This window comes from Bos indicus x Bos taurus, chromosome 15, assembly GCF_003369695.1.
Source record: "Bos indicus x Bos taurus breed Angus x Brahman F1 hybrid chromosome 15, Bos_hybrid_MaternalHap_v2.0, whole genome shotgun sequence".
In the NCBI taxonomy this organism is placed as follows: Eukaryota; Metazoa; Chordata; class Mammalia; order Artiodactyla; family Bovidae; genus Bos; species Bos indicus x Bos taurus.
The window spans coordinates 46083955-46156043 of NC_040090.1; the positions used below are offsets into that span (position 1 = coordinate 46083955).

At 41.7% G+C, this 72089-nt stretch overlaps 1 long non-coding RNA gene across 1 annotated transcript; it reads right to left on the reverse strand.

Annotated features, from left to right (window-relative positions):
- Positions 1–2523: 2523 nt before the first annotated feature.
- On the reverse strand, positions 2524–44012 carry LOC113905700. The gene is made up of 5 exons (XR_003514705.1): positions 43222–44012; positions 40432–40526; positions 39814–39848; positions 3419–3851; positions 2524–2770 (listed from the first exon to the last, which is right to left on the reverse strand). It is a non-coding gene; the product is annotated as an uncharacterized LOC113905700 (long non-coding RNA).
- Between the last annotated feature and the right edge of the window lie 28077 nt (positions 44013–72089).

A 72089-nucleotide genomic window follows, 5' to 3' on the forward strand; every position in this document is an offset into this window, starting at 1 on the left:
ATGAATTCATAGAAATAGAATTGCAGTTCAAAGGCAACCTAAATTTTCAATCGTGATAAATACTGCTAAATAGCAAAGAAGAAAAGTTATATCAATATGTTTTCTAGAATGCCCCTTTCCTCGTCTGCCAGCTTGAGCTTGCCATGGTTAAAGGGGAATGATTGACTTCCTATGTCCCAATCTAAAATCTCTCTTCACGCCCCTCTGACCACCACCACCAACTCAGTTGCCTTACTTCTTCCAAGACGAAATACAGGAAATGGCAAGAGAGTTCTTAGCAAGACTAGTACAGTTCTGTTGATGCTCTCTGAGCTTAGCAGGTGTTTGCACTTGACTCTTTACTTTATGAGTTCTTTGGAAACATTTCCATCCCCAATGAGCAAATGCTCAAATCTCTTACTTGCACTTGGGTAAATACATGTCATTTGGTCTAAAGCATCTGAGGTGTACACCTCTAGCTTCTTTCTCTGGAGGATTCCTCATGCTTCCACTTGACCCCTCTCTGGTAGCCCATATCTGACTCAAAGAAACACCCACAGAATGGCTTTGCCTCACATTTCTGGGACTACAAACATTTCCAAATTAAAAACTCATCTTCACAGCCAATCAAAATTTCTTTCTGCCTCAGTTCAGTTCAGTTCAGTTGCTCAGTCCGACTCTTTGCGACCCCATGAATCGCAGCACACCAGGCCTCCCTGTCCATCACCAACTCCCAGAGTTCACTCAGACTCACGTCCAGAGTCAGTGATGCCATCCAGCCATCTCATCCTCTGTTATCCCCTTCTCCTCCTGCCCCCAATCCCTCCCAGCATCAGAATCTTTTCCAGTGAGTCAACTCTTCACATGAGGTGGCCAAAGTACTGGAGTTTCAGCTTTAGCATCATTCCTTCCAAAGAAATCCCAGGGCTGATCTCCTTCAGAATGCACTGGTTGGATCTTGCAGTCCAAGGGACTCTCAAGAGTCTTCTCCAACACCACAGTTCAAAAGCATCAATTCTTTGGCACTCAGCTTTCTTCACAGTCCAACTCTCACATCCATACATGACCACAGGAAAAACCATAGCCTTGACTAGATTCCCCTACAATGTTACCTCCATGAAGGCAGAGGATTTAAATGACAGAGGTGAACAAATCACCTCTAAGGTCACCTGTGCCTAGAATAGTGAATACTGTTAAGTGTTAAGCGGAGAAGGCAATGGCACCCCACTCCAGTACTCCTGCCTAGAAAATCCCATGGACGGAGGAGCCTGGAAGGCTGCAGTCCATGGGGTTGCTAAGAGTCGGGCACGACAGAGAGACTTCACTTTCACTTTTCACTTCCATGCATTGGAGAAAGAAATGGCAACCCACTGCAGTGTTCTTGCCTGGAGAATCCCAGGGACGGGGGAGCCTGGTGGGCTGCCGTCTGTGGGGTCGCACAGAGTCGGACATGACTGAAGCGACTTAGCAGCAGCATTAAGAATACTTAACAAATATTCTATAAGTATTGAATGAATGGGTTCCTCAGATATGAGCCAGACACTAATCCACTATGACACTCAGCTTAGGGGTCATATATCTGATTTTCACTAAAGCCTCTTTCCTAGACATGCAGTAAGGAAGTCAATAGACAATTTAAAGTGGCAAAAACAGCCTCCCTCCTTTTTAAAATTTCTAATTTTCATGGTCTTCCACTTTACTGCGGAATGTGGGGATAGTTTACTTTCTTTAGAGCCTCAGCCAAAACTGAAACAGAAAGAATCCCATTTTAACATCGTGCTACACACATTAACAATAGTGTTTATTTACTTACAGTTTGTCTCCATCTATTAAATCAAGCCTGCAGAGGACAGGAACTGTGTTATATTTCAATAAAGTTTAGAATTCATGGATGAATAAGAGTACTTTAGCAGTAGTGTGTTAGTGGCTCAGTCACATCTGACTCCTTGTGACCTCATGGACTTAGCCCACCATGCTCCTCTGTCCATGGAATTCTCCAGGCAAGAATACTGGAGTGGGTAGCCATTCCCTTCTCCAGGGGATCTTTCTGACCCAGGGTTCAAACCCAGGTCTCCCACACTGCAGGTGGATTCTTTACCGTCTGAGCCACCAGGAAAGCAGTAATAATAATTTCAAATCTATTGCATATATTCCTTATCTATGCATATATCTCTTGCATATATTGCATAAGTTCAAAGATTGAAGTCCCAAACTCTGTTTCTAGTACTCTTCTAGCAGAAATCTTTGCATTTGCAAATATTAATAGCAAAATGACAGAATTGCTTGCACTTTAATGTCACCATGCTAGATATTCTCTGCTGCCCCTACCCTTTATGGGTTACTTCCCCAAGTTTTATTCCCTTCTGGCTTCTGGTTGAGCTCAGCTGATGGAGTGAGTGAGTGAGTGAAGTAAGTGAAAATTGCTCAGTCGTGTCTGACTCTTTGCAACGCCATGGTCTATACAGTCCATGGAATTCTCCAGGCCAGAGTACTGGAGTGAGTAGTCTTTCTCTTCTCCAGGGGATCTTCCCAACCCAGGGATCGAACCGGGTCTTACATTGCAGGCAGATTCTTGACCAACCGAGCTATGAGGGAAGCTGATGGAGAGCACTAGCAAAAGATCAGAAGGCAGTAGGAGAGAGGCCAGTGTATTTATTACCCTTTCTCCTTCCACATTGGCCACAGGTTGGCAGTGGTACTGCGTCATCTCTTGCTGTTTTCTTGCTCACGTTCTGATTATATTCTCTTCAGTTGCCCTTTTCAAGTGTGTCATCTTGTTTCTTGCTGGAACCTGACAGATAGAATAATATTTTTGGTTTTTACAGGGTGCAGGAGGTATACAACACTTTTTTTAATGTGAGAAAAAAATCTGTTGTTTTTTCTTGACATTTAGTTTTTACTATACTTCTAGGCACATTAATACTGGTGACTCTGAAATAGCTGGAAAATAGAACCTAAAATTGTGACATATACCCTTTCCTGTTTGCTCCCTACTCAAAAGTACAGGGGAAAAACTCAGCTTACAGTTGGTTTTACACTTTTCCAATAATAAGAGGAATAAACATTTATTTTTTCAAATGCAAACAGTATGAGAGATAACCCCATTTAATCCACGAGGTAGAGAAAATTACTATTAGAAATTTAGTCATTTTTTGCCCTATATAAATGTCTAAAAGAAGGGAGGGAAATTGTCCTGATGATACATTTTCCAATATTTATAATATGCATACAATGTCTCTGTATGCATATGCATGTTGTGGAGTATGACTCATTCCATAGAAAGAAATACTGCTTTTTTTTTTTTTAGGTCAACATGAGGCTAACTGAATTCTCGTCCTACCATGCTGGTGGGAAAGTCAACCTCCATTATTATTGAGCATTTCCTCTCCATCCAGGATTGTACAAGGGTCTTAATCATTGTGGAAATACCTGGAATTACCTCAAATTATTTGGTCATCCATCCACATTGATTTACTGCTGAGATTCCTTTTTGTGCCATCTTCCCTTCAGGTCTGTTGACTCCAATATTCTTTTTACCACCTTTAGAACTCAAGAGTCTGGAAACAAGTAAGTGAATTTGCCATCCACTGCGCCTGGGTGCAGTCTTCCTCTCTGAGGTTTTGTCACTCAACTTATAGGCTTCCATCTCCTAAATCTTGAGGAATCTGTCTTCCATGTCACCCTCAAAGGCATTTATTCCCCCCCCACCCCCCACCAACTTCTCATTTCAAAAGACAGAGTGAGCCTTTGTTGTCTCCATGCAGCTTTTGCTGTTTGCCTTACAGGAATCTGGGGTCTGGATAGCTGCCTGGATGTGGTCAAGAAGTAGGGGTTCGATCCTTGGTGGGGGACGTTCCACATGCCACACTGTGCTGCCAAAAAAAAGAAAAGAAGTAAGGAGATAGGAGAAAACATAGAATTAGTACCTCAACAAAATTAACTGCCACAGAAATTTGTATACAATTATATATGCTTATTTTTAATTTGCACATGACACCACAAACATTTCTTCATGTCACATGCTTTTAAATGTCTGTATAACCATAAGGTATTCCATCATATGAATGCATCATAATTTATTTAACCAACATTTGATAGACTTTTAGATGGCTCTCTCTGAAGGTAGCCTTCTCTGTATCTACTACAACTTTTTAATTTTTTTAAAAAATAGATGCTCAGAAGTTAAAGCTCTCTTCTGATAATAGCTAAAACTTGGAATATAGCAAATTGAAATTAAAAGATATAATTTAGAAGAATAACACTTTAGAATTCTGTCTAAAGTGTATAATACAATTTTCCTCCTCAGTGTGTGTGACCAAAAGAGAGGCCTGTACAAAAGCCATTGGCATACTTGAGTTATTTAGAACATTTTTTTTCCGGAAATTAAGCAATTGTTACAGAATGTCATCTGGACAGTTGAGTAACGATGAATGTTACATGTCCATAGGAAAGTTTCAACTTGGCTCATATTCAAATTTACTTTTGTTTAATTCTAAAAAATCCTGAAGTTTCCAATAATGGTTTTTAAACAGAGAAGTAATGTGCTTTTCTGGCCTATTCTTTCTGCAAAATACCCTTACTGATCAATTTTGTACCTGCTGGTTAAAAATCAGGATATACCCTGAGCCAAATCCTTAAATCCCGCTTAAAGGAGCTAAAAGTCATTGGAACCCCAAGAGACCAAAATGTTTTTTCTCTTGGTCCACAAGTGCTGCTCTGCTACAAGAGCTACTCGGGATGATCCGGACAGTGACCTTCAACTTGCAAAGCCACCAATGTACTCATAGAAAGGAATTACGGAAAGGACAAGTCCTAGAGTCAGATATTTCTTTTTCGTTCAATAGATATTTGTTGTTTACCTTACTATATGCCAAACATTGTTACTATGGTGCTAAGAATACCTCAGTAAACAAAACAGACAAACATCCCTGAGTTAGAATGTTAGGAGGTGAAATCAAAGAGGAAATGGGCTAGGGGCTACTGATATAGGGCCTGTAGGCTACGGTGAGGACTTTAACTCTCAGTGAGATAGAAAGCTACTAGAAGATTTTGAACACAGATATTTCAGGATTGACATTTTGAAAGAATTATCCCAACTTTTGTGTTGAAAACAGACTAGAGGGGGCCAAGCAGGTTAACAAGAACAAGGCTACTACAGTAATCTAAGCAAGCGATGACAATGGCTTGAACCAAAGTTGTAATGGTGAGATTGTAGGAAGCAGCTGGATTCAGGGTATATTCTGAAGACAGAGCCAACAGTGCTTTGCTAATGGACTGGCTGTGACATGTAAAAGAAAAAGAAGTTTCAAAATGGCTTACGTATTGGGCCTGAGTAAATGGAATAAAGAAGTTGCAATGAAATGCAACAAAGAAGGGACTTCCCTGGTGGTCCAGTGACTAATACTCTGCCCTCGAAATGCTGGGGGCCCCGGTTCCATCCCTGATCGGGGAACTAGATCCCACATGCCACAGCTAAAGAGTTAGCGTGCTACAACTAAAGATCCCATAGGCCGCAACTAAGACCTGGCACAGCCAAATAAATAAATAAGTAAATAAATACTTTAAAAAAATTCAACAAAGAATAGATAGGAGGAGTAGGTTTCGGGGAAAAGATGATGACTATAGTTTTGCATATTTCAAGTCTGGAATATCTACTAGACATTCTAATGGAGACATGAAATTGTTAGTTGGCACATGAGTTGGAGTTTAGTGGAGAGGTCCAGGCTGGAGATACAAAATTGTGAGTGATCATCGTAGAGAAGTATTCAGAGCCGTGACATTGAAGTGAGAGTGGATAGAAAAGAATTCCAAAAACTGAAGCCTGGAGCATTTCAATTTTTAAGGCAAACAGGTTTGTATTTAAGCCTAGCTACTTATAAGCTCTGAGACCTTCAGTGACTTATTTTACCTCTCTGAACCTTTGTTTTGTTGTTGTTGCTTAAAGCTACAAAATTGAGATAATATTGGTCAGTATCTTTTATGATTATTGTGATGACCAAGTGAATTTCTCATCCAAGTGAATTTCTCATCTAAAGTGTTTAGTACACTGCCTAGCACATGGTAAATACTCAGAAAATATTAGTGATGATTATTATTACTTTTTAAACCAGCATTGTCTTCTAAAATGTTGCTGACTACCTTAGTGATAATATGATCATATAATCAATATAGTGGCAATGCCTGCTATTTATCTGCATAAAAAGTGATAAATTGAAAGTATATAGTAAGCCACTCCATCCCCTCATATCTAATATCTTAAGTAAGATGTACTTTTAGCCATGAGTAAAGCTGAGTTTTTTCACCTTGTTTTTTAAGTCCTTTGAACTGTTTAATTTTGCTTCAATCTGATTTGAAAATTTTTAGGTATTTTTATTTAGCTGCTAAGATCTATGAAACACAATTATAGAGGCTCTCCTTGTAAGCTTTGGCATTCAGTATGACTGACTGCTCTAAAAATAAAAACATGGTTAGTGAAGTTTGAAATAAGGACGCTCTTCTTTAACACATTTGAATAATCATTTGATCTGGAAATTATTTCATCTTTCATTAAAAATGTCTTTTAATTCTCAAAATAAATAACCTCTTATTGCCCTAGCAAAATAAAATACATTCTGATCTTATTTTCATAGAAATCACCCTGAGATTGTTTGGAAAGCCACTTTCTATATTAAAAACAGGCATTTCTTCCTTTAATGGGCCAAAACTAGCAGTTTTTTAGTGTCAGAATGGCTTCAGAATTTCTTTTCCTTTGACCTATTGCTGAGGTGGCAAGGGTAACCATTGAGAAACAAAAGAATAGAGACATTTTAGGATGAAAAGTGTATTCTTATAAATAAGGCAAAATTTTTCACTAGTTGTATCTCTTTTTCTTTCCTCCCTACAAGAGAGAAAAAAAATCAATCCATAGTCTACCAGTAAGTAGGCTAATAATTTCTTAGATACTGGTCATAATAAAAGTAAATGCAAGTGTTAGTCACTGAGTCTGACTCTGCAACCCCCTGGCTCCTCTGTCCATGGAATTCTCCAGCAAGAATACTAGAGTGGGTAGCCATTCCCTTTCCAGGGGATCTTCCTGACCCAGGGATCGAGCCCAGACCTCCCTCATTGCAGGCAGATTCCTTACCATCTGAGCCACCAGAGAAGCTCCAATAAAAGTAACGTACCCTTTAAAACCGATGTTTTCTAGAATTGAAGTCCAAAGTTATGTGTGCAATTCCCTTCTCTGCTGCTAGGTGGCAATTAATGCCTTGGAGAGAAAAAATCTCCACCCATCCCTTGCCCTCCCCCTCATCTTTCCCCACCCAGAAAGATACGTGCATTTTCTTTCCCTTAAGGTAAGAATTTTCTTAAGGATAATTTTCTCTTTCCTGCTTTGTTTTGTCCGAGTGAATTTACATTCACCTTTTCCTTTAATTGTTAAGAATATCACAGACAAAGCCAACATAGTCTGCCATAGCTCGAGAAGGATAGATCATATCTCTTAAAGAGGGTGGTTTCCAAACAGAGTGTATGTTCATGAGTGATATAGAGTAGGAAGTTGTTATAATTTCCCTGCAGAGGTTTGTTTTTCTCAATTTTAGTAAAGAAAAATTTCCTGTGAAAGGAATTACAACTGGACCACACTACCATTATGCCAAATGTTGTATAGTTAAATATAAAACAAAAATAAAATAATTTTTTTATTTCAATGTGGTGAGATTGCTTTTTTCAAGTGAACTACAGAACAAACAGTGAAAGAATTTTTCATAAGACTCACAGAGTGATATTATACAAAAAAATAATATTTTTTTTTAGATAACCTGCCCCGATTTATCTGTTCTTAGCGAAATTATTTAAAGACTACACGTAGTTTCTATTTGTAAGTCGACTGAATCTCGTCTACATCCTTTTTAAAAAGTTATTATCCAGAGACGTTGTGTTTCATGACCTTCTTTACCAAGAGTATATGTAGTGGGTGTTGGTTTTATATAAAATTCAAAATATCAAATCCTTGTTCAAAGAAGACTCTCGGTTTAGGTCTTAAACCAGACAGACTCTCCCCAGGCTGAACTTAATGAAGCCGAACACCAAAAAGAAAAGCTGCCCCTGGCATTCTAGGCCTTCCCTGCATCCAGATGGCCTGTCTGTAGCCTGGCCAGAACCAAGCCCTTCCTGCTGCTGGCCTTGGATGACAGCCCCCAGCTGCACCAGCTTCCATACCCTATTAACTCTTCAGTGTCCAAGACGTTTAAGAAGAGTTGGGACCTCCACTGTGATTTGGACTGAAAGGGTAAATCAAGTTTTAAGCTTGAAGTTTACTTTATAAAATTTTTATCCACATCCCCTCCTCCCTCCCCTCCCATAGGCTCCTGCCCACAGTAGCTCAGTCAGCCAATTGGCATCAGAGGAGCACCGTTTGGAAGGGAGTGTGTGTGGGCAGCCTGCAGGTGAGGTCAGGGCTGCCAAAGCAGACCATGCGGTTTGTCCTGTGCCCACACCCAATACCTGACTTGTGCCTCTCCAGAGCATGAGTAGACACACAGCAGTCCTGCTGTTCAAGGTGTGGGTAATTTTGAAAAGTATTTTTTGTTAAATAACTTGTTCACAAGACTTAAGTTCAGCAAACAAGAGTGCATAAATGGAAGATATACCATGACCATGAATGGATTTAAGAGAAGTTCTCTGAAGCAGTTGTGCCAGAAAAACAAACCTACTCTGTGTTTTAAAAGTATCCTTGGAAGTCTTACTAGTGGCAGCAATTGTTCTCGTCTTGGGTTTTCAGAGGTTTGTTTATACGTGGGAATTTCACCAGGAGGTAATGCACAAAGCAAACGTTACACCTGAAGGCAGACTTTCCCTATGGTTTTGCTTTCCTGCACATAGAGACATGTTATTAACTGATTTGTAAGGGTGCTTCTCTGTTGGCAAGAATAGGTATTTTCTTATTTCCGAAAGCCTATATGAGTCTCCTTATTTTTGAATCTCATTTCTTGGTTCTATGCTCACTGTTATTTTTAATTATTATTATTATGCCTGTTGCCAAGCTATTCCACTTTCCACAGAGTTGATTAGAGACCTGAGAAATCCAGGCCAACATAAAGACCCAGTTTCCAGATGAGACTATGTGAAAAAAGGAAAAAAAGTAAAAAAGAACAGCAAAAGTCCGAAAAAGAGCTTAGAGCTGTAGAGGATAGAGATTAAAAACAGGAACTCACAGAAGGAAGAATGAAAGGATTAAAAAAAAAACATAGAGTACTGAGATGAAAATAAAGTATATAAAAGAGAGAATAAAAATAGATCTGATCTATCTGGTGCTTTGCAGTGTTTAGCCTGGAGTGCTGGGTGGCTCCTCTGAGCAACAGAACCTCTCTCAAGAGTTGACATGAAAGACCTCTCTGGCACTGGCTTTGCATTTGTGACTTTAGAACTGAAACCTTTCCCTTGACCCTCTCCATCTCCCCAGCTCTGTTCAGACCTTCATTCCCCTGGTTTCAACTATCCCACTTGCTTCTCTGCATTTGCCTGGCTCTCAAATGCACAAGATTGTGTTTGCAGGCCATGACCTTGTCTCTTTGCAACTAAGATGATGAAAATAAGGACTCGCCATCCAGCTATGTTGTCTCAGGCCAGTTTGGGCAATTCCTCCCCATTGGATCGAGCCCTCAGGACTCTTCTTTCTGTGAAAAATGTAGTGAGCTAGACAAGCATTTAGGAGAGATTTGTCCCCAGTGGGGATAGGATATCATTACTCAGAAAATAGGCTGAGGTCATCTAAATGCAGAAAGAACAAAAAGGTCCATCACTTCTGAACATAAATGTCTAATGACTGATACTGATAACTGACAGATTGCAACTGGATTTTCACAGAACAGTAAAATGCTACTTGAATGAGAAAGTATATGTGAGAAAAAAAAAACACATGGAGTTTAGAGATCAACTTTTTCTCTTAGTAAATCTGAATCAAACCCGGGTCTCCTGCATTGCAGACAGACGCTTTACCGTCTAAGCCACTAGGGGAGCCCACAGTAAATCTGAAGAAAAGTCCAATTAAAGGGGGGACATAGTTTAGAATAAGTCATCTGATGTTAGTTTAATGCTCTTTTTTTGAAATGTGCATTTTGTTCCTGAGAAAACAATTTTACTTCCCTTTTCATTTTGAGGAGAGGGGCAAAAACTTGGGAGCGTCATTCCTGTGTTCTAGTGCCAAAAGAAAATGGTTGGCATGAGAAATGTTATGAATTTATGAAAAACAATAGTTTTTCCCCTAATTAGAATGCTGTGTTTTTCACTATTTTCCCCCATCACCATGAGAGTACATGTACAAAAAAATGGCATCTTTGCATACAACCCTTTGACCAGATTTCATAATTTTTGTTCTATGCTAATAAGCAGTCTTTACTAGTTTCAGTCTTTACAAATAAGTCTGTAAGTTTCTGAGGCAGCGAATATCAGTAGGGTCTTCTCTGTCCTCTGTCTCTTGACCCCCAGCTGAAACCCTCTATTCACCTAAAAAGGTGAAGCTAGACCCTATTCTACAGAGCATTTTTTCCTTATGGTGCCACATAAAACCGTGGGGACTCCACTCTGGCCGAAGAGACCGAGACTGGCTGCCGACCAGTTCAGCTGGCTTGAGAGACGCCAGCTTCCTTGTCCTCTCACAGACAGTCCCTTCTGTGCTGACCTTTGACTAATTGGCAGGGCTCTGGAGCTCTGACCCTACTTCCTCTCTGGCCACACTCTTCTTCCCCACATTGTTGGTCCTTCTTGGAAGCGGGAAGAGCCTGAGGAAAAGGTGCTGGGGAGAGGGAAAGTGTAAGTCCTGACATTCAAGCTCCTAAGGATATTTTCCCCATCCTTGATAAATGTTACTGTTCATTTAAATGGATGTCAACAAAAGATTTGCAAATTAGTGGAAACATAGAGAATTTAGTGTGCTCTATGCATTGGGGTCGGAGAAGGTGATGGCACCCCACTCCAGTACTCTTGCCTGGAAAATCCCATGGATGGAGGAGCCTGGTGGGCTGCAGTCCATGGGGTCGCTAAGAGTCGGACATGACTGAGCGATTTCACTTTCACTTTTCACTGTCATGCATTGGAGAAGGAAATGGAAACCCACTCCAGTGTTCTTGCCTGGAGAATCCCAGGGACGGGGGAGCCTGGTCGGCTGCCGTCTATGGGGTCACACAGAGTCGGACACGACTGAAGCGACTTAGCAGCAGCAGCAGCATGCATTGGGGTAGGTAACATACAAATCTCAGGAGACTATGCTAGTTGTTCTGCAAATGTCCTATAATCTTTTTAAAATTCCATATTTAATGGATTTTTAAAAACATTTTCTTACTTTTTGTAATTATTATGATCTGTAGTTCCATTGCGTGGACATAGATTCCAGGAAAAACTGCAATGCGTATAGACAATGATCAAAGAGCTTAAAAAACTGATGTTAAAGCTTTAAAAAATTCCAATAATTTATCTCATAATCAATTAATTAATTAACTAATTTTGAAAAAGCCCCAACCAATATATACTTAAGACCCTTCATACCATGTTTAAAACATTTTTTTTAAGGTAAGGAATATGGAAGAACGATTGTAAAACTGTAGAAGTCCCTTTACAATTGTGAAAGCAAAGATTTGAATGTATTTTCCTGATTTTCCTTTAATGACTTCAGTTATGGCATCTTATTTGCATGTATGGCATCTCTCCTGCTAACTTCCTAGAAAAAAACTTCCTCCCTCATTTGGTCGTGTTTGTGACCCTTTAATCTAGCCCCTTTACCTTCCGAAAGTTGGCATTCAACTGAAACCAGAGCAAAAAAAAAAAAAAAGAAAAAGCCTTTTCCCAGTTTGTTGGCAACTTGTTGAAGGCAATTGACTGCTTTTCAATAGAAAACATTTCCTTCCCCTATTGTGTCACCTCTACCCCTTAAAACACTTTCCAGAGCTCTGACTGAGCCCTCCCTGGATTGCCAGACAATGGCTTCCTTTTAAATAAACTTAGAAGCAGCTGGTGTCATATACAGGTATTTTCTTGAGAAAAGAATCATTGATCTCCATAAGGTGTACATAGTTAAGAGCACCACAGAACTGAAAGGGACTTCCCAATTCAACCCCATCCATGAGTTTTACAGGGGAAGAAACTGAGACCCAGAGAAACAAGGGTATAGTCCATTTTAGAGCAAAGATGCCTCCCTTTTTCTGTGCTATGGACCACCTTGTCAGTCTGGTGAAGCCTGTGATTCCCTTTCAGAATCTTTTTAAGCATGTCAAATAATGTACATGAAGTTGGACCCCCTTTCTTAAATCATGTAGAAAAATTAATTCAAAATGGATCAAAAACATAAACATAAGAGCTAAAACAATGCAATTCTAAGAAGAAAACATAAAATTAAACCTTATGAATGTAGATTGGGCAACGGTTTCTTTAGTCTTTTTCAGTTCAGTTCAGTTCAGTCACTCAGTCGTGTCCAACTCTTTGCAACCCCATGAATCACAGCACGCCAGGCCTCCCTGTCCATCACCAACTCCTGGAGTTCGCCCAAACTCATGTGCATAGAGTTGGTGATGCCATCCAGCCATCTCATCCTCTGTCATCCCCTTCTCCTCCTGCCCCCAATCCCTCCCAGCAATCAGGGTCTTTGCCAATGAGTCAACTCTTCCCATGAGGTGGCCAAAGTATTGGAGTTTCAGTCTCAGCATCAGTCCTCCCAATGAACACCCAGGACTGATTTCCTTTAGGATGGCCTGGTTGGATCTCCTTGCAGTCCAAGGGACTAGCAGTTTTATTGAAATTTAATTCCCATGCCATTTTGTTTTTGTATTTGTTAGTTGCTCAATGTGTCTGCTGACTCTTTACAACCCCATGGATTGTAGCCTCTCAGGCTCCTCTGTCCATGGGATTTTCCAGGCAAGAATACTGGAGTGGGTTGCCATTTCCCCCAGCAGAGGATCTTCCTGACCCAAGGACAGAATGTGGGTCTCCTGCATGGCAGGCGGATTCTTTACCATCTGAGCTACCAGGGAAGCCCATAAAATTTGTCTATTTAAGATATGCACAGGTTTGGCATATTTACAGAACTATACAACCATCACTGTAATCTAATTTTGGAACATAACGTTTCATTTTTTAAACAATAAGGAGGATTTATTGGTTCATGTACAGAGACTATCAAATAATGACACAAAGGTCTAGATTTTTCTAAGTCTGTCTATTCTTTTATTCTCTCATTTTTCTTTTTTTTTCTCTTAAGAAAAATTAGATCTAATAAGGGACTTATAGCCAGAATATATAAAGAACTCTGGCAGCTCAATAATTAAAGACAATCCAATTAAAGAATGGGTAAAAGATATAAATGGGCATTTATCCAAAGAAGACATACTATGACTCATGGCCTGTTAACCATGTGAAAAAGTGCTCAGCGTCATTAACTATTAGGGAAATTCAAAACAAAACCACTTCACACCCCTTAGGATAGCTGTAATCAAAAAGCATGCAATAATGAGTTGGAGAGGATATTGTGAAATTGGAACCCTCAAACACTGCTAATGATGAGCTAGAATGGTGCAACCACATTGGAAAACAGTTTGGCAATTCTTCAAAAGGCTGAACATGTGACCAAGCAATTTCACTCCTAGGTATAAACCTGGGCTTTCCAGGTGGCTCAAGTGGTAAAGAATCTGCCTGTCAGTGCAGGCATGGGTTCAGGAAGATCCCCTGGAAGAGGAAATGGCAACATACTCTAGTATTCTTGCCTGGAAAATCCCACAGACAGAGGAGCCTGGTGGGCTACAGTCTATGGGGTCTCAAGGAATTGAACACAACTTAGTGACTGAGAACACAGGTATAAACCCATTAAAAATGAAAACACAGCATATAATCTACACAAACATTTGTGAATGCTCATAGCATTTCAGCTATTATTCATGCTGATTGAAAAGTAGAAACAACCTAAATGTCCATCAATATGAATAAACATAATATGGTATAGCCATGCAGTGAAATATTAGATGGCAATAAAAAGGAATTGGAGTCCTGATACATGATACAACTTAGGTGAACCTTAGAAACATGCTAAGTAAAAGAAAACAGTGACAAAGGACTCATATTGCATGATTCCATTTATATGAAAGGTCCAGAATAGAGAAATTTATAAAGACAAAGTATATTGGTGGTTGCGAGGGCTGGGGAACAGAGAGGAAAAGAGTAGGTGGTGACTGCTACTGAGTATGAGTTTCTTCTTGTGGTGAAACTATTCTAAACTTAGATTATAGTGATGGCTGCATAAGTCTGTGATTATATTAAAGCCTTTGAATTGTACATGCACTTTAAATGGGTGAATTTTATGTTATATAATTTTTATCTCAACAAAGATGTCTAAAAAAATAAAATACAGTGATTTCCTTGGTGGTACAGTGGATAAGAACCTGCCAGTAAGGGACACAGGTTCAATCCTTAGTATGGGAAGATTCTACATGCCAGGGAGCCACCAAGCCCATGTACCACAACTAAGCTGAAGCCCATTTGCCTAGAGCCTGTGCTGCACAGCAAGAGAAATCCCCGCTAGCCAGAACTAGAGAAAAGCCTGTGCACAGCAATGAAGACCAGTACAGCCCCCTGCCTATATAAAAGGAGAGAGAGATGATAGAGAAAGCAAGTATTTTTAAAAATAAATAATATATGTAAGAATCCAAAGGAAGCCAATTCTTTCAAAATACAGTTATCAGAATATTAAAAATAAATAGCTGATATGGTAGCAATATATGTGCTTCTTTGTTAACATGCTAAATTACAAGATGTTTAACAGCAAGTCTGTTCAGTCAGTCAGTCGGTTCAGTGCCTCAGTCATGTCCGACTCTTTGCGACCCCATGGACTGCAGCACGCAGGCTTCCTGGTCCATCACCAACTCCTGGAGTTTACTCAAACTCATATCCATTGAATCAGTGATGCCATCCAACCATCTCATCCTCTGTCGTCCCCTTCTCCTCGCGCCTTCAATCTTTCCCAGCATCAGGGTCTTTTCAAATGTGTCAGTTCTTCCCATCAGGTGGCCCAAGTATTGGAGTTTCAGCTTCACCATCAGTCCTTCCAGTGAATATTCAGGACTGATTTCCTTTAGGATGGACTGGTTGGATCTCCTTGCAGTCCAAGGGACTCTCAAGAGTCTTCTCCAACACCACAGCTCAAAAGCATCAATTCTTCTGCACTTAGCTTTCTTTATAGTCCAACTCTCACATCCATACATGACTACTGGAAAAACCATAGCCTTAACTAGACGGACCTTTGTTGATGAAGTAATGTCTCTGCTTTTTAATATGCTGTCTAGGTTGGTCATAACTTTTCTTCCAAGGAGCAAGCGTCTTTTAATTTCATGGCTGCAGTCACCATCTGCAGTGATTTTGGAGCCCCCAAAAATAAAGTCTGTCACTGTTTCCATACTTTCCCCATTTATTTGCCATGAAGTGATGGGACTGGATGCCAGATCTTAGTTTTCTGAATGTTGAACTTTAAGCCAACTTTTTCACTCTCCTCTTTCACTTTCGTCAAAGGCTCTTTAGTTCTTCTTTACTCTCTGCCACAAGGGTGGTGTCATCTGCATATCTCAGGTTATTGCTATTTCTCCTTCAATCTTGATTCCAGCTTGTGCTTCATCCAGCCTGGCATTTTGTGTGATGTACTCTGCATATAAGTTAAATTAGCAGGGTGACAGTATACAGCTTGACACACTCCTTCCCCGATTTGGAACTAGTCTGTTGTTCCATGTCCAGTTCTAACTGTTGCTTCTTGACCTGTATACAGATTTCTCAAGAGGTAGGTCAGGTGGTCTGGTATTCACATCTCTTTCAGAATTTTCCAGTTTGTTGTGATCCACACAGTCAAAGGCTTTGGCATAGTCAATAAAGCAGAAGTAGATGCTTTTCTGGAACTCTCTTGCTTTTTTGATGATCCAACAGATGTTGGCAATTTGATCTCTGGTTCCTCTGCCTTTCTAAAACCAGCTTGAACATCTGGAATTTCACAGTTCACATATTGTTGAAGTCTGGCTTGGAGAATTTTGAGCATTACTTTACTAAAGTGTGAGATGAATGCAATTGTGCGATAGTTTGATTCTTTGGCATTGCCCTTCTTTGGGATTGAATGAAAACTGACCTTTTCCAGTCCTGTGGCCACTGCTGAGTTTTCCAGATTTGCTGGCATATTGAGTGAAGCACTTTCACAGCATCATCCTTTAGGATTTGAAATAGCTCAACTGGAATTCCATCATCTCCACTAGCTTTGTTCATAGTGATGCTTCCTAAGGTCCACTTGACTTCACATTCCAGGATGTCTGGCTCTAGGTGAGTGATCACACCACTGTGGTTATCCAGGTCATGAAGGTCTTTTTTGTATAGTTCTTCTGTGTATTCTTGCCACCTCTTCTTAATATCTTCTGCTTCTGTTAGATCCATACCATTTCTGTCCTTTATTGTGCCCATCTTTGCATGAAATGTTCCCTTGGTATCTCTAATTTTCTTGAAGAGATCTCTAGTCTTTCCAATTCTATTGTTTCCCTCTATTTCTTTGCACTGATCACTGAGGAACAGCAAATCTATTCAGTACCATAATTTTGATGTAGTGATGAATAGATATGGTAGGTTCAGATATCTGCAACAAATGTGAAAGCAGTAAGAAATGTCTGACTTCTCTTGGCAAAAATCCTTAAGTACTGCTAATACTCTGTGGTTTCTTGTCTACATTAATAATCAAAGGACTATGTGGCAAATTTAAGCCTACAAATGGTAGGATATGAATGGTAGGCAGAATTGGGAGAACTCTTGAAGGAAATGGTGAATTTCAATTAGACATCAATGAAAATAATGATGTAATTTTTTCCCCTTTAAAATTCACAGACACTCTGAATTCTGTCTATGGATGGAATGGACCTCCTGGGGATCCATCAAAAGAATTAGTGAGAAAACTGGTTTAAAATCTGTTTCTCCTGACTTAGCCCAGTTCTCTGTCTAATGCTACAATCCCCCACCCCCTTAATGAAGAGGATTAAGTAGAAAAGAATGAGTTTTACTTAAATTGCTGCTGCTGCTGCTAAGTCGCTGCAGTCGTGTCTGACTCTCTGCGACCCCATAGATGGCAGCCTACCCAGCTCCCCGATCCCTGGGATTCTCCAGGCAAGAACACTGGAGTGGGTTGCCATTTCCTTCTCCAATGCATGAAAGTGAAAAGTGAAAGTGAAGTTGCTCAGTTGTGTCCGTCTCCTAGCGACCCCAGGGACTGCAGCCTACCAGGCTCCTCCATCTATGGGATTTTCCAGGCAAGAGTACTGGAGTGGGGTGCCATTGCCTTCTCCGACTTAAATTGCTAGAGTGAGTCAATTCTAAAAAGAGAGGGACCCAATTGTTGCTTGCATGGGAGTTTCTAAAGAGTAAAAAGGATTTTAACTATAACCCTTCCCTACCCATTTCATTCCTGCCCCACTCACACAACCACCACCACTGTCCATACAACTTATATACACTACTGCTACCAAATGATATTGTAATTATTATATTTCAATAGAAGACATTGATTTAGAAAACTAATTGTTGTTTAGTGGAGTTTGACGTTTTCTCAGAGGGAATATTTTTAAGAGTTTGGTTTTAAAAACCTAGCGAGGCAGAAAAGCTGCCAGCAGAGATTGAATTTGCTGGAAGTAGAGTGAGGTAACTAAGCTAAAATCACTAATTTTATATTTTAAAGAAATTTAGCCACTTTTTAATTTAGAGGGATGCTTACCAGGACATGCCATCTTAAGAGATAGCTGCTGGTGAACATGTGGTTGCTAAGAGGTAGAATGCAGGAAAACAAAGACAAGTTGTTTGTCCTCATTCTATTCAAACAACAATAAATATCAGATGATTACACACAGATCAAGTAAATAATTTTTTAAAATAGGAATGTGACATGCCTGCTATTATTTGAAACCGGGGACAAGGAGGTTTTTGGGCCCTCTTCTTAACTGCATCTTCCTTCCAGAGCACCTCCACCATGCAATATAGCACTGCCTGATAATAGTCATAGAACCTAGACCATGGTTTGGGATTGGGCATTAAGACTGATGGTCACTTGAGTACTGGAACTTATTAAAAAGTTAGACAAACCCTAATCATATCTTCTGAATTTTTTAAAAGGACATGTTTTGACTGTGGTGTTTTATAGTTTTGTTTTTTTTTTTTTCTGGCATCAATAATTCTCTGGGCAATATACTTTGTATACCAAAACACTAGAGTCAGAGGAACAGAATATCTAAAACTGACACCATCTGGAAAACCCAGGTTGAATGGCCACCAGATCAAGTGAATCGTAAGTGCAGTAAAAATGGATAGGGATTGGGGAAGGTCCAGAACAAGATCACTGGTCAGGATTCCATGACTTTCCATAGCAAAGTCATGTGGTTTGAACCAGCAGTCAAGGTCCATAGACTCAGATTCTCATCCAGAACAAGAATCAGGGCAAGCTGCCAGTCAGAAACCATAGAAGAGAAGCAACCCGATGAGCTCAAAGACTCGGGGGAGTAAAGGTAGGTAGCCAAATACTCAGGGTAATGGTCCATTAAGCGGAGCTCTCCAGGGACTGATAGAGAGGGACAAGTAGGTAAGACAGACAACTTGAGACTTGGTAACAGAATAGCTCCTGCCTCAGGTCTAAAGATATGCTGATTCTGATTGAGACAGAACTTAGTTCCTACAAGGAAGGCTAGCCTGAACCTACAACTGGCAGGTGTGGGGAGATGGGGCAGAGGTTGGGGAGTAAGGAAAGGGAGGTGGAGTATCGGCTGCTTTTGGTGAATCCTAACATCACTATACATCACTATACGGAGAAGGCAATGGCACCCCACTCCAGTACTGTTGCCCGGAAAATCCCATGGGTGGAGGAGCCTGGTAGGCTGCAGTCCATGGGGTCGCTAAGAGTCGGACACGACTGAGCGACTTCACTTTCACTTTTCACTTTCATTCATTGGAGAAGGAAATGGCAACCCACTCCAGTGTTCTTGCCTGGAGAATCCCAGGGACGGCAGAGCCTGGTGGGCTGACATCTATGGGGTCACACAGAGTCGGACACGACTGAAGTGACTTAGCAGCAGCAACATCACTATATGTATACATGGTTATTTATAGATATAAATAGCAACAACCATAATTATAGCTGATATAGAGCACTTAAGTGTTACTGTTAATAGCACTTGACATATGTTAATTTACTTAACCTTTATAACATGCCTACTTTCAGGTTGTGATTTAACCAGCATACACTCTAAAGACATTAATTAATGCAGCTTAAGACACTAATAAGGGCTGCCCCCTAGTTGGCTCAGTGGTAAAGAATCTACATGCAATGCAGGAGAGGAAGCGTTTGATCCCTGGGTCTGGAAGATCCCCTGGAGAAGGAAATGTCAACTCCAGTATTCTTGCTTGGGGAATCCCATGGACAGAGGAGCCTGGTGGGCTACAGTCCACGGTGTCTCGAGAGTCAGACATGACTTGGTGACTAAACCACCACCACCATCATGAGGGGACTCCTGCCAGGGCCTCAGAGTGGGTGGGCTCTTGTCTAACATTTGGAAATGAACTGTCTGAGGAGACACATCTGCTGACAAAGCAAAAGACTTTATTGGAAGGGACATCCAGGTAGGCAGAGACCAGCAGGGTAAGGGAACCCAGGAGAACTGCACTGCCGGGCGGCTCAGTCTCAGGTTTTCCAGTAATGCGGTTAGCTTTCTGGGCTGTCTCTGGTCAGTCATCTTGCCCATGGCCATATATGGTCCAATTCAAGGTCCTTCCTCAGTCAAGATGGTTTCCAGGGCAAGGTTTCTAAGAGGCTGGCCGGACATATCATGGGCTGGTCTCTTCTCCCTCCTTTTGGACTCTCTGTAATTCTCCTGGTTAGTTTCTGGCAGCAGCACTGTGTTCCTTATCAGGATCCCCTCATACTAGCTGTTATTATCATGCCTGGCTAAGGCAGGTAATTTTGGTCAGTGGTTCCCTATTATTATGTTCTTTATGAAAAAGAGAAAACAGACACAGAAAGTTAAGTGATTTGTCCAAGTTCCAGTAACCAGTGAGCGGTAAAAGTGGGATTGCCCTGGATTCAGTCTTCCTTACTACTCCATAGCCCTGTTAGTTGTGTGTGTAGATGTATATGTGTTTGTGTGGTGTATACATACTTATCCACACAAGTGTGTATATTTACATATCTATGTGTATATTTACATGTGTACACACACAGGCACACACACATATAGATACAGTGGTATGCTGGAAGCAAATGTTCACATCTCTTCCCAACTCCACATTCAATATCATCATATTGGTAGCTTGAAATTGGCCATGGTGGGAGTATTTTCAGCAAGAAAATTGGCAAAGGCAATAAACCAGGTCTTATTTGAAGGGCTGACTTACCCCCGCACCACTGGGTATACGTATCATATAGATACACACATTATCTTATGGATAGGCATATATAACATGAGTAACCAAAAACATAAACAAATGCCTATTATAAGCCACAAATATGTTAAAAATACTCAAATATCAAATGAAGTATAAAAATACTAAGTTAGAGACTGTAATAACTTATGTTGAACTATTTCCCCTCACACAGCCTATATTGGTTAAGAGATCAAATATAATGTTTTCTTTAGAAGATACTTGCTAAAAAAAAAAAAAAAAGAAGATATTTGCTACACAATGTTAAATTTTAGTATACCAAAAATGTTTCGGTATTACTCTGTGATAGGTCCCTATCAGTCCTAGATCTACTATGTTGCTAAAAGAAAAATACTGATTATAAAAAACCCCAATGTTGATGTTTGTGGTTGCTGTTTTTCAGTTAGACTCATCACAGAATTAGTAGTGGAAAAGATATAATGTCTATGGCTTTCATTGAAATGTACCTATGGGTTGCTGTGAATTTTAATATGAAATTCATTGCCTGGGATCTGCACAACTTTTGTTTAACTGAATAAAATCCTCCAAATGGGGATCAACTTCCGTTGTTCAGTATTTATTATTTCATCCACAGTGAAACAGGAACTGTAAGCATTGGGATAAGCGGACTGAAAGGCTTCTAAATCTCACTGGAGCTTCTTAGAATGAGCCCCATTATGTGCAGTAATCTGATCTGATCATTTCCAGAAGTGAAAACTAAACCTAAAGAGGTGTTCTTGCCACTTCATACAACATGTAGGCAAGAGTAGGCAATAATCCGTGTCCTTTGATCCTTCCTGCCAAATGAGTGTGATGGAGTTGTGTAAGGCTGAAGGTCTGGCCATGAAGACAAGAACAGATTCTGTCCTCATGCAGGAGGATGGAGTCAGTAGGTGACAATAATACATGGGACTGGATCTTTTTTTTTTTTTGTCTTTGCAAAACTAAACATGTTAATTCTAAGCCTCACAGTCCTCTAATGCCTGGTATTCTGTCTTTAACAAATATGTGTCTTGGGTGAAATGGTCATCTGAACAGATTCTGAGCACAATCTTCACTTTTTATAATGCTGAGAGGCAGTGGAGACCATATGACCACCCTCTGGGGCTGTGACTGCATCTGTTCATCTTAAAGGACAGAGCTGAACACAGCTAGCTTATTATTATTATTTCAAGTTTACATAAATAAAAAAGGGTTGTTATGCATAAGCTGGAGGAAAGCAAAACTCAAAGTAAATATATTCATGTATTTCATAAACATTCATGTGCTACATAGTCAAGGAATCAAATAAAAATAAAACAGCACAACTTGATAGAAACATTATGCTAAGTTTATTTCCAAACCAGTTGAGGTGAATTTTTTGTTAATTTCATTTTCTCATACACTGCTTTGGAATCCTAAAATTATACTGGAATTACTCCAGAAGTCTTAAGATACTAAAGCATATGCATTTATCTTGATAGATAAAGATATTACAAAATTATTCATGAGGCTAGTGTTTTCTCTGACTTTCCCGAACATAATGAATTAAGACTGGGGAGAACATATTAGTAATGATGAATAACCTGCTTGTACCATTTAAACAAAACTAGAGAAGAAAAAAAAGATTGAAAAGAGAAATAAGACAAGCAGAGGATACTAGAGAATACAAGGTAACCAAACAAAGTTTGAGGGAGCAAGTCAGTCTGAATTTTATTCTTGCTGCCATTGGTTATGTAATTTGTTAAACTTTTTATAGAAAAAAAATGACCTTGAAATCTAATTATTATTATTATATTTTCTTATTCTCTTTTAAAATAGTAACACTGTAATAATTCTTGATGTAAATATAGATATATAAGTGAGGAATTACCAAAAAGATTGCTTAAAAAAATTTTTTTTATTGGTGTATATTTGTATTACAGTGTTGTATTAGTCTGAAAAATTGCTTTTAAACATTTTGCAAATTCAGAGTACAGTACTTTCACTAGGATGTCCATTATTTCTCTGCAGAGTGGGAGGAAATGCCATGGACTTGCCTGTCTTTTCCTGTGTGCACGCTGTCGCTTCAGTTATGTCTGACTTTTTTCAACCCCATAGCCTGTAGCCCACCAAGCTCCTCTGTCCATGGGATTCTCCAGACGAGCATATTAGACTGAGTTAACACTTCTTCTTCCAGGGGATCTTCCCAACCTAGGGATCAAACTTGAGTCTCTTATGTCTCCTGCATTGGCAGGTGGGTTCTCTACCCCTACTGCCACCTGGGAAACCCAAACTAGATTACGATATGTTGAGGATTACATATCTCAACACAGCACACATACAATAATCCAGAAAGATATTATTACCCACCAAAACATAAATACTCAAGGAACTTTTAGAGTGAGACCACTCTATACAGAACAGTGTACACTCAACCCTAAAAATCTGATTTTGGTGACATTATTATTGGATCATTTGCATCCAGCAAATCTCACCCATCAACAAGCATGCTGTGAGAAACAAATAACTATTCTTCAATAGTGGCAATGATTTTGTAATTTTAAATGTATAATTATTTTTACATTAAGATAATATCTTTGTTTAGATGCTTCTGATATTTCTCTTTTTTAAATTTCTTTTTCATCAAATACAATGTTAACTTTTTTTGCCACACCCAAAGCCTGTGAGTTCTTAATTCCCTGACAAGGTATTGAATCAGTGCCCCCTGTATTGGAAGTGCAGAGTCTTACACTGAACTTCCAGGGAAGTTCTTAGATGCTTCTGATATTTAGAATTTCACATTGAAGGTCTTACTAGTTTTATATACACCACTATCGGGATGTGATGGGTTCAGTTCAGTTCAGTCGCTCAGTCATGTCCGACTCTTTTCCACCCCATGAATCACAGCACGCCAGGCCTCCCTGTCCATCACCAACTTCTGGAGTTCACCCAGACTCACGTCCATCGAGTCAGTGATGCCATCCAACCATCTCATCCTTTGTCGTCCCTTTCTCCTCCTGCCCCCAGTCCCTCCCAGCATTAGAGTATTTTCCAATGAGTCAACTCTTCGCATGGGGTGGCCAAAGTACTGGAGTTTCAGCTTTAGCATCATTCCTTCCAAAGAAATCCCAGGGCTGATCTCCTTCAGAATGGACTGGTTGGATCTCCTTGCAGTCCAAGGGACTCTCAAGAGTCTTCTCCAACACCACAGTTCAAAAGCATCAATTCTTCGGCACTCAGCCTTCTTCACAGTCCAACTCTCACATCCATACATGACCACAGGAAAAACCATAGCCTTGACTAGATGGATCTTTGTTGGCAAAGTCATGTCTCTGCTTTTGAATATGCTATCTAGGTTGGTCATAACTTTCCTTCCAAGGAGTCAACGTCTTTTAATTTCATGGCTGTAGTCAACATCTGCAGTGATTTTGGAGCCCCCAAAATTAAAGTCTGACACTGTTTCTACTGTTTCCCCATCTATTTCCCATGAAGTGATGGGACCAGATCCCCTGATCTTCGTTTTCTGAATGTTGAGCTTTAAGCCAACTTTTTCACTCTCCACTTTCACTTTCATCAAGAGGCTTTTGAGTTCCTCTTCACTTTCTGCCATAAGGGTGGTGTCATCTGCATATCTGAGGTTATTGAGATTTCTCCCGGCAATCTTGATTCCAGCTTGTGCTTCTTCCAGTCCAGTGTTTCTCATGATGTACTCTGCATATAAGTTAAATAAGCAGGGTGACAATATACAGCCTTGACGTACTCCTTTTCCTATTTGGAACCAGTCTGTTGTTCCATGTCCAGTTCTAACTGTTGCTTCCTGACCTGCATACAAATTTCTCAAGAGGCAGATCAGGTGGTCTGGTATTCCCATCTCTTTCAGAATTTTCCACAGTTGATTGTGATCCACACAGTCAAAGGCTTTGGCATAGTCAATAATGCAGAAATAGATGTTTTTCTGGAACTCTCTTGCTTTTTCCATGATCCAGCGGATGTTGGCAATTTGATCTCTGGTTCCTCTGCCTTTTCTAAAACCAGCTTGAACATCAGGAAGTTCATGGTTCACATATTGCTGAAGCCTGGATTGGAGAATTTTGAGCATTACTTTACTAGCGTGTGAGATGAATGCAATTATGCGGTAGTTTGAGCATTCTTTGGCATTGCCTTTCTTTGGGGTTGGAATGAAAACTGACCTTTTCCAGTCCTGTGGCCACTGCTGAGTTTTCCAAATTTGCTGGCATATTGAGTGAAGCACTTTCACAGCATCATCCTTTAGGATTTGAAACAGCTCAACTGGAATTCCATCACCTCCACTAGCTTTGTTCATAGTGATGCTTTCTAATGCCCACTTGACTTCACATTCCGGGATGTCTGGCTCTAGGTCAGTGATCACACCGTCGTGATTATCTGGGTCATGAAGATCTTTTTTGTACAGTTCTTCTGTGTATTCTTGCCATCTCTTCTTAATATCTTCTGCTTCTGTTAGGTCCATACCATTTCTGTCCTTTATCGAGCCCATCTTTGCATGAAATGTTCCCTTGGTATCTCTAATTTTCTTGAAGAGATCTCTAGTCTTTCCCATTCTGTTGTTTTCCTCTATTTCTTTGCATTGATGGCTGAAGAAGGCTTTCTTATCTCTTCTTGCTATTCTTTGGAACTCTGCATTCAGATGCTTATATCTTTCTTTTTCTCCTTTGCTTTTCATTTCTTTTTTTTTCACAGCTATTTGTAAGGCCTCCCCAGACAGCCATTTTGCTTTTTTTGCATTTCTTTTCCATGGGGATGGTCTTGATCCCTGTTTCTTGTACAATGTCACGAACCTCATTCCATAGTTCATCAGACACTGATGAACCTTCCTGTGATGGGTACAGGAAGGTTAATCCAAGAACAAAGAAATTTTATGACTCTTTGAGAATTCAAATTACCGTCTGAGGGTGGCTTAGACAGCAAAGAATCTGCCTGCAGTGCAGGAGACCCAGGTTCGATCCCTGGGTCAGGAAGATCCCCTGAAGAAGGGAACGGCAACCCACTCCAGTATTCTTGCCTGGAGAATCCCATGGACAGAGGAGCCTAGCAGGCTACAGTCCATGGGGTCACAAAGAGTCAGACACGACTGAGCAACCAATACTTTTTGAGAATTCAATTTAAAGCCCCTATGCAATTGATTGGTCTTCCCTGATAGCTCAGCTGGTAAAGAATCTACCTGTCATGCAGAAGACCCCGGTTCAATTCCTGGGTTGGGAAGATCCCCTGGAGAAGGGATAGGCTACCCTCTCTAGTATTCTTGGGCTTCCTTGGTGGCTTAGACAGTAAAAAATCTGCCTGTAATGTGAGACACCTGGGTTCCATCCCTGGATTGGCAAGATCCCTGGAGAAAGACATGTCAACCCTCTCCAATATTCTTGCCTGGAGAATCCCCATGGACAGAGGAGCCTGGTGGACTACAATTCATGGGGTCCCAAAGAGTCGACACGACTGAGCAACTAAGCACACACTTAAGTACAATTGATTGGAACAAATCCATGCAAAATCATCCAGGGGAGACATGTGTCATTCACCAGGAGGACTGACTTGTTATTTTATGGAAGAGGTTGTGGAAGCATAGAGAAAGGACAGTCTCTAGGACAAATGGGGGTGGTGTTCATGCAAGTGCTCTCCTGGGAGAGAAGGTCCCAGCCAAATGCCTCTGATTATTGCAGTTCTACTGGCAAGAACATTCTCAAAGTGAACATGTATCCAGGGAATTATAGCCAATGAATTTCCAGTGTTTCCAGCTCCCTTAGCATGACCTGAGTATCCCTGTTGTAGGATTGCTACATCAGGCTAAGACAGGATGTCCCTTTTAAACATTGAATTATTCTAATACCTCTGGTTCTGCTTCCAGGTTCACCAAACAACAGTCTAATTAGAATCTTGAATGTCTGTTTTAAAGAAGGGAGAAAGGACTAGCCACATGGATGTGACCTGTTGTTGCGACATTCATTGTTCATTGCAAATTAATAAAGTGGCTTTTCTCGTTCAGTGTAGTTTTGGCAGAGTGATTTGCTAAAGTGTAAGTGTTATTTTGTCCTCCCTATATTTCCCCTCACATTTCAGAAAGTAGATTAATGTAACCACAATCACCAATGAAGATATAGAACTATTTTATCATCACAGAGATCCCTCATCTACTCCCTTTATTGTCATTCCTATGCTCCTCCCCTCCCACAATCCAAATTCCTAGAACCACTAATCTATCCTCCATCTCTATAATTTTATCATCTTTAGCATGCTATGTAGATGGAATCATACATTATGCAACCTTTTGAGATTGGCTTCTTTTTACTCAGTATAATTCTTTCAAGATCCATCCAGGTTGTTGCATGTATCGACAGTTTGTTTCTTCTTATTGCTGAGGAATATTCTATGATTTGGAGGTATTTATCTTAACTAGTCACCCACTGAAGGATATTTGGGTTGTTTCCAATTTTAGCCTATTACAAATAAACATACGGGAAACATTTCTGTGTATGTTTTTGTGTGGACTTAAATTCTCACTTCTCTGTATAAATGCCCAGGGGAGTGATTGCTGGGTCATGTGGTAAGTATATGTTTAGTTTTTCAAGAAATTGCCGAACTATTTTGCAGACTAGCTAAACCATTTAACTTTACTACCAGCGATATATAATAGAACAAGTTGTTCTGTCAGCATTTGGTTTTGTCACTATTTTCATTTTAGCCATTTTTATAGATATATGAAGATGTTTCATCGTGATTTTAGTTTTACATTTCCCTAGTGGCTAATTGGAGAAGGCGATGGCACCCCACTCCAGTACTCTTGCCTGGAAAATCCCATGAATGGAGGAGCCTGGTAGGCTGCCGTCCATGGGGTCGCTAAGAGTCAGACACGACTGAGCGACTTCACTTTCACTTTTCACTCTCATGCATTGAAAAAGGAAATGGCAACCCACTCCAGTGTTCTTGCCTGGAGAATCCCAGGGACTGGGGAGTCTGGTGGGCTGCCATCTATGGGGTCGCACAGAGTCGGACACGACTGAAGCGACTTAGCAGCAGCAGCAGTGGCTAATAATATTGAACACATTTTTATTTACTACCTATATATCACCTTTATAGAAATACCTCTTCTCTTTTGCCCTTTTTCTAATTGGATTGTTTTTTCTTACTATTGATTTTTGAGAGTTCTTTATAGTCCTTTGGAGAAGGAAATGGCAACACACTCTAGTATTCTTGCCTGGAAAATCCTAAGGATGGAGGAGCCTGGCAGGCTACAGTCCGTGTGGCCGCAGAGTCGGACACGACTGAGAGACTTCACTTCATGGTCCTTTGAAGATATTTGGTTTGCAATACTTTTGTAATGCTTTTTGGTTTGCAAACACATTTTCCCATTCTGTGTCTTGTCTTTTTATTCTCTTAGGAGGATGTGTTGCAGAGCAAAACATTTTAAAGTTTGATGAGTCCAACTTATCAAATTTTCTCTTATGGCTTATGCTTTCAGTGTCATGTCGAAGAGCTCTTCACCTAGTCCTAGGTTCCAAAAACTTTGTGCTTTGTTTTCATCTAATAGTATTGTAGTTTGACATTTTACATTTAAATCGATGATTCATTTTGAGTTATTTTTGGATAAGGTGAACTTCAGTTGAAGTTCATTTCTTTGCCTGTGAATGTCCAATGGCTCTAGTACCATTTGTTGAAAAGGCTATCTTTCCCCCATCAAGTTGTTTTGCAGCTTTGTTGAAGATCACTTGGCCTTGCTTATGTGAGTCTATTTCCCTGTACTACTCCAAAAGCTCTATCTGTCTCTTCACCGATACCACACTGCTTTTTTTTTTTACTATGGTGTTAACATGTAAGATCCATTAAATTTTTTCTCTCTGAATAATAGCTCTTTTTTTGTTTTTTTTTTTTTTTTGAGTGCTTATATATGCCAGGCATTGCTTTAAGTACTTCACAAGGATACACTTATTTAAACCTCACAAACTCCTAGGAGATGATTTATGCCCCATTTTATAGATGAGAAAACTGACAGAGTAGTTGAGTAACTTTTTTAAGAGATGCATTTGGAACCCAGGCCCACACACTAGCCAATGTGCTTTATTGTCTCTCTGAAGTGAACCAGTTTTTATCTCCTCACAGAGTTGATTTTACTGAACTTTGCATTGGCATTTTACCATGAAACCATGTTGAAAGATATGATAAGAAATAGCTCTATAAACCTATTGTATCTACTGTAGGCAAGTTATGAGGATGTGGTTCACTGCGTCACATGGTGTCCTCTTTAGGAGGACAGATGGGAAAACCGCCTCTCAGATCTCAGTACCAGGAATAGATATATTTCTCCTGACTAAGTGGTTTGTTTTTATCTCTTGGACATTGTGAAACTGTGTAAGTGATTACATTTCCCACTTTGTGCTGGCTGCTAAAAAGCTCAGAACCCAATTTTCAGCCTATCTTTAGCAGTGATGTGCACTGGATCTAATGTTGTTGTACTTCTGACTTCATCTTATTTTTCTACCCTTATTTTCTCTTCTCCCTCATTTCCTCCCTAACTTATTTCTTTTTGCTTTAGTCTTTTAAAAAAATCAGAGAGCATAAAAAGTCAAACACAAGGCTTTTACCAAAAGCAACAAAACAAAACGACAGTCCCTTTGCCCCCTCCTCCCCACTTCTGATTCCCACTCTGTGGACCAGCTAAGGTCACATCTTTTACCTCTTTCATCTGGCGCTCGTGTTTTTTTTTCACTTGGCTTTTCACTTTAAGCACTATTTCCTGATTACTTATTATGGAGAGTAGAATTTTGTTTTCTTACAGTACTCTCTGTAACACACACCCTTCACCTATAACTATCCTTCCATTGTAATAATATCACAATTTTGATTAAACCCATTTTCAGTGTTTACATTATTATGCCTATGGAAATATTGCTCACAGGTGAACTGCTTGCTGTCCACTTTGTGTCTTATATAGTCATTTTGTTTTCCCTTAGGTTAATAATTGTCTTTTTTTAACTTCTGTTTCCATAGAGCAGTCACTAATTTCTGCCTAAGCCCTCCGACAGAATTATAAATCTCTCACTCTATCCATTTTGCTTGTTTTCTCACAGACGCTTCTTCTGGATGTCATCCTGGAGCTTTTCATCGTCCAGCTTCAGTCTGGGCTTGTTGCTCTCCAGGCTGGCTGCCCAGTTGTCATTCTGTGACTTCCCTTTTTCATCATTTTGAGAATTCTCTCTACATCTCTCTTTCACTGGGTCTCTTGTTTCCTGGAACTCATATTTTCCTCTTGGTTTTGCTCACTTTGTTTGGTGGAACACATCCTGCAATGGATTCCTGAGAAAAAGTTCATGAAAGGTAAATTGTTTTTTAGGACCCGCATGTTTGAAATGCTTTTATTTAGCAGCACATTTAAATGGATAGTCTGGGTATAGAATTCTAGGTTGGAAATAATTTTCCCTCAGAATTTTAAATACATTGCTTCTCTGTCTTCTAGCTTTCCATATTGCTATTGAGAGTTTGACACTAGGTACCTCCTGTGGGACTGGAAGATTATTTTTCTCCTCTCTGGAAGGTTTTGAGATCTTCCTTTTCTTCCTAACATTCTGTAGTTCCATGATGATCCACCTTAGATTAGGGTCTTTTCTTGCCCACTGTACAAAATGAACTTTAACACTGTGGGCCCTTTTGATCTGAAAATATGTTTCCTTCAGTTTTGAGAAATTATCATGTATATTTTTATTTTAGGAATTTCCTCCCCTCCATTTTTTTCTGTTCACCCTAGAACTTTTGATTCAGTTGTTGAATCATTTAAACTGATCTGATTTTCTTCTTATCTTTCCTTTTCCCCCGCCTTGGAGATTTTCTTTGTCTTCTAACTCTTCAATTGAATTTTTAAATCTGCTATCATATTTTTTTCTTTTCTTTTTTATTGGAGGGTTGTGTGGCATGCCACACAGCATAGGGGGTCTTAGTTTCCTGACCAAGGATGGAACCTGCACCCCCTGGAATGGGAGCATGGGGCCTTAATCACTGGGTTGCCAGGGAAGTCCCATCATATTTTTACTTTCTGGAGCTCTTTCTAGTTCCCCGATTGCCCCTTCCTTCCTGTCCCTGTTTTTGTTTTGCTTTGTTTTTAAATGGCATACTGTTCTTATTTCATTTTCCCATACTTCTCTAAGGGCGCTCATTTTAGTGCTTGACATTTTCTTTTATTTCCACCATTATTGTCTCCCTCTGAACTCTTTTTGTTTGTATTTACATTTGCGATTTTTCATAAATGGCTGCCTATTCATATTTAAGAGTGAGGCACTTAAATGCCCCTTCTGTGAATGTGCGGAGTGTATTGGACTGTTGAGCTTTGCAGTAGTGTCACGTTTGGGGGTGGGGCAGTGGAAGGTACCTTCAAATGTCCTTATTTATAGATATTTTCTCTTAGGCTGGTTAGTCAGCCAGTCAAAGAAATCTTTTTACATGGGAGTTTATGAACCTGGCTTCTAGAGAGTATTAGGGGAAAAAGACTGGAGAGTGGGGCTGCAGGGAGCTCATCATTCCTTACAGAGACCTCCATCTAATCCCCCTGTCTTCAGCTAGGTCTCATGCACCAGGCAAAGAACCTTTGACCCAGCCTCTCAAGAGAAACTGCCTGACTTCTTCCAGGTAACCTTTGTAAGGGCTTTCCTGGTGGCCCAGTGGAGAAGAATCCACCTGCAATGCAGAAGACACAGCAGGTGTGGGTTTGATCCCTGAGTTATATAGATCCCCTGGAGGAGGAAATGGCAACCCACTCCAGTATCCTTGCCTGGAAGATCTCATGGACAGAGGAGCCTGGCGGGCTACAGTCCATGGGGTCACAAAGAGTTGGACACGACTGAGCGACTTCACTCACTCACTCAGGGATCTAACGGATGGTTATAAAGACATTCAAATAGTCTTTTCTTTCCATTCACACGCCACATTCCCATCTTCAGAGTCACTTGGTGCCTTCCATTTCAGAAGTTTCCAGGGTTCTGTGGTGCAATTTATCTTCCTTTTTTCAGCTTTATTTGATTTGTCCCATATGAGGGAGCCTGAATTTTGACTCAGGACCAAAACAAAAGTTTGAAGGCAAAGTCAGAGAGATGGTGCCCATGGTAGAATACAAAAGATGAACAAAAGCAAGACAGTCTCTGCAACCAGGGGAATAATCATATCCAAAGTCACAATCTTTGTCTACTTTCTACATGGTTCTCCACTTAAAAAGACAGTGCTTTGAAATAATATGATGAAGAGGAGCAGTAGTTCCCTCTGTTGATCTCAACCTATGTCCTGAGGGAGAATCAAGGCTATATATATAAGAATGAGTTCAAGGTCAGAGATCTGGAGGTTGTAGAAAAGTTAAGAAGTGTGTCCAGGCTTTAGGACTAAGGTCAACAGCAATGTGAGGATGGAGAAGTTTCAATTTTATGTGACTCTTAATTTAGAAGTGCACCCTGATGTCTTAAAGGAGTCGCTGGGAAGGGGGCTGAGTTATGATTTCCAGCTTCCCTGTCCAGTCATCCTTTGAGGACTGATTGGTTGATAGAAATCTACTGTTTAGGGACATTTCACTTTACTAAAGTAAACATAGTGGGCCTTTACGGAACTTAGAGACCTTCCTACACAAGGAGAAGGCTGTTAATATACTTTCCATCTCAGGGCAAGAGCTCTGGGTTGTTGTCCCAGTGGGATGTACTACAGATAGACCTGTAATTTGCTGCCAAGTTTGGCCCCTAGGGCCTTCTCAAGAAGAAATGGTTGTGTCCCTAATGTTGTGTCATCTACAAACTGGCACTTGCCAAGGGCATTTGCCATCTGCCTCTGTGGAGATTGAGCCCTGTGCTACTGCAGTTGTTGACCTTAGATATACCCTGAAGGGAGTTCAGAGTGGAGACTGAGGCACTCTGTGTTCCAGGGAAACTCATGGAACAGGTCTTTAGATAGTTAGATAGTTTCAGGAACTGTGTTCATGATCCTAGTCTTTGCATCTCCCCCTATCTAGAAAAGCTCTAAATCCCTTCATGATGACATCAGCTCTTTGTGACTAGCAGAAAACCTCTGATAAAGTAAGTGCTTGATTGCACTGAACTCCCCTCTTCACCAAAATCTTACATATTGGCCTTCCTCTACTACCTCTTTGGAGTAGTCTCTCAGAGCTATCAGGCTTCCTAGGTGGTGCTAGTGGTAAAGAACCCACCAGCCAATGCGGGAGACTTAGGAGATGCGGGTTTGATCCCTGGGTTGGGAAGATCCCTTGGAGGAGGGTATAGCAACCCACTCTAGTATCTTACCTGGAGAATCCCATGGACAGAGGAACCTGGTGGCTATAGTCCAGGGGTCACAAAGAATTGGACATGACTGAAGTGATTTAGCACGCACACACATGGACTCAGAGCTATCTGAAGTGCTATTTTCCAGGCAGCAGTCCTCATTTTGCCCCAAATAAAACATAATTCACAACTTTCATGTTGTGCATCTTTTTTTAGATTACAGTCACATTAATAACATTAAGTAAGTTTAAGTATATATAGCCTAGCTTCCCTTAAGAGATGACTCAGAGTTGGTACACAAGCTGAAATATCCTGAAAGGAAGAAGGAAAGAAAGAAAGAACGAAGAAGTAAAAAGCTTCATTTTCATTTGTAGCTTTGTCTTTCAGAACTTTTAAAGTGTAATATGTATATATATGTGTGGCTCAGTCGTGTCCAACTTTGCAACCCCAAGCTCTTCTGTCCATGGGATTTCCCAGGCAAGATACTGGAATGGGTTGCCATTTCCTACTCCAGGGGATCTTCCTGACCCAGGGATGGAACCCATGTCTCTTGAGTCTCCTGCATTGCAGGTGGATTCTTTACCTGCTGAGCCACTGGGGAAGCCCTTAAGGTGTAATACTACAATAATAATAATAATAAAATTTTAAAGTGTGATGCAGAGATTTACAACAAAAAGGTATTGAATCATAGCAGACAGAGGGATTTGAAGATATAGTGGAGTAAGGGACTTCCCTGTCAGTCCTGTTTAGACTGTGCTTGCAATGCAGGGGGCAAGGTTTGATCCCTGATCAAGGGACTAAGATCCCACATATTACTTGGGGAGGCTAAAGGAATAAATAAAACATCATTCCTAAAAAAAAAAAAAGATACAGTGGAGTAAGTAAGTGATTTAACTCTCTGATCAAGAGAGAAAAGCTATGGAAGCAAAGGAAAGAAACAGAAAAACAAGATGGTGACTGCCAGCTAGAAGAACTTAAGTTCCCCTCCTCCTGGTGACCCTGTGGAGATTCCCACAACTCTGTCAGCATCTAGAACTTATTTGACTGTGAGTGGAGTGAGAAAGTGCCAGATAGTGGAACCAGTGGCTTCCTGGAAAGATGGGATAGAGAAGCTCAGAGACTGACACAACCAGAGAGCAGAAGAAGAAAGGAAATGACCTTTAGATAGAAGCGGAACTGTAAGTCTTCCTGATTGCGTCTAGCATTCTGCACATACAAAGGAGCCCCAGGAAAACAGTCTCAAAAGGAGAGGAAATAGTGTCAGTGTTGCTGGTGAGGCAAATGTACTTTCCAGATACAGATCACCCAGGGATTCTTAACGCCTATATGATGGTCACGCAAAGACTTGTGGATAGATAACCTTTTCTGTTAAAACAAAACAAAACAAAACAAAACAAAAAAACAATGAACTGTTGCACACTGAGTCCCCTAGAAACTGACTCTGAGGTAGATATTCACATGCAGGAAGCTTTCTGGAGAGTTCCCAGGGATTCAATACCAGCAAAGGAGTGCAGGAAGTAGGACTGCATAGAAGGATGGCAGAGTGGTCACCACAAAGGTCAGCCCGCCAATCCTCTGAGGAACTCTGTCCTGCCTTGGCTCAAAGAGGACTGGCATTCATACTTGGGCATGGACCAGTCATTAGTTGTAGGCTGCCTATGAGCTTGGACAACGTGACTCTCTTCAACTGAGGACAGTATCCGGAAGAGAGACCCATCTGAGAGCCATCGGCTGCCAATATTACCAGCAGCTGAGGGAATGATTGCCTCAATTCAGGAAGAAGATCTGAGTAACATACCACAGCATCCATTACAGCCAACCATTTGCACTGTGTCCACTCACTTTCACTATGATAACAGTGGGAACAGCTCCTCCAGGATTCTGCTTGGTCTATGTTTGTGGGGAGATCTACAAGAGGAAGGTTAGTGGATAAACTAGAGCCCCTGGTGCTGCTTCTGGTCTGAAGGTTGCAATTTGTCTACAGCCATACCACCCTGAATGCACGTGATCTCATCTGAAGTTTGCAATTTATACTCATTGTCTCCCTGCTATACAAACCATTTTCATTTCCCTCACCTTCAGCACTGTCATATAAGCATCTTATGTGGTGGGCCCCTGGTTACCATGTCCTTCTCGGGCTGTGGCTACTCCATTTACCATAAAAATTGTGCAAAAAATTACTCAGTCAATCACCAGGGCCTCCAAACACAGACTCCAGTGTTGCTGGGACAGGAAGTGTAAATGCCACAATTAGTCACTGTGAGTGATAAGCAGAAGCCAGAACCTCTCCTATTTCCTTCCCTTGGATTTCAGAGCCATGTATTATATCTATTGAGAATACAGTCAGATATTAATATAATAGTTGTTGATTTATGGTATATGCTGCATCTTGGAAGATATCACTCCATCGTTGGAAGGTATCACCTCCAAAGTGGTACTGCAGCTGCACCTTTAAAAGGCCATTTTGTCACTGTCAAGTTGACAACTTCTGTATAGTGTGGTATGAAACAGAAAGAATGGATTCCAAGGTCATGGGTCATGTTGCACCTTCTCTGTTTGAAATGGGTTCCTGGGTTCAATCAAAATATTACAGGATTCTGTGTTGGTAGATCAAGCACTCCATCCCTATGCCTTCAAATAGTGGTGCTGACTGAGGCCCTGAGGATGGGAAAGGCATACCTATACCCTAAATATATATTCATTCCAGTCAAAATTAATCACGGCCCCTCCCAGTATAGTCAACTTGCCATCAAGTTGTTGGTTGGTCTCCTGGAAGAATAGCGCCATATCAAGGACTTGGTGTTGGTCTCTCTTAGTAGTGGGTTGAACAGAGGAAGAAATAAGAGAGATACAGTTGCATCAAAGGCTTCCATAGGAGCCCATAGGGTGCCGATCCGTGAGGCAAGTGAGTGTGGCCAAATAAATATCCAGCCCTCCATCACTGGCCACTAATTATTAGTGGCTACACCCAAAGAAAGGAGCATGACCTTGGGCAAGGTAGCTTTCTTCAGTTGAGGGAGAGCAATACTTGGAGAGACATTCATCTGAGAGCTGTCAATGAACTCTCACAGCAGGTAGGAGAATGAGTATCTGAGTCCCGGAGGAGAGAGCTAGGAATAACTGACCAACTGGTAGGCATTTCCATTCTAAATCTCAGCTTTTCCAAGGAGTTCTAGAATGGGGATAGGTTGGAGGAGGGCAGAAAATTGTGATATATCATCTGCCAGCTGTTGTAGTTGCTTATCTGGGAAAATTCATTGAAAAGTGTATATATTGTGGTTTCATGTATATCTAACCAAACTTTGAGTTGATCCAAGCAAAAAAATTCTAAATGGATCAACAAAAAGTACAAAGAATGCCTTTATTCTAAAATATCCACCATTTATAAGATTCTGATTACTTTAAAAACCTTCATTGTTGTATAGACATAATGTTTACATATTCATATCAAGAAGTTATTTTCATTCTATTTAAATATATGTTTATCTCCATTAATATAGTTTGTTCATAGATTTATTATTTTTATTAGTAATTCAATATTCTACCATATTAATTTATCAATGTTATAATGAGTTAATGTCTCTGTTTGGAGCATATGACTTATATCTGGTTTTTCACAATAATAAGTAGTACAAGTATAAAAAATATCTTAAAAAATCTCCCTTTTTTAATCCCATAATGGGATTAAAAGCTCTATTACCAAGGTTGCTTTTAAGAAAGATTTTCCTAATTTTCAATACTGCAGCAATGTTCAAGTGTCTGCTTACCAATTCTTAAACTCTTAACACTTGGTTTTTTCTTACTTTTGGTAGTAGAAAGAATTTTTACCTCATCATTGTTTTAAATTCAGTTTCCTTAATTATTAGTGAGGCAAAGAGTTTTCCCAAGTGTTTTTTACCTTTTGTATTTTTTGTTATTTATATCTTTTGGCTATTTATCTCTCTAAAAAAGGAGACTGTCTTTCATATTTTTATCAGTCCCTTATGTATTACAGACAGCAAACTTTATTTGACATTTTTTCAGCAGTTTCTCATTCCATTGCTCTTTATCTTAAATTCACTTTTTAATTAAATAGTTTGCTTTGTGTTTTATAGCACAAAACCCATTAATAATTTCTTTAAATGTTTTGATATTTTAAAATTGATATATTATTTCTGTTAGGAAAGATATGTTATCATAATCTGTAAACTTTTTATCTTCAAATGACAATAGATTTCTGTTAAGTTATTTAATACCTCCAAATCTTTTGTGGCATAGTAGAAATTATGATCATTGTTTTTTGGCCTTTTAGCTGAAATCAAGTGTAATTAGAGTCTTTTAAATGTTATCTAGTTTCTCCTGTATTGTTTAACAGAGATTCATTTATTTGTCACTTATTTCACCATATTTTTCATGTTTTAACTTGCTGTGTAGGTAGGTTCAAATTTATTTCTGAAATTTCCAATTTTATCAATAGGTCTACTTTTTAAAAAAATATAGTATTATCAGATTCTTCCCTCTTACATCCCTTTAAGAACTGAAGTAATTTTGGCTTTAAAATATGTGCATATGGTGGGTAGGTGGGAGGGAGGCTTTAGAGGGAAGAGATATATGTATACATAGACCTGGTTCATATTGTTGTACAGCAGAAATTAATACAACATTATACAGCAATTATCCTCCAATTAAAATTTTAAAATGTGCATATGAACATAGATATGTGCATATGAATACAGAGGCATTAAAAAAAGGTCTGGATGGTTAGCCTTGGATGATTGAATTACAGATGAGCTTTATATTTTTCTTGCCTTTTATCAATAAATTCTAATATATGTTATATTACAAAGGACACATCACTTCAATGCTTAAAAATAAAGAGAAGCTCTGCAGATAAAATTAAGAAAAATATTAATCATAAAATAAAAGATAATTATTAAGAAAATAAAAAGGAGCAGATTAGGGGCAAACTCAGATAAACGACTGCTCTCAGTCCTTTGTGTGTGCTAAGTTGCTTCAGTCATGTCCGACTCTTAGACCATAGCCTGCCAAGCTTCTCTGTCCATGGGATTCTCCAGGCAAGAATACTGGAGAGGGTTGCCATGCCCTCCTCCAGAGGATCTTCCCGACCCAGAAATCGAACATGAGTCTTTTATATCTCCTGCATTGGCAGACAGGTCCTTTACCACTAGCACCACTTGGGAAGCCCTTTAATGTGACTGTAATAACAGTGTTCGGCCCTCTTTGTAAGCACATCTCTGCATAGCTACCCCTTGACATTTCTGAAATGCCCACTTTTGTCCCAGTCTGTCTCAGTTCTGTTTCTGGAATCTACTCGCTGTGACTGCAACTGTCTTTGGCTTTCAACGCCATTGGTTCCCACGGCTGACTACCTGTCACTGATTTCTTTCTGGACTTCTGATTTCAGCTCTTGCTCTTTGTGTGTTTGGGTTGACTCTGCTCAAATCTCTTTGTAGTCCTTCCTCAACTGTCAATCCTCTCGACCCCCAAACTGCCCACCAGCTTCTGAGTTTTTCTAGTCTCAGCTGCAACAGAAAGTCTGGGGTGACAGACCATCTGCTGATAACAGCCATGCCCTGGACATGGTTTTTTGGACCAGAGGTGGATACTTGCTCATGCGAGAAACAACTTGTGATTTGCATGCTCAGTCACTCAATTGTGTCCAACTCTTTGTGACCCCATGGACTGTAGCCTGCCAGGTTTCTCTGTCCATGGGATTTCCCAGGCAAGAATACTGGAGTGGGTTGCCATTTCCTTCTCCAGGGGATCTTCCCGACCCAGCGATTGAACCCACGTCTCCTGAATTGGCAGGTGGATTCTTTACCACTGAGCCACCACAGAAGATGCCTCATTAATTAGCATTGCATCAAATTTGTGAATGGGAAGTATGACCATATCATTTGTCTAGTCTTTCCAATTATGAGCAGAAATAGCTCTCCATCTAGCCTGGTTTTCTTTCAATGTGTTATTAGGATTGTGTAGTTTTCTTTACAGCTCTTGGTGTCTGTGTGTGTGTGAGTATTGTAGGTAAATAATGGGGATTTGGTGTTTGGTTGCAAATGTGACTGCTTTTTTACACCTTAGTTTCTGGCTGTTGATTGTGACAACCATTTTTAAATCTGCTTATGTTTTCTGCTGGCCATTTGAGGAAATGAGGAATTGCCCAGTGTGAGAAGGGCTGCTTAGCAGAGATGGATTTGCATCGCCTGTTTGCTTTCACATGTTTGTGTCTCTTGTGGATGATGTTTGAGTAGTGCCTGGCCCTTGTGAATCATGTGGGCGGTGTACCTTTACGTTCTCCTCTATGAATAAGCCAGGTTAATTGATCTGTACTGGAACCAAATCCATGTCCTTAAGCCCTCTGAAGGCACAGGCAGTACAGACCTTTGCTTTCAACAGCACCCATTTCCAATGATTACAGTTGTCTGGGCAGCTTTGGGAGATACTGATTTTTATGATGTGAATAGACTGAAAAACTATTTGGGGATTGGTTGTAAGTTTTTGAGCAATAGATTAAGGGCTGAGCTAAGTCATGTCCTAAAAATATGCTGTGAAAAAAATACACTGTGCTTTGAAAATTATACAAGTAATACATGTTCATTGTAGAAAAATGAGACAATGCAGATAAGCTTAAAAAAAGAGAGAGAATGTCTAAAATCTTACCATTTACAGTTGGTTGCTGTTATTTTGGTTATTTTTACTTCCAAGTGGTTTCCTATGTCTGAAGTATATAATTAATTATACAAATAAACATGCACATTTAATATATTTCCTAGTTTCTAAGATGTATCTTTCTCCACATTATGACATTTCTAAAATGAGATACAGTTTTACAATAAGTGATTAAATTTAATAAAGTATTTCTCTTTCTCCCTTACCCCGCAAATAGCTATTATTAAATGCAGTCCATGGTATCTTAAAATATATTTTTAAATTTCATCTTTTATGTCAGATAATTATAAATTCACATGCAGTTGTAAGAAATAATACAGAACGATCCCTTTTATCTTTTACCCAGTGTGTAGTTAATTTTATATATCAACTTGATGGGGCTAAGGGATGCCCGATAGTTGGTAAGGTATTATTTCTAGGTGTGTCTAGGAGTGTATTTCCAGAAACCATTAGCATTTGAATCATTTGACTAAGTAAAAAAGATCATCCTTACCAATGCAGGTGGGCATCATCCAATCCATTGAGAGCCTGAATAGAAAAAGAAGGTGAAAGAAGGGTGAGGAGGGTAAATTAGTTTACTTGAGCTGGGACATCTGTCTTCTCCTGCCCTCGGACCTTGGTGCTCCTGGTTCTTGGCACTTGGGACTGACATTGAGGCTTACACTATTGGTCTCCTGATTCTCACGCCTTTGAACTTGTACTTGCACTATTGACCTTCCTGGTTCTCAGGCCTTAGTACTTGGCCTGAATTATACCACTGGGTTTCCTGGTTCTCTATCTTGCTGACAGCAGATCATGGGACTTTCAGTTTCCACAACCGTGTGAACCAGTTCCTACAATAAATCTCTTCTTATATATCTATATATCTTTGTCTGTGTCTATGTCTGCTTCTATGTCTGTGTCAATTTCTATATCTGTATCTATAATCTATATCTATATATCTTACTGGCTCTGTTTTTCAAGAGAACCCTGACTAATAACACCCATTTTCCCCTACTGTTAACATCATGCAAAAGTATAGTTCAGTGTCACAACTAGGAGATTTGTATTGATATGGAACATTTTCATCACCAGGTGGATCTCTATGTTGCCCTGTTATAACCATACTCACCTTTCTGTCACTCTCCTCACTCCAGCCCAGGCTATTACCTCTGGCAGCCATCAGTTTGTTCTCCATCTCTATGATTCTATCATTTCAAGAATGTTCTGCAAATGGAATCATACACTATGTAATTTTTGCTTTTCTTACTTAGCATAATTCTCTGGAGATTGATCCAGATTTTACATGTATCAATAATGCATTCTTTCGTTATCGTTGAATATTCCATGAATGGATACACCCAATTTGTTTAAACATTCACCCCTTGAAGTACATCAGGGTTTCCAGCTTTTGGCTACTCAAATAAAGCTGCTATAAACATTAATGTACAGATTTTTGTGGGAATATAAAATTTCTCTGGCATTTACACCCAGGCAGGCAGTTGCTTGATTGTAAGGTGGTTGCATATTTAGTTCTCAAAACTGTTTTCCAAAGTGGCCTTTCCATTTTGTAGTCCCACCCATGATGTATGAGTGGTCTGGTTTCTGTGCATCCTTACTTTTTATTTTACCCATTCTGATAGGCAAGTAATGAATTTCATTAATAGTATTATTTTCTTTAATAGTGCTATTCAAATGACCTACTTCATATGGGGTGAGTTGTGTTAGTTTGTGTTTTTCAAGGAACTGGTTCATTTCATCTAAGTTGTCAAAGTTATGTGCATAGAGCTGTTCATAGTATTTCTTTCAAATTCATTGATTTCTTCTCTTTGTTATTCCCTTCTTTTTTGCTTTGGGTTTATTTTGCACTTTTTCTAGATTCTTGAATGGGAGCTTAGATTATTGAACACAGACATTTCTCTTTACTGATATGTACACATGTATGTATAAATTTCACTGAAAGAGATATTTTATATTGCATAGAAAAGCCTTAGTGTGCCTACCATATTTATAGCTCCCTCCTGAGGAATTCAATTCAATTCAGCAAATATTTTTGGAGTGCTTGGGCCAGGCACTGTTCTAAATTCTTAGTACATAAGGGAACAAAATAGACCAAGAGTTCTGTTTTTGTGGAGCTTACATTTTAGCAGGAGGAGACAGCTAATAAATAATGAGTGTAATTTATATGTGAAGTGAAAGTCACTCAGTCGTGCCCGACTCTTTGTGACCCCATGGACTATATAGTCCATGGAATTCTCCAGACTAGAATACTGGAGTGGGTAGCCTATCCCTTCTCCAGGGGATCTTCCCAACCCAGGGATTGAACCCAGTTCTCACACATTATTACTACTACATTTCAGTTGTGTCCGACTCTGTGCCACCCCAGAGACGGCAGCCCACCAGGCTCCCCCGTCCCTGGGATTCTCCAGGCAAGAACACTGGAGTGGGTTGCCATTTCCTTCTCCAATGCGTGAAAGTGAAGTCGCTCAGTCGTGTCCAACTCTTAGCAACCCCATGGAATGCAGCCTACCAGGCTCCTCCGTCCATGGGATTTTCTAGGCAAGAGTACTGGAGTGGGGTGCCATTGCCTTCTCCGTCTCCCGCATTAAGAAAGTGATAAGTGCAGAAACAAAAAGTACAGCCGAGTAAGAGGGAATGGATACGTGGGGAACTATATATGGTACATACACATATACTGTATAGTCCATGGGGTCGCAAAGAGTCGGACATGACTGAGCAACTTTCACTTTCATATATAGTATTTACTACGGGCTTCCGCAGTGGCTCAGTGGTAAAGAATCTGCCTGCCATGAAGGAGATGCAGGAGATACGTATTCGATCCCCGGATCAGGAAGATCCCCTGGAGGAAAGCATGGCAACCCACTGTAGTATTCTTGCCTGGAGAATCCCCATGGACAGAGGAGCCTGGTGGGCTATGGTCCATGGGGTTGCAAAGAGTCGAACACGACTGAAGTGACTGAGCACACACTCAAACACGCATAGTATTTACTACTGCAGAACTTACCATAATGCATTTAATACTATAGTTAGAGTATTGAATAGATTGGTCAGACAGGCCTTGTGGAGAAAGTGAGATTAAATAAAGACCAAAAGGGGTTAGTCAAGTCAGTAAATGTAGGAAGTGTGCCTCAGACAGATGGGGCAGCTAGAGCAAAGGCCCTATGGTGGGAGCATGTTTGGAATATTAGAGGAAAAGCAAGCAGGAAAAAGGAAAAAAAAGCAAGAGGAAAAGCAAGTGTGGCTGAAGCAGAATGAGCAAGGGGGAAAGTGGTAGCAATGAGGTCAGCGTATAATGAGGGCTAGGTCTTTAGCTCTTGCTCTGGTTAGATGGGGGGCTGTTGCCGTATATGAAGCAAAGGAATGACATGAACTGATTTAGGTTTAAAAGAATCACCCTGGGCGACTTCCCTGGTGGTCCAGTAGCTAAGACTCCATGCTCCCAATGCAGGGGGCCCAGGTTCAATCCCTGATCAGGGAACTCAATCCTTCATGCTGCAACTAAGAGTTTGTGTGCCACAGCTAAAGCTCCCACATGCTGCAACTCAGGCCCAGCGCAGCCAAAAAAAAAAAAAAAAAAAGAATCACTCTGGCTGCTATGTTGGGAATGGGTTATGTACAGAAGCAAGTAACTACTGAAACAATGCAAGTGAGAGGCAGTGTAGTTTGGAGCAAAGCGATTGAAGTGGGAAAGGTGAGAAGGGTTCAGATTCTAAACATATTTTGAAAGTACAGATAATAGAATTTCTTCATAGATTGGATTTGGGGTGACAGAAAAGGATAGGTATCTGGATAACCGGCTTGATATAAATTTTTAAACATAGGTGACCACTTTTAATACCATATACACCCTTCTTACCTCTACAGTCCTGTCAAGCTTGTTGGACAATGACAGGCGCCTTACCTGGGAGCAGCTGAGCAGTAAGCTGGGCATGAGCCTTTAGGGTGTCCTGGCATGAAAGTTTTGTCCAAATAAATGACAATTAACTGTGCCAGTGATTTTTTTCTTCCAGGAATCAGAATTGGGGAGACAAAAATCATCATTACCATCATCCTCAGTGAGAGCAGACATGGAGAGAAGGCAGTATCCAGACCTCATGAGTAAGCAGAAACCATGAATAAACAAATGCTCTGAGCAAACAAAAACCAGGAGGCAGCCAAAAGATACACAGACTAATGACAGACGTAATAGAAGATAACCGAGGAAGCACCAAATTCTCAGGAGAGACAGAGTCAATGACCAGGCCTGGGTCACATGCGAATCCTGGAACCTCATGTACAGTCAGCTACTCTGTTACCAGAAGTGGGAGGATGGTGCTAGACAGGCAAAGACTACAGGTGTGTGCACCAGCCACATGAAGTCAGGCAGGAACCGACTCATGGGAGCCAGAACCACACATGAGCCAAAACTATGAAGGTGTTAGGAAGCCAGAAAAAGCAGAGGAAACCTGTCTGCTGAGAGAAGCTGAGAAGTATAGCAGACGATCAGAGAGGAGCAGATGATGGCAGATGGTGCCACTGTGTTCAAGCTGGGACTATATGTAATTTTCCTTTTTCAGTCCCATCCCCAGGTGTCCTGGCTAGGCTGACCCCTGCATTTTAGTGTCCCCAGAATACCTCCTTTAGATGTTCAAAATATCCTCTTTTCTTTTTTTTTTTAAGTTGAAGTATAGTTGATTTACAATATTACATTAGTTACAGGTGTACAGCTTAGTGATTCAGTATTTTTATACATTATATTCTATTTAAAGTTATTATAAAATAATGGCTGTAATTCCTTGTGCTGTACAGTATATCCTTATTTATCTATTTTATACACAGTAGTTTGTATCTCTTAACCACATACCGTTGTCTTAAACCCCCCTCCTCCCCATTTGTAACCACTAGTTTATTTTCTGTATCTGTGAGTTTGTTTTTGTTTTGTTATATTCATTCTTTTATTTTTTTTTAGATTCTACATATAAGTGACAACAAAGAGTTTGTGTTTGACGTATCACTAAGCATAGTACCCTCTAGGTCCATCTGCTGCTGTTGCTGCTGCTAAGTCGATTCAGTCATGTCCGACTCTGTGCGGCCCCATAGATGGCAGCCCACCAGGGTACCCCGTCCCTGGGATTCTCCAGGCAAGAACACTGGAGTGGGTTGCCATTTCCTTCCCCAATTCACGAAAGTGAAAAGTGAAAGTGAAGTCGCTCAGTCGTGTCTGACCCTCAGCGACCCCATGGACTGCAGCCTTCCAGGCTCCTCCATCCATGGGATTTTCCAGGCAAGAGTGCTGGAGTGGGGTGCCATTGCCTTCTCCGCTAGGTCCATCTACATTATTGCAAATGGCAACTTTTCATTCTTTTTAATGACTGACATATTACATTGTATATACATATTCCACATCTTCTTATCATTCATTTGTTGACAGACACCGAGTAATTTTTGATTTATGCTCCAGGGATAAAGATGGCATATTGTCAGGAAATCACATAGTATCTACTATTCTCTGCAGATTGAGCATGGCAGACAAGGTACAAAAGGTGAATGTGACTATTTTGAATAAAGAAGAGCTAACTGGAATCATGTGAAGCACTTTATGTACCTTCTCTTATTTAATCTGCAGTGTGAAGGAGGTACTATCATCACTGAGGTTCACAGAAGATAAGTACAGTCTGTCTTCATTATTTGTGGGTTCCATATTTGCAAATTTTCTTACTCACTAAAATTTATTTGTAAGCCCAAATCAATCCTCTTGGCACTTTAGTCATTCCCAGACAGCGCAGGGCAGTGAAAAAACTGATTTCTCCAACTTGCACATTCCCAGCTGAGGCAAGCAAGGCGACGCTCTCCCTTCTTGTGTCAGCTCGTATGCTGTAAATAAGTTTCCCTTTTGTAATTTAGTTAGCAGCACATTTTTCACTTTTTTGTGCTGTTTATTTGTGATTTTACTGTTTAAAATGGCCTCTAATCATATTGTTAAAGTGCTACCTAGTGTTCATAAGTACAAGCAGCTGTGATATGCCTTACAGAGGAAACGTTTTAGATGAGCTTTGTTCAGGCACGAATTACAGTGCTGTTGGCTGTGGGGTCAATGTTAATGAGTCAATAATACATGTTTAATAAGGTGCCTTTAAGCAGAAGCATGGGCTTCCCATGGGCTTTCCAAGGGCTTTCCACGTGCTAGTAGTAAAGAATCCACCTGCCAATGCAGGAGACACAGAAGACACAGGTGCAATCCCTGGGTTGTGAAGATCCCCTGGAGGAGGCCATGGCAGCTCACTCCAGTATTCTTGCCTGGAAAATTCCATCGACAGAGGAGCTTGGCAGGCTGCAGTCTGTGGGGTTGCAAAGACTCAGACACGACTGAGCAACTGAGCTCTCACACACGCAAGCAGAAGCGTACATAAAATAAAGTTATACAGTTATATATTGATTGGTTGTGAAAATGTTTCACTGGAGACTTGCGAGAACCTAACCCTATATTTCCCCTATGAGTAATAGTTTCATATTACTAATTCAGTGTTTGCAGAGATTTACAGAACATAACTACCGTGAAAAACAAGAATCAACTGTGATATGTGTAGGATCCGACAACTTACAGGAGCGTGGAGAGCCCAGCTGCAAAGTCTTGCTTCTCTGATTCTAGACACCTGTGCTCATTTCATCCCACCCTTTCAGAAGAGAAAGAAAAGCTCTTCTGCTCAGCTTCCGGTGCTCCTTCTACTCTATGACATTGCTTTCCCTACACCTTGTTGCCTAGGTGGGAAATGAACAGGTATGAAACAACTGTGAAAAACACATCATAATCATAGCACATTTACCATCACCATTCCTTAAATATATGTGGCTGACATGGCTGCTCTATCAAAACCCGTTTTCCTGCTGGAGCCCAAATGGAGTTTCCTGATTTTTAACACAAGACTCCAGGCAATCACTACCAGTCCATCAGAGTTGGCATCTATGATGAAACTTTTATCTTCCTTGTATGATGACCTGTGTTCTTATAAGATCAAGCATACACTTGTAGTGTTGTGAATGAACCTAGAGTCTATCCATCATACAGAGTTAAGTCTGAAAGAGAAAAACAAATATCATATATTAATACATATATATGGAATCTGGAATATGGTATTGATCACCTATTTTCAGGGCAGGAATAGAGATGCAGACATAGAGAACACATTTGTGAACATGGGGGTTTGAAGGGGAGGGTGGGATGAGTTGACAGAGTAAGACTGACATATATGTATACACTACCATGTGTAGAATAGCTGGTGGGAAGCTGCTGTATAGCACAGGGAGCTCAGCTTGCTCTTCTGCGATGACCTAGACGGGTGCGATGAGGGAGGTAGGAGGGAGGCTCAAGAGGGAGGGGATATATGTATACATAAACTACCACACCATTTAAAGCAATTATACTCAAAAAAAAAAAAAAAGCATACACTTAGAGGGTCCAAGCCTCCAGGCTTAAGGAATTTTAGAGTTTATACTGAGTTTCACTCTGTTTCAAAGCCTAGACCCTTAAGGTAGCTCTGAGTGTCTGGCTGACTCTGCTTTGGAAAGGCTTTCTGGATTCCTTTACATAGTTAAGACTGTTCCTGAAAGATTCATTTTGATGGAAACAGCCTTCTTGTTCATCTTTCTATCACCTGTGCCTAGAACACTTTTGGCTAAATGTTCCTCATGATTTTGTTCAGTGAATGCCTGGCCTCTTAGATTGCCATCTATTTTTCCTAGGGAGAATGAGCTCTGACATGGGCCAGTGACAGAATGGAATCCTTACTGGCAAGAAGCAGGGGCCAGTATAGCAGGGGTGGAGCTTTCAGCTGAGGAGGAGGTTTTGGGGGTAAGCAGTCAAGAAACTGTACATGAAACTGAATAGAGAAGCATTTGACTGAATCTCTCTGCCTCTTTTCTTCATTTCTCTTCATGTTCTCTCCTATGGATTACCTCTTTACCTCTGGTAAGATGGATTTGAGAAACCCAAGCAGGAATGGGGTCAAGGCGTACAGGGAAGAGGAGGCATGGGGTATGCTGCCTGGGAGCTCGTCTTAACTCTGAACTAGTGTTGGAGAAGACTCTTGAGAGTCCCTTGGACTGCAAGGAGATCCAACCAGTCCATTCTAAAGGAGATCAGCCCTGGGTGTTCTTTGGAAGGAATGATGCTAAAGCTGAAACTCCAGTACTTTGGCCACCTCATGCGAAGAGTTGACTCATTGGAAAAGACCCTGATGCTGGGAGGGATTGGGGGCTGGAGGAGAAGGGGACGACAGAGGATGAGATGGCTTGATGGCATCACCGACTCGATGGACATGGGTTTGGGTGAACTCCGGGAGTTGGTGATGGACAGGGAGGCCTAGCACGCTGTGGTTCATGGGGTTGCAAAGAGTCGGACACAACTGAGTGACTGAACTGAACTGAACTGAAAGGACTCCAGCCTTCAGCTTCTAGTCTGTGGGCACCAGTGTTGCCCATTCTCACACAGGGCTCAGGACTCTTAGCCCTCTACCTGCCCAATTCATCTTCCTCTCCCCAGCTCCTGTTTCCTTTCTCTTACACATAGCAGATGTGGTTTGTGAGGAGATAGGGAAAAGGAAGTTAGCCCGGGGAGACATAGATATATTTGACCGGGAGCCTAGGAAGGGAAAGTCACTCAGTGCACCAGTGTGGAATGGGAGAGTTGAAAGTACATTAGATATCTGAACCAGGTTTATTATTTTATTATTGGAAGTGGTTTTCAGTCAAAATCTCTGCCGTGGTATTGGGAGGACCACAGGAAGCTGGGGCTTCCCACTCTGCAGTGGGTTCTGGAGCAGTGTGGTACTCAAGGCCTTGGGGGACTGTGATAAAGTACCTAAAGGCATGGGCTTTGGAATAAGACTGAACTGAGTTACCATGTTCTAGGTCTGTGGTTTGGGGCAGGCTCCTTAATCTCTCTGGATTTTAGTTCTTTTATGTATAAGATGCAGATATTAATGGTATGCACTCTATTGGATTATGATTCTCACAATCATTAAAAGAAGTGAGGTCTGTGATGTTTTTGTGAAGCGTGCTTAGGAAACTCAAATGTTATCTATTGCTATTATTCATAATACTACCATCTTGTGGTATTTTCTTACACCTGGTGAGATATTTCCTTTTCTTCTCAGCTCTGAGAATGAAAGCAAAATGTACAGAATTTTGAAGAATCTGTAAGAGCAAGACAGGTACTCACAGGGACACGTGAGCCTGAGTCTGAGAAGCAATCCTGACTGTGGAAGTGTCAGGACACCCGCAGGATTGCCCAGCAGGAACCAGAGTGGGGCCTCTGGAGATCATTCATTCCTGAGATCATTTGGTGACTGATTAAAAAAGGCACTGAAGGCTCACTTTGGAAAAGTATGCCCGTATTTCCTCTTGCCCTACTTCAGCAGGCTTGAAGGGGTAAGGAGTGGCCATCTCCAACTTACCCAAGAAATGAACCAATGGCCCAGAGCGATGGCTATGAAGCTCTTGTAAGCCTTGACACGCTGGGCTTCACCTCCCCGGCTTCTGTGATACTTGTTTCCCACAGCTGGGCTCACAGATGCATCCCTCCTACCACTGCCTTGTGGAATCTCCCAGCGTTTGCCCATCACCCATTGTATTAGTTTTCAACTGCTTCTGTGTCAAATTATTACAACCTTGGTGGCTTAAACAACACAAATTCATTACCTTAGAGTTCTGCAGTTTAGAAAACCAAAATGGATCTCACTGGGCTAAAATCAAGGTGTCATCAGGGTTTTCTTCCTTTGTAGAGGCCTTAGAGGGGGCAATGTTTCCTTACCTTTTCCAGCTTCTAAAGACCACCTGCAGTTCTTGGTTTATGGCCCCCTTCCATCTTTAAAGCCAGCAATGGCAGGTTGAGTCTTCACATCTGCTTCCATCAACACATGTTCTTCTGATTCTTCCTCTTCCACACTCAAGACCCTATGATTACATTGGGCCCACCTGAGTAATACAGGATACTCTCCTTATTTTGAGGTCAGCCAATTAGCAACCTTAATTCCATTTGCAACCTTGCCTTAATTCCAGAATTCCCACTTGCCATGTCATATTACATATCCATAGGTTCCAGAGACAGCATGTGGATGTCTTTGGGGGCCATCATTCTGCTTTCAGCAGCCATTACTCACTGCGCCCTGCTCTCTGATTCTAGAATGAGTAAGCTCCCTTGGATGCCAGGCCTGAGCCATCCTCTTTGTGCTGGGATTCATGAATCCCATACTAAGGTGCTGGTCTCTAGCCTGACTGGAGACCCTCCAGTCCTCCCCTTCACTTTTATATAAAGTGATCCAAAGTGCCTTATACTGAGCATGAGGGTGCTCTGACTGCTGTGCCCAAATAGGTGGGTAGGAGAAATTATTCTTTATTTCTTCAAAAACATTCATATTCTTTATTGTGATAGCCAGGCTAACACTAGTAGATTCAATTTTTTTTATTAAAATTTTCAAACAGGGATTTCCAGTGGTAGCCCAGCAGTTAAGACTCCACGGGTGATCCAGTGGTTCAGGCCCTGCTTCCACTGAAGGGGCCACAGGTTCAGCCCCTTGTAGGGGAATTAAGATTCCACATGCCACACGTTGTGGGAAAAAAAAAATACAAACATAAGAAGCCGATTTGTTCATTCTATGCTATCCCAGTCTTATCTGATAGCACTTTCATTAACTTAATTAATGCCTGAGGACAGTTTTCATGGACTGCAATAATCATTAGCTGCCAGTACTGAAAACTCTCCATTGGTGACCTGTATGTTTCTAGACACATGCATAAAGGCACACTCATCTACACGCACAGTGCTCAGTGTGGTGGGGAAAAGATGTTAAACTATGTTGAAGATGTGCTAGCTATCATCCTACCTTAAAGGGAGGGAAAAGAAACGGATCTAGCATTTATTGAGAAGCTGCATTGTGCTGGGAACTTTATATTCATAAACTCACTGTAAATCTTATTAGAACGCAGGAAAGCAGCTTTCATCAACTCCATTTTACAAATGTGAAAATTGAGGCCCGAGAGTCACATAACTAGTAATAACTCAACGTGTGACACCTGGACTGTCTGACTCTAAAACTTTTTCCTTTCCCTTTCACATGACCAGCTCTTAAAGCAAGAGAATAGATCAGAATAAGGACATTCAAACTGAGGTTAGTGGAACAAGCCCTGGAGCTTCTTGGAGATACCCAGGGAGTCTACATGTCAGGATTGAAGGTGTTTGGTAAGAGGCAAGAAGAGTGGACTGGGTTTTGGGCTCTCCCCACCTTTAATCAGACCAGCTCTACTGTTACCAGTTTTATATATTGGGATTCAATGAAATATTTCCACAGGAAAAGATGGGACGTAGTTCTGCTAACATAGACTCTTAAAGGCTATGAGACTGGAATCTGACCTCCACATCCCTACAGTTCCAGAATTCTGTCCTAGTTATGCCCAGCTAATCGGTCAATTCTTCCAGTGCCTTGATCATCCACTAAATGTGGTCAGAGGCTGTGGGAGGAATGTAGTGGTGGTGGTTTAGTCGCTAAGTCATGTCCAACTCTTGTGACCCCAAGGCCATATAGCCTGCAGGCTCCTCTGTCCATGGGATTCACCAGGCAAGAATACTGGAGTGGGTTGCATTTCCTTCGCCAGGGGATCTTCCCTACCAGGAATTGGACCCGGGTCTTTACACGGATCTTTTGATATTGATATCAAAGATATTCTGAGAGTCTGCCTAGACATGACACTGGTTGGCTCAGAGTGAGTCAATAAGATACTTTCAAAGTGAGCAGAGCCCTGTGAAATGAAGGAGATAACAACTTTGAAAATTTTAAGTTAGCACCTCATAGGCTACAATGTCTGGGTGAGTCATTATCTTAACAAAGGGTAAAATGAAAGGTACATCTTCTCTTTATGTGGGGATCTTCCCGACCCAGAGATCGAACACAGGTCTCCTGCATTGCAGGCAGATACTTTATCGTCTGAGCTACCTGGGAAGCCCCTTCACTTGGGGACACTCTTATTTCTGCTTCCCTGAGTTACTCCTTAGTAATCCCTCAAGGAAGTCTATTAAAAATAGCCAACATTTATTGATGGAGTACATTAATCTTTACAATAAGTAACTCATGTAACAGAGCCTCAGAATGCCACCCCCCTACCAAACCCACCTTGTTCCTCATTCATGGCCATAGGATTCCTGATTTTTAGCTGTGCACAAGGCTGCCTGGAATTTCCCAGCCTCCCTTGCAGCTTAGATGTGATTGTGTGACTACATTCTTGTCAATGAGATATAAGCAGAAATAGTGTATGGCAGCTTCTGGCAATTTTCTTTAAAAGACAGATGGTACATGCCCTTTACCCTTTCTTCATCCCTTTGTCCAGTCTGCTTCATGGAAGACAGATGCAATGGTTGCCAGTCTAGTCACAATCGAGGACCATGAGGCCACACAGAAGGTATGGAGAGCAGTGAAGTGGCCCTGGGTCCCTGAGGACACTGTGGAACAACTCTGGAGTTTCTACTTCAGAAACTACACACACTTTGGTGTGAAAGAAAAACAAAAGAATATTGTTGAAACTGTTTATATTTCTGTTTCTCACAGCCAATATGAATCTATATAGGATAGACGCTATATGCTATGTACTATATTTTTCAATTTTTCAAATAAGAAAACTGTGGGTTATCCAGATTAAATCATTTTCGAAAGTCACCCACCTAGTAGACGAAGCAGTTAGGATCTGATTTTGTCAAAGCAAAATATACTTTCCTCCTGTTCAGTGTTCACTTTCAGACCCTGAGGATAGTTTTTGACCCTCTATAGTTGGCAATAGCCTTTCAGCAAAGCCCTCTGATAGGGTCTGGTCATTGAACCATACTCTTCAACTTGCCCCTCCTTTATCTCTTTCAAAAATTCATGAGTTCCAAGGATCATGGTGAGGCTCAACTGCATGTCACCTTGAGAGTTCTGGGAGGTCAGTGCTGCCACCAGGGGTCTGATTGCATGAGGGCTGTTTACAAATTTTTATAGTTTACTTATTATATTTATGTATTTATTTACCTTTGTGCTGGATCATCATGGCTGTGCACGGGCTTTCTCTAGTTGTGGTGATCAGGGGCTGCTCTCTAGTCGTGGTGCTTGGGCTTCTCTGTGGAGCACGGGCTCTAGGGTGTATGTGCTTCGGTAGTTGTGGCACTGGGTTCAGCAGTTGCAGCTCATGGGTTTTAGAGCACAAGCTCAGTAGTTGAGGGGCACGGGCTTAGTGGCCCTGAGTGGCATGTGGGATCTTCCTGAACCAGGACTGAACCTGTGTCCTTTGCATTGGCAGATGGATTCCTAACTACTGGGCCACCACGGAAGTCCTACATGAAGACTCTTAGACCTTCCGGGATAAAGGATAATAACGACCATGGGAACTAATGATTGAGACCCTAGACAGATGGTAACTCTGAATAGAGAGGGAATGATGAAATAGGCCCTAATCCCAGGGGGAGGGCAGAGGTGCTGAGAAAGCAGAGCAGGATGTAGGTGAGAGCAGAGTGGTAGTGGGTAGCAGAAGGGGATATCCGTTTCACTGTGGGCACACACCAGGCAGGTGAGGCAGGCTGAGGTAGATGGTATCACAGGGTGAGAAACAAGTGAGACACACGTGTTTAGATGCCAGACTACCTAAGGTTTGTTGAAAAATGTTTCACTCTTTAGAACAGCAACTTCATTCCACTTTGGGGTTAAAGAGGGCTGTGGTGCAGTTAAACAGAGCTAACACTGGGAGTAGTGATCAAGGTTGGAGGGCAGAGGAGGCAAATTGGCAGCACCAGCAAACACAATGGAAAGAAGGTAGATGCCTTCCTCTTGACTGCACTCATCTTCCTCAAAGGGAAAATCAGAACCAGTGGTGGATAAGCGGCAGGTGGCTGGTTTACTTGCAGATCTAGTTGAGACATGACCCGGGGAATGTATGACATGTTCCTTAGGAACTTCGAGGGGATATTTTAAAAATATGTATCATAAACGGAAAAATATTGTATCATTCCACTTATTTGAAGTGCTGGATGAGCTGCACTTCCTAGGTTGTGCTAGTGTTAAAGAGCCCGCCTGTCAATGCAAGAGACATTAGAGATGCAGGTTCAATCCCTTGGTCGGGAAGATCCCCTGGAGGAGGTCATGGCAACTCACTCCAGTGTTCTAGCCTGGAAAACTCCATGGACAGAGGAGCCTGGCGGCTACAGCCCATAGGGTTACACAGAGTCGGGCATGACTGAACCGAGTTAGCATGCAGCACAGATGCATGAAATTCATAGAAACAGAAAGTAGAACAGTGGCTACAAGGGGCAGGAGGGAGCAGGAAATGGGGAGTTGTTGTTTAATGCGTACAAAGTTTCAGATTCACTTCAGTTCAGTTCAGTCGCTCAGTCCTGCTGACTCTTTGTGATCCCATGGACCGCAGCACGCCAGGCCTCCCTGTCCATCACCAACTCCTGGAGTTCACCCAAACTCATATCCATTGAGTTGGTGATGCAATCCAACCATCTCATCCTCTGTTGTCCCCTTCTACTCCCACCCTCAATCTTTCCCAGCATCAGGGTCTTTTCAAATGAGTTAGCTCTTCACATCAGGTGACCAAAGTATTGGAGTTTCAGCTTCAACATCAGTCCTTCCAATGAACACTCAGGACTGATCTCTTTTAGGATGGACTGGTTGGATCTCCTTGCAGTCCAAGGAACTCTCAAGAGTCTTCTCCAACACCACAGTTCAAAGGCATCAATATTTTGGCACTCAGCTTTCTTTATAGTCCAACTCTCACATCCATACATGACCACTGGAAAAACCATAGCCTTGACTAGATGCACCTGTGTTGGCAAAGTAATGTCTCTGCTTTTTAATATGCTGTCTAGGTTGGTCATAACTTTCCCTCCAAGGAGTAAGTGTCTTTTAATTTCATGGCTGCAGTCACCATCTGCAGTGATTTTACAGCCCCCCAAAATAAAGTCAGCCACTGTTTCTACTGTTTCCCCTTCTGTTTGCCATGAAGTGATGGGACCAGATGCCATGATCTTCGTTTTCTGAATGTTGAGCTTTAAGCCAACTTTTTCACTCTCCTCTTTCACTTTCATCAAGAGTCTCTTTAGTTCTTCTTCAATTTCTGCCATAAGGGTGGTATCATCTGCATATCTTAGGTTATTGATATTTCTCTGGCAATCTTGATTCCAGCTTGTGCTTCTTCAAGCCCAGCGTTTCTCATGATGTACTCTGCATATAAGTTAAATAAGCAGGGTGACAATATACAGCCTTGACATACTCCTTTTCCTATTTGGAACCAGTCTGTTGTTCCATGTCCAGTTCTAACTGTTGCTTCCTGACCTGCATACAGATTTCTCAAGAGGCAGGTCAGGTGGCCTGGTATTTCCATCTCTTTCAGAATTTTCCACAGTTTATTGTGATCCACACAGTCAAAGCCTTTGGCATAGTCAATAAAGCATGATGCAAAAACTCTGAGGATGGAGACTGGTAATATTGCACTAAATTTTTACTGAACTCTATGCCATTGAACACACACTAAAAATAGTTAACGTAGTAAGTCTTATGTGTATCTTACCACATGTACATAAAAAGGTATGTTTCCACATGCAGGGCAACCTCTATCCCTCACTGAGGAGAGGTTAACTTAGCCACAGGTAGCCTAGCACTATGGCTAGAAATCCCATTGCTTTCAGACATTCTGCCTTGGCCCTGTCTTTGCTCTGTTCCTGTATTTAGTTGCTTCTAAAACTGGGCCCCTTCTTCCATGTTTGACTATCCCTTATTCCTTGAACTTAATGTGGATTTGACTTCTAAGGTTCAATCTCTGACATATATTCCTGGAATATATTTGCTTTTCACCTCTGTCCTGGTTATAGTCCAACTGTCTGGGCAACTCTACACCTCTGCTCCCCAAAACTATTCCTCCCGCCTGGGCCCCACTTTTCCTAAGGCCCTGCCTGCCTAATCTGGCCTCCTTCAAGGGCAAATCAGACACCTAACCACCGAGGGCCACACTGCTGACTCCCTTCCCTAAATTCTTAGACTCTAGGATGAGAGCACTTATCTACATACTTTCTTGTGACATCTCTTGTTGGGGGATGATAAGACCCGAGGTCAGAAGTGACCAGACCATTCTGGTGATGAAGAGAAGATGGTGAAAACACAGGACAGCAAACAGACTGTGAGGACCTGGAGGATAGGTTGGGTGGGTGGGTGGGAGGGAGGTTCAAGAGAGAGGGGATCTATGTATACGTGCAGCTGATTCACTTCGTTGTACAGCAGGAACTAACACAATATTGTAAAGCAATTATACTCCAATTAAAAGAACCAAAAACAGACCAGCCCCAGATAACCACTAGGTAAGCAGAGAGGTCTGTGAGTGGACAGTGGCTCACGCAACCAGCCTAAAGTTCCGGGAATTCTATCAGCAGGAGCCACAGGCCATTTTATGTTTTGCTTTCTTTCTTGCTATGACCCAGATGAAAGCTGAGGCCTCCCTGATTAATGAGCCCAATGAAATCACCTCAATCACTTGATTCTACACTGTGGGATAACACACAACTTTCCTCAGATTTGGGGGAATTTTCAGAAGCTAGTAGTCTCCTGACTCTGCCCCCAGGTTTCTGTATTTAATCGTACTGGTTCTAATTTACCAACCTGTTTTCCCAAGAGCTAGAAAACACAGTGCTTTCACCAGTTCAGTCAGTTCAGTTCAGTCACTCAGTCGTGTCCGACTCTTTGCAACCCCATGAATTGCAGCACGCCAGGCCTCCCTGTCCATCACCAACTCCCGGAGTTCACTCAGACTCACGTCCATCGAGTCGGTGATGCCATCCAGCCATCTCATCCTCTGTCATCCCCTTGTTTGCCTCCCCCAGTCCCTCCCAGCATCAGGGTCTTTTCCAATGAGTCAACTCTTCGCATGAGGTGGCCAAAGTACTGGAGTTTCAGCTTTAGCATCATTCCTTCCAAAGAACACCCAGGACTGATCTCCTTTAGGATGGACTGGTTGGATTTCCTTGCAGTCCAAGGGACTCTCAAAAGTCTTCCCCAACACCACAGTTCAAAAGCATCAATTCTTTGGCGCTCAGCTTTCTTCACAGTCCAACTCTCACATCCATACATGACCACTGGAAAAACCATAGCCTTGACTGGACAGACCTTTGTTGGCAAAGTAATGTCTCTGCTTTTTAATATGCTATCTAGGTTGGTCATAACTTTCCTTCCAAGGAGTAAGCGTCTTTTAATTTCATGGCTGCAATCACCATCTGCAGTGATTTTGGAGCCCAAAAACATAAAGTCTGACACTGTTTCCACTGTTTCCCTATCTATTTCCCATGAAGTGATGGGACCAAATGCCATGATCTTAGTTTTCTTAATGTTGAGCTGTAAGCTCAACAGTTAACCCCAACCAAAAAGTCTATAGGTTTTACAAAGCGGTAAGTAATATTACCATTGTTTTACAGAGGATGAAACTGAGGCACAGAGAGGCTAAATAACATGCTCAATGAATATCTGTAATTTGGGGAACTATATTTGACTTCTTTTGGTGTGTGTGTGGGGGGGGTGCTGCTGTTACATTGTATGAGCTTAACCTATCACCATCTTGCATAACTTCTTTCCCTTCTTCTTTCTCTTCCCTAATTTTTTCCATCCCAGGGGGCCCTCCAAATCTCAAATTCACCTTCTCTTTTACACGAAAGGATTTCCAATCTCACTTTTGGATTCTAGCAGTTATTAAAATATTTCTTCTCAAGTAGTTAATTCTTCCCTAATAGAAACCCTAGTATATGCACACGTGTGTTGCTTTAGTTCTCTCTGACTCTTTGCGACCCTGTGGACAGGAGCCCGCCAGGCTCCTCTGTCCATGGAATTCTCTAGGCAGGAATACTGGAGCAGTTGCCATGCCCTCCTTCAGGGTGGCACTTCCCAACCCAGGGTGGTGGTAGTGGTAAGAACCTGCCAGTCAATATCAATAGGAAGACTAGTATGTATTAACCTTTAACATAATATGATTTTCTCTACTGTTATACTCTTTTAGTTTTAAATTTTCTTGTATCAACCAAGCCAGTTTCAAAGTAAAAAGTATCAGAGTCACTCAGAATAAAAGGTTTAAAACTTCTCAAATCAGACCTTATATGATAGCCATTCCTTTATTTAACCCACAAGGATTCCCATTTTTTCCAGCCTCCTTAGATCTTGCAGCACGGTCTAAACTTGGCTGTATACCTGGGGATCTCTGGGATAAAGCCTTGGGCCAAAGTGCAGAGATTCTAATTCAGTGTATGAAAGTGGGGCCTGGGATTCTGCATCTTCAAATCCCTCAGTGATTGTTGAAGAACACTGATTACACAGGCTTCATTTCAAGGGCTCAGTAGCCGCATAGGCCTACTGTATCAGACAGTGGGGATACAGAACATTTCCATGACTGCTTGACATTCTAGTGAACAGTGCTGGTCTAGACCATTTAAGGTCCATAGAACTTTCACTGTGATGCATAGCAAATGTGATCTTCCCTTCCTTTCTCCACCTTCCCGACTCCTCTCACTCCATTTGGACTGTCCCTCCCTAGGCAGGAAACTCTCCTATAACCTCAGCCCGTTCTCTGACAGCTCCCTCTACCTCTTGGCCTTCATTTATTTGCTCATTTCAGGGCCAGGATATGATGTTAGGGTCCTCTTTGCTCCCTGTAAGTGTTTCCACACTCTTGTGAAAGACTCAGCCACTTGGAGGCCAGTGCATTTGGCTCTGGTCATGCTCCTCCTCCTTACAGATTTATTACCAGCCTCCTAGTCATCTCACTTGATTATTGAACACTCATTCATGTGAACAGGCTCACGGTGTTCTTGCTTACCTCAAACCTTGCCATCATCTCAGACGATGCCAGTGTCCAGCTAACAATTGGCCCCTCAGTTCTTTGACCTTCTCATCTCCACTTAAAACGTTAAGGATAAGAGTTAACACTTGCTCTGTGCCAATCACTAGTCTAAGAAATGAGCATATCCTGTATTAACTCATTGAATTCCATGACAGTCCTACAAGATTGATCACTGTTATTACCATCTCCATTTTATAGATGAGGAAACAGGTCTGCTGGTGGTTGTTCTGCTATTGAGTAGAGAAAGCAAGATCTCAACTCAGGCACTCTAGTTCCAGACAGTAATTGCTTTACTACTACTCCAAACTTTGTCCTTCCAGTGACAGTCTTCTGTTCAGCTTCCACTACCTCCACTTCCACTGTCGTACCCTGAACTCCACCATCTCCTCTACCTGCATCATCTTCAAATAACTCATTAAAGCATTTCATAGTCTATCAACTTCCTCTTTCTCAAGCAGATCAATAAAAGCAACATAAAAGTAATGCTAATACTAGCAAACACTTATAGAGCCTAAGTGCTTTTAACTTGTCAACTCATTGATTCCTTTTTTATGAGTGAAGGGAGGTATTATTACTATTTTACAGAAAAGGAAATTGAGGCACAGGGAAGTTAAGTAACATGTGCAATGTCACACAGCTCATTGGTGGCAAAGCTAACATTTGAATCCAGTCAGATGAGAGGCCATGTTCTCATCTCCTGTGTTAAAAATGATAAACCTGGGACTTCCTTGATGGTCCAGTAGATAAGAATCTGTCTGCCAATGCAGGGGATATGGTTTCGATTCCTGGTCCAGGAAGATTCCACATGCCACCGGGCAGCTAAGCCAAAGTGCCGCAACGACTGAAGCCTGAGCCCCCTAGAGCCCATGCTCCGCAGCAGGAGAAGCCACCGCAGTGAGAAGCTTACATTGCAACAAGAAAGTCGCCCCTGCTCACTGCAGCTAGAGAGAAGCCTGCACGCAACGACAAAAACTCGGTGCAGCCAAAAATAAATACATTAATTAATTTTTTAAAAAGAATGATAACCTGGAATTGTGGGGGAAATCATTTTCACCTGCCTTTTTTTTTTCCCCCTAAAATACCCATGCCTATCCTCCAGTTTTAAATGTTTGTTTGTTTTCTGTTTTGAAAGAGCCTCTCAGATAATTTGGACATTTATTTCACATTGAGAATTGCAAATTAGATTCTCTCAGCAGCCTCCCACCCTGGTGTTCTGGTCAAGTTCGACTCACTGCTGTCCTGCCAACTGTGGTCAGGACAGCTTCACACAAACAGGTCAGGGCTAGGCCTGGGAGTGGAGGCATTGTGACCGGCACAGCTGAATGAAAAAAGCCTCAGTATCAATAGCCTGAAGAGGCTGAGGCAAGCAGGGCTGGACCAATTTCTTCATGGCTACGTAATTCCTGCTATGTTTTTCTCTCATGTCCATCTGATCAGTCCAACAGGCAGGAAGAGGAGCAACTGCTTTGCTGTGGATTGCTCAGAGCCGCAAGCAATCTGTCCTCATTAATGCGACAGCTTCTAAAACAAGAAGAAAACAGAATGAAACGAGGAAAGCAGAGAAGGTAGTCTTGGCATAGGTCCAGGGGAAAAGCAGTCTGGCTGAAACTGTTCAGCTCCCTTGGCCAGGAAGCGGCAATCTACGTAAACAGGAAGTAGAGAAGGTTGAGGGAGAGGGCAGTGGTTAGCTGGTGAGAGCAAGAGCTGACACCAGATGGGTCTAAGTGGTTACATGCAAACGTGACTCTGACATAGGCCAGGACTCTGCATGTGAACCATCTCGGCTCTCTCCTGAGAGTCCTTGTTTCACCAGGATGTCTGTGTAGTATGTGTTGGGTCCTATTCTCAAATGGATAAATCTTTGAGCACCTGTGGTGTTGTTTTTTTTTGGCTAATTGTCTGCTGGGTATCATTTATTTCATTTAATAATCTAAACCAGGGGTCCCCAACCTCTGGGAACTAATGCCTAATGATCTGAAATGGAGCCAATGTAATAAGTCATAGAAATAAAACACACAGTAAATGTAATGCACTTGAATCAGCTTGAAAATATCTCCCTACCCCCACCTAGGTCCATTGAAAAATTGTCTTCCATGAAACTGGTGCCTGATGCCAAAAAGGTTGGGGACTGCTGATCTAAACACTCTGTGATGACATGATTACTATTTCCATGCTTTTAGGTGGAGAAAATTGGCTCAGAGAGATTGTTAACTTGCCCAAATTCATTTGCATTCTACCATTTATAGAATGGTAGAAGTTTTGAAACTTGTCTTCCCTCTGAAAAGTGACTTTCATGTACAACTTATTAAAAAGAAACTGTCCAAGTTTCCTAAGCATGCTGTAACAAATGCTCACGAACCAGGTGGTAAAACAACTACCAGCTTGTTTATTTTCTCATCATTCTGGAGGCCGGAAGTCTGAAATCAAGGTGTTGGCAGGGCCACACTTCTTCTGAAGGCTCTGGGGGAGAAGACTTCCTTTCCTCTTTCAGCTTCTGGGGGTTCCAGACATTCTTTGGCTTGTGCTATATTGCTTCAATCTCTTCCTTCTTCTTGGTCCCTGTCTTCTTCTCTTCTGTCTCTTATGAGGACATTCATCAGGCTGATCTCATCTCAGTATCCTTAATTACAACTTCAAAGACTCTTTCCAAATCAGGGGGCCAGATACAAGGACATGGACATAAATTTTGGGGGGCTGCCATTGAACCATCTACTGAGGTTATCATTATTCATATAGTCATGAAGATTTTGTAATGTTTTAATTAGAACCACAGAACTGAGAGCTTATTAGACACTTATTCCCATGGCCAGATCCCCATTCTTCTTTTTTTTTTTTGGCTGTATCGGGTCTTAGTTGCAGCACCACACGGGAGCTTTGGTGCCTCATGTGGAATCTTTCATTGTGGCTCATGGACTGTCTAGTTGTGGTTCCTGGAGCACAAGGGATCAGTATTTGCAGCACACAGGCCTAGTTGCTCCACAGCATGTGGGATCTTAGTTCTCCGATCAGGGATCGAACTTACATCCCCTGCATTGCAAGCTGCATTCTAAATCACTGGACCATCAGGGACGTGCCCCCACCCCCCACTCTTTAAAAGAATGAACTTTTTCAAGATGCTAGTCTCTCCAATCAACCCCCACGCATCTTCCCAAATCTCAGGTCTATCAGAATCTCAGGGCCAGAGGGCAGTGTATCACAAAGACATATGTATGTGTTAAGAAAACACACATCAAGTGAAAGTGATATACCTCTCCACAGATGGCTGGGAATTGCTTCTCTGAAAGGATGCTGTAACCCTGGCTGATTGGTGAAGGAACCTTCAGGGTACACTGCTCATTGAGGAAAGAGAAATATGACAACAGTGGTCGTGGTCGTGGAAGCTAAAATTTAGATTAACCTGAAGAACCTCAAATTCAAAAAGCAGGGCTGCACAAAAGGGACTGATGACGACAAAGCAGTAACACTGTTGTCTAATGTGATCTGTCGGAAATATAAATGTAATCATGTCACTCTTTGCTTGAGATCTTTCGGTTGATCCCTAGGAATACTGGATAAATCCAACGTTCCTCCTCATAACACTTCATGAGTTGGTCTCTAAATTTTTAGATTCATCTCTCATCACTTTCTCTCAAAAACTGTCTTCTGCCACAACAAAGTTCTTGCTATTTCCCAAACAAATCATGTCCTTTATTGCATTTCTAGCCTTGAACACGCTGTTCCAACTGCTTGGAATCCTCTTCTCTGCCTGGTAATTCCTGCTGGCACCTCAAGACCTGTTTTCTTTGCACCTCATCTGCCATCCTTCATTAACAACCCTCCCTGCTCCCTTCCATGAGTTGGCACCTCCCTCGACTGTGACTCCACGTCACTTCATTCATGGGAATTGTTGACCTTGTCTCCTATCCAACCTCCTTCCAATACTTTGAAGGCTTTAGGAAAGAACCATGTCATACTCATCCCTAAATCCCCATGCCTAGCAGGTCCTCAATAAATATTTGCTGAAAAAATGAAAGGACTAGGTCAACATAGCTTGAAGTCTGAGATATTTGTTTTAATGCTAGTGGGCCAGTTGGACAAATCACTTAACTTCTCTGTGCCTCAGATTCCTCTTTAGTGAAATGGGTTTGATAAGAATAGTGCATACCTCAGAAGGATACATAAGCCCTTAATAAGAATGATCAATAAGCATTATCTATTATTATAACTATTAAGAGGCAAGTACAAAAAAATTGTAATTATTTGAGGTGGTGAATGTAACTAACCATATTGTGGGAATCATTTCACATGAGGTACTTGCATCAAATCGTGACCCAATGATATATGTCAATTATATCTTAATAAAGCTGGAAGGGAAAAGAGGCAAATACAGTAATGAACCATCTTCTGAACTAGTAGTTTTTTTTTCTAGTACAGCGGGACCTGTATTAGTCAAGACTCTTTCAGATACAAATGACAGAAACCCAGCTCTAACTGGCTGAAGCAAAAAAGAGGGCTTAATTAACTTGTCTATCTGAAAAACCCAAGGTTATGTATATTAGCTTCAATATAGCTGGTTTCAGGGGAAAAACCAAATTGGGAAAGGAGTATGTCAAGGCTTATTTAACTTATATGCAGAGTACATCATCAGAAATGCCAGGCTGGATGAAGCACAAGCTGGGATCAAGATTGCCAGAGAAATATCAATAACCTCAGATACACAGATGACACCACCTTTATGGCAAAAAGCAAAGAAGAACTAAAGAGCCTCTTAATGAAAGTGAAAGAGGAGAGTGAAAAAGCTGGCTTAAAACTCCACATTCAGACAACTAAAATCATGGCATCTGGTCCCATCACTTCATGGCAAATAGATGGGGAAACAATGGAAACAGGGAGAGACTTTATTTTTGGGGGCTCCAAAATCACTGCAGATGGTGACTGCAGCCATGAAACTAAAAGATGCTTGCTCTTTGGAAGAAAAGCTGTGACCAACCAAGACAGCATATTAAAAAGCAGAGACATTACTTTGCCAACAAAGTCCATCTAGTTAAAGCTATGGTTTTTCCAGTAGTCAGATATGGATGTGAGAGTTGGACTATAAAGAAAGCTGAGTGCCAAAGAATTGATGCTTTTGAACTGTGGTGTTGAAGAAGACTCTTGAGAGTCCCTTGGACTGCAAGGAGATCCAACCAGTCCATCCTAAAGGAAATCAGTCCTAAATATTCATTAGAAAGACTGATACTGAAGCTGAAGCTCCAATACTTTGGCCACCTGATGCGAAGAACTGATTCATTGGAAAAAACCCTGATGCTGGGAAAGACTGAAGGCAGGAGAAGGGGATGACAGAGGATGAGATGGTTGGATGGCATCACCGACTCAATGAAACTGAGTTTGAGCAAGCTCTGGGGGTTGCTGATGGACAGGGAAGTCTGGTGTGCTGCAGTCCATGGACTTGCAAAGAGTCAGACACGACTGAGTGACTGAACTGAACTGATGAGGACTTGGCTTCTTCTGAATTTCTCAGCTCTGCCTTTATCTACTAATTTTATTCTCAGGCAAGTTCATTTTGTAGAAGCAAAATGCAGTGTCAGACTTTCATTTCCACAACTTAACAACCATGATAGAAAGATCTAGCAACGGACTTTGCTTGCGGTCCAGTGGCTAAGACTTCATACTCTCAATGCAGAGACCCAGAGTGGATCCCTGGTCAGGGAACTAGATCCCACATGCCAAAACTAAAGACCTGATGCAGCCAACAAAAGAGAAAAAGTCTGGGCTCGATTCTGACTAGCCCAAATTGGATCATATGCTTATTCCTAAACAAATCACTTCCTCTCTTTTTGTCTAGGCCTGGATCTGTGCATAACCACTGAATGACTAGTACGGCCTTTCCACAAAGACAAATTAAGGTGTGGTGACCAGTAGAAAAGCAATGGAAGCAGACAGGGACAGATTCAGGTTTTGTGGAGCCTGATACTTCAAAATTTTCAGTCTTTCCTCAATAAAAATAACACAAACATTTTTGTATTTTTGAAATGCAAAATACATTTTGAAATACAAAATTTTGAAAATACATTTTGAAATACAAAATTTTGCATTTTTGAAAATACAAAAATTTTTGAAAGTGAACTTTGTTTAGAATGAGGAAATAAGTCGCAAAAAATTACTGAAATGTGAGCGATTCAGTTCTTTTCTGCTGAGGTCTGTTTAGGCAATTTCCCAGCGATGCTTATATTTAAATGCTTCTTGATTGTTACGTGGCTTTTGCTCCCCTTCTGCAACACTCTGTAACTCCTAGAGTCTCCCAGCACTTCCTGGGACCCATGCAACTGAAAGGCTCGGAAGCTTCCTAATAAATCCGTCTCTAGACCTAGAGCAAGAAAAAAATAACAGAAACAACAGATGTCTATTTCTTAATAGAACATTCCTTGTTTTAAAGAATGGACATATATTCAAATAATTCTGCTCAGGCCACCACGTCTGGGGAAGCGTGGGTCTTGGCAGAACAAGCGATCATCATTCTGTACTTTGCGGCACTGGCCAAACCCAGCTGGATTTTTGCTACACTGATTTTAACAGCTCTGCACTCACGTAATTCAGTGCTTTAAAAGGCCATGTTTTATTTGGCACCGATGCCTTCAACAAACTAACAGGGACCGTTGGCCCCAGGAGTCAAAAGCTGAACCTGTCCTGCCACAGCTCCTGGCTGTGTCCTAAATCTCCTCTTTCTCCTTCTTCTCATCCACCTATTTTCACACTTCGTACTCCTCTTTCTCCTCCTCCTTTCCCTCCACTCTTTCTTTTTACTTCTCCTCTTCCTCCCTGAGTGTTTTGATAGCCCTTTGAGTTCAGACAGTACATCACACATGAGGCCCAAATTATGAGCAAATTCCACTGACGTCAGGCCATTTGTCCATCCAGCAAACTTGGCTCGTTTTTTGGCATCTCTAAGCTGTGTCCATTGGAGACAAGTGCCTTCAGGGCAATGGAGGCACTCCAGATGGTGGTGTTCAGATAGCCTCCGCAGCACACTGCCTCCCATCTGGGCCAGCGCTCTGAATGCCATAGGCCACCCTTAGCACATCCCCACATGCTGTTGACTCTTGGAAGGAGCGCAGCAAGCACACTGTGACTTATCAGGGGAAAGCTGCAGATGATTAACTCTGGGCCCATTATATGCTACATTTCCACCAAGCAGACTCCAGGCTGGGGGTAAGAGCAGGGTAGGAGAGAAGGCAGACCAGGAGTTTGGCAGCAATTGTAAATGTTTTCCCCAGCAAAAGAGACACAGCAATAGAAAGGGGGGGAAAACACCACATTTACAGAGAGACAAACGTGGGTGCAGGTCCCTGCTATTTCCCTCATTACCTGTGAGAGTTTGATAGATTGTGGGGGGTATCTGCCAGACATTCTTTCCCACACTTCTACTTCTGGACACAGCAGCCTCTTTCCTCGGGGGCTCTTCTCTTCTACTCCATATGGCCTCAGGGCTCTGTTCTCCTACCTCCCCCCAACCCTTCCATTCTCTCTCCTCCTCAGTGATGGAACGCAGAGGGGCCAAGTACAGAGTCACAGGTCTCTAGCCATAGCGAATATGCCCATGAGTTATGCTAGCTCCTTGTAGTCCTTCCTTGAAAGTTTTCCAAGTTTCTACATAGGATCAAAGCTATAAAAGAATGCTAATATACCTTATGAGTCCACAATGAGGGAGAAAGGAAAATAGCTGTCACCTAGCTAGGAAAAGCGGAGAAACCTAAAGTTGAAGAGTGGAAGCATCTAAATTTAAAAAGCTATGTCTCCACTTTTCTGAATTACTGCCATAGCTACCTAGATTTATGGGGACAGTGTGGGATTACACATATGTGAATTTTCCTGGCAGCTGAAGGTTACCCTTCCAGGGTAAAAAGACCTCTTTTTTTTTTTTTCTTTTCTTTTTAGCCATATTATTTGCAGTGTTTTCCAAAATGTTTTCTACACTTCCCTTTTTAAATGGGAGGCATCACATTTAACCTCTTCTGGGTGGCTCAGGGTCATCCAAATGAACATCTGCTAATAGGCCGTGCGATAACATGGTCTGATTTTTTCGTACGTTTTTTGGTCTTTGTTTTGTGTGTAAAGATCGTCCGACCCCGCATTTCCTAACTCCTTCCTGCTCACCCAAGCTCCACGGGGTGAGTTCCCCAAAAGAATGAGCCTCATTCATAGCCGAAGTTCTGATCCTCTTGCTGTCGTGCACACCGCTTCCCGATGTGCTCTTGCATTCCTCTGGCTCCTGAACTTCTGTTTGCTTCCTGCTTTTAGTCTGGCAGTTTCCCCTTAGATCTCACCTGTGATACAGCTGCTCTGAGACTGACCTTTGATCTTCTTCCTCGTATGCCATTCTGCCTCTGCCTTTGGGCCCTGATCTGCCTCCAGCTGGCACCTGTACTGAGCCAGGCTAGGGTCCCATGACAAGGGATCAGATGTTAGTGTTCCTGACTCCTTTCACATGGTTAAATGGTTAAATGGATTGGAGTCATTTACTGCGGAGACAACCTTCCACACCACCACAACCCCCAGAATAAGACTTAAAATACCTGGGAGTGGAAGAAGGGTTACAGGAAATATTTGTACTACTGCAGAGGGCATACTTTAACTGGGTAGTGCAGATATCAGTTTTCCAGGGAGGGACAATTATTACTGATTAATTGGGGTAGGGAAGCTTCTTTGAAGTTGCGAAATTTCCAAGCCTGACAGCTAGGCTCCTTCACGGGCCCCTATCTTACCCAGGACTAGTTGTCTCTTCTTCTCCCTGTCCCGACACACGAGCCCAAGGTGACCCAGGCTACAACATTTTCTTTTTGCTTCAACAGACTCATCTCTTCACCTCCATGAAAATTGTTTAAAGATGAGTTAGTAAAACATGAAAATGTATGTTTACATGTGTTGAAAATGGAACTTATACTTCTTAAGGGCTAAAGGGGGCTCACATGCTTAAAGTATCTTAGCTTTTAATTAAAGCTATAGGAAATGTTGCAAATGATGAATCATGCAAACGTAAATGTGTAAGTATAAACTGCTTAGTTCCATATAAAGAACTCAGGAAAATGCCGATTGATCCCATGTTCTCAGTGGCCTACTGAGCAGCTGCTTTGCCTCCTTCACATGGAACTGGCCCATCCGGCTGTCTAGCCACAGAAAGTACTTAAGAGCTCTACCTGGATGCCCCACCTCTGTTATGCACCCAGAAATTTCTCCTCTCTTTCCACTTCTCCTGCTTGTTGCTGTTCAGTTGCCCAACTCTTTGCAACCCCATGGACTGCAGCACACCAGGCCTCTCTGTCCCTCACCATCTCCCAAAGTTTGCCCAAGTTTATGTCCATTGCATCAGTGATGCCATCCAGGCATCTCATCCTCTGATGCCCTCTTCTGCTGCTCTCAGTCTTGCCCAGCATCAGGGACTTTTCCAATGAGTCAGCTGTTTGCATCAGATAACCAAAATACTGGAGTTTCGACTTCAGTATCAGTCGTTCCAATAAGTATTTAGGGTTGATTTTCCTTAGGATTGACTGGTTTGATCTCCTTGCTGGCCAAGGGACTCTCAGGAGTCTTCTCCAGCACCACAATTCGAAGGCATCAATTCTTTGGTATTCTGCCTTCTGTTCCCATTCTTACAACCGTGCGTGACCACTGGGAAGACAATAGCCTTGACTATATGGACCTTTGTTGGCAGAGTAATGTCTCTGCTTTTCAGCACACTGTCTAGGTTTGTCATAGCTTTCCTGCCAAGAAGCAAACATCTTCTGATTTCATGACTGAAGTCACCATTAGCAGTGATTTTAGAGCCCAAGAAGAGGAAATCTGTTACTACTTCCACCTTCTCCCCCTCTATTTGCCATGAAGTAATGGGGCTGGATGCCATGATCTTAGTTTTCTTAATATTTGGTTTTAAGCTAGCTCTTTCACTCTCCTCCCTTCATGGATCACTGCCGCGTTGTGGCAAAGGGGCTTTAGTAACTCGATGAAGCTATGAGCCATGCCGTGTAGGGTCACCCAAGACAGACGGGTCATGGCGGAGAGTTTTGACAAAACGTGATCCACTGGAGGAGAGAACGGCAAACCACCCCAGTGTACTTACCATGAGAACCTCTCCTGCTTATCCCATGCTAATTTCTGCTCACCCTGGCTCTGGGATCCCACAGTATGCTTTTATTTTTTATTTAAAAAAATTTTTTTTCCCTAATTTTATTTTATTTTTAAACTTTACATAATTGTATTAGTTTTGCCAAATATCAAAATGAATCCGCCACAGGTATACATGTGTTCCCCATCCTGAACCCTCCTCCCTCCTCCCTCCCCATACCATCCCTCTGGGTCGTCCCAGTGCACTAGCCCCAAGCATCCAGTATCGTGCATCGAACCTGGACTGGCAACTCATTTCTTACATGATATTTTACATGTTTCAATGCCATTCTCCCAAATCTTCCCACCCTCTCCCTCTCCCACAGAGTCCATAAGACTGTTCTATACATCAGTGTCTCTTTTGCTGTCTCGTACTTATGCAGTGGTCCTCAACCCTGGCAACACACACTGAAATCATCCAGGCCCAAGCACAACCAATTAAATGAGAATGTCTGGGGCTGAGGCCCAAGCATGAAATCCACCTCCACCTCCCCCCAGTTTCACTGAGAAAATTTCAAACATATAAGAAAGTTGAAAAAAACTTATAAATCCATCACCTCCTAGATCTTAGCATTAGCATTTTATTATACATGACTATATGTCTCTTAACATTTCATTACCATATTTATCCATCCATTAACATCCCTCTACCTATCCATTCATCCATCTTATTTTTAAATATGTTTTACTATCATCATTATTATTTTGACTGTGCCATGTGGCTTTCAGAATCTCAGTTCCCCAACCAGAGACTGAACCCAAGCCACAGCAGTGAAAGCCTGGAATCCTAACCACTAGGGTACCAGCTGCTACTGCTGCTGCTAAGTCGCTTCAGTCGTGTCTGACTCTGTGCGACCCCATAGACGGCACCCCACCAGGCTCCCCCATCCCTGGGATTCTCCAGGCAAGAACACTGGAGTGGGTTGCCATTTCCTTCTCCAATGCATGAAAGTGAAAAGTGAAAGTGAAGTCGCTCAGTCGCGTCCAACTCTTAGCGACTCCATGGACTGCAGCCTACCAGGCTCCTCCGTCCATGGGATTTCCCAGGCAAGAGTATTGGAGTGGGGTGCTGTTGCCTTCTCCAGGGTACCAGGGAACTCCCTAAATATATTTTAAAGTAAATTAATTAACAGTGCATGTGGAGACAGGGGCTACAGTTATTCCTTAATGACTACAGAGATTCCTGGAGTGATGAAAAAGTTTCAGAAACAGACAGTGGTGATGGCTGCACAACAATGTCAATGTAATTAATGCCACTGAATTGTATGAATACACACTTTTTTAAGGTACAATTAAAAAATAGCTATAATAGTAAATGTTATCATATATACATACACAGATATGTGTATGCATATGTGTTTTTTAAACCATAAATATTTTAAAAAATAAACTGCAGATGATGGTGTTATTACTTCCTAAGCCTGGATGGTGTGTATGTGTTTGGTTTTCATTATTCTTTATTTTTCTGGGCTCCAAAATCACTACAGATGGTGACTGCAGCCATGAAATTAAAAGATGCTTACTCCTTGGAAGGAAATTTATGACCAACCTAGATAGCATATTCAAAAGCAGAGGCATTACTTTGCCAACAAAGGTTTGTCTAGTCAAGACTATGGTTTTTCCTGTGGTCATGTATGGATGTGAGAGTTGGACTGTGAAGAAGGCTGAGTGCCAAAGAATTGATGCTTTTGAACTGTGGTGTTGGAGAAGACTCTTGAGAGTTCCTTGGACTGCAAGGAGCTCCAACCAGTCCATTCTGAAGGAGATCAGCCCTGGGATTTCTTTGGAAGGAATGATGCTAAAGCTGAAACTCCAGTACTTTGGCCACCTCATGCGAAGAGTTGACTCATTAGAAAAGACTCTGATGCTGGGAGGGATTGGGGGCAAGAGGAGAAGGGGACGACAGAGGATGAGATGGCTGGATGGCATCACTGACTCGATGGACATGAGTCTGAGTGAACTCCGGGAGTTGGTGATGGACAGGGAGGCCTGGCGTGCTGCGATTCATGGGGTCGCAAAGAGTCGGACACAACTGAGAGACTGATCTGATCTGATTCTTGACAATGTGCACATATATATAGTTTTTGCTGAGAAGGAAGATTTTTTTGAAAGACTGAATAGCATTCTTTACCTGCAGGAAAATGCTTAAGTGGTTCCTTCTTCAAGAATGCCTTCTCTCTTTTCTTTGCCTACAGGAATTCTCCCTTTCTTTAAGAATCAGTGTGCCTTCCTCCTTCTGGGGGGTCTCTCCCTTGCTACTGCAGCCACTGTTAATTTCGCTTTCTTTTGAATTTGCTTAAAATCACTGCCACTCATCCTTTGTTGTTACTATTTAGTTGCTCAGTCTTTTCTGTCTCTTTGCCACCCCATGGACGATAGCCCGCCCAGCCCCCTGTTAAATACTATTTCTTTTCATTTCGGGTGGAGAGAACATGCTTGCCCTGGTCTCAGGCCCACCCCCACCCTGCCCAGGCTCTGCTCTCACAGGCTCTCTTGTTCTTTGATTCTTGATAGGTTAAAGCAATAAGAAGCACCGGGAAAGACTGGAAGCAGAGGAAGGGAGAAGCCAGGGGAGTTCTCGCTCTTTCTTTCCCTGCTTCCTGTGGAATCTGGCAGGGTCCTGGTGGACAGCCCCTCCCTTCCTGGCCCCAGCTCTCCCTTGGGCAGGTCCCCACCGTGGTTCTAGCTTCCTGTGCCTGACAGCCCAGGCTTCTGGGCTCTGGTAACATTGCCTTCTCCCAGAATCACTCATACAGCAAGGGGAACGACCTCTCGATTCTGCTAAATGTCTGGGCTGCTTCACCATTCCCTATTTGGTTTCTTCACTCTTCCATTCATCTGTGTAACTAATCCTTTGTAAGAAAAAAAAAAATGTCCCTTCCTCTGAAAGCCCTGTTTATTTTCCTGGCTAGATCCCAATTGATACAATGTATAGTGAAAAGAGCACAGGCTTGGAAGCTGGAGGGATCTAAGCTTGAATCCTGTTGTTTATTCTATGAACTTGGACACACCGTTTAACCTCATTCTGTAAACTGCAAGTTAGAACACCTACCTCATTGTGTTGCTTTGAGTGTTAAACGGCACGCCTGCACCGTAGTTAGGATTCAATCAATGGTAGCAGCTATTATGGATTTATAAACTCCTTGACAATATGGTCATGCCATTATTCTCTTTATGTCCTAGTGCTTACATAAAGGTGTTTGTCACATCCTACCTTGTATTTTTATTTTATTTTTTAAAAAAGTATTAGGGATTCCATCGTGGTCCAGTGGTTAAGAATCCACTTTGCAATGCAGGGGACATGGCATCAATCCCTGGTCTGGGAAGATCCCACATGCCACAGGGCACCTAAGCCCACGCACCACACTGCTGAGCCCACGAACCATAACTACCGAAGCACACCTAGAGCTTGTGCTCCGCAGCGAGAAGCCAACACAAAGAGAAGCCTGAGTACCGCAGCTAGAGAGTAGCCCCCACTCTGTGCAACTAAAGAAAGCCCATTGGCAGCAACAAAGACTCAATACAGCCAAAAAATAAAAAATATTTAAAAAGACAAAGTCTGAAAAAAATGTATTGATTTTTGGCTGTGCTGGGTCTTCGTTGCTGCCTGGGCTTTCCTCTAGCTGCAGTCAGCAAGGGTTATTCTCTAGTTCTGGTGCTCAGGCTTTCCATTGCAGTGGCGTCTCTTGTTGCGGAGCACAGGCTTTCTCGGTGTGTGGTTTAGTTGCTCCACCACACGTGGAATCTTCCCAGAGCAAGAAT